The sequence below is a fragment of the Muntiacus reevesi genome, unplaced genomic scaffold (genome assembly GCF_963930625.1).
Source record: "Muntiacus reevesi unplaced genomic scaffold, mMunRee1.1 SCAFFOLD_118, whole genome shotgun sequence".
Classification (NCBI taxonomy): domain Eukaryota; kingdom Metazoa; phylum Chordata; class Mammalia; order Artiodactyla; family Cervidae; genus Muntiacus; species Muntiacus reevesi.
In genome coordinates, this window is record NW_027077972.1 from 7732 (window position 1) to 79820 (window position 72089).

The 72089-nt window shown below is 37.2% G+C and overlaps 1 protein-coding gene across 1 annotated transcript; it reads right to left on the reverse strand.

Moving 5' to 3' along the window:
• Positions 1-10380: 10380 nt before the first annotated feature.
• On the reverse strand, positions 10381-40394 carry LOC136155297 (adenomatous polyposis coli protein-like). The gene is made up of 5 exons (XM_065917122.1): positions 40340-40394; positions 35064-35172; positions 32369-32482; positions 16691-16769; positions 10381-10911 (listed from the first exon to the last, which is right to left on the reverse strand). The coding sequence occupies exons 3-5, from the start codon at positions 32462-32464 to the stop codon at positions 10784-10786; spliced, it is 303 nt and encodes a 100-aa protein (XP_065773194.1). The 5' UTR covers positions 32465-32482; positions 35064-35172; positions 40340-40394; the 3' UTR covers positions 10381-10783.
• Between the last annotated feature and the right edge of the window lie 31695 nt (positions 40395-72089).

Here is a 72089-nt window from a genome sequence, read left to right on the forward strand (position 1 = left end):
CTTTCTCACATCTCCCCCACCCACCACACACACACACACCTACCAACACATACAGAGCAAGAAATGTGGTTTATCTAAAATTCTTTACACAATTAAAAATTTTACTTTTTAAAATCTACAACCATAATCAGTAAAATGTTTTTTAGCAATTACTATTTACTAAGTACTGGTTCTAAGCAATTGCTAACCGTCACCAGATTATAATATTGTTAAAATTATGATATCTCCCTTATACATGTAAAAGTATTTTCTCATAAAGGGATCATATAGGGATGATCCCTGATCATATAGAGATACAAAGTCAATATTCTTATTTAATTTTTTTTAAGCAGCTGGTAAGCATCATTACTCCCTTCCTGTAAATTCCAAGAATTTACTCAGAAGCAGATCAGAAACAGGAAATAGCACCCAGTCATCCTGTCCTGTGATCAACCGCATTTTTTAAAAGCAAGAGCTACTGTGTGAAAGTTGAGGCTATTATAGAAATGCATCATATCTATAAATTAGTGGTTCCAAACCAGGGGCAACTTTAGCCACCTTGAGACTCTTCTGGTAATGTCCTACTATTTGCAAGTGAGCTGTGTGACACAAGCAGGTTACCAGAGTTCTCTGAGGTCCAGCTGTCTCAGCTGCCAAACAGAGTAATTTACCTAATAGGGTTTTCTTTGTGAAGATTAACTAAAGTCACACATGTATACAGGACAGTAGCTGGCATTCAAAAATGTAGTAAGGTCTTAATATTATCATGCAAAAATCACTCCAAAAGGAAATGGTATTCAAGCTGCCAGTTTTCAAGCAATAGTACTCTTATATATTAAAGGTTTTCTTTACAGTAAAAACTACTCGTGTTGGACAGACTGGGGTGGAATTCTAATTTAATTACCATCTTTTTGGCTTTAGTATTCTCACTTAAAAGAGGGGCAAGAATAACACATTCAAAGGGTTTTGGAAAAGATCAGAGATAGTTTACATACAAGTCTTAGCAGTTACTGGCATATTAGTGATCCCAAGTAGTAACTATTGTGAGTTACTAAAAGGATTAAGTTTTATATTAATAATATCACTGCTACTCTAAAATTCATTTCTTATATCGACATTAGTTATGTAATGCTTTTCCTCAGAGCCATTATATTACTAAAGTAAAGAAAGAGTATGTAGAATATGCTATGAAAACAAGGAAGTATTTAGATGTAATGGAAAATATACCGTTTAAAAAATAGTCCCCGTGCTCCAAATGTAGTGCTTCAAAGGAGGCAGACACAGACTGCATGGGCAGGCGCGAGGGCCCTGGGTCAGAAAACGCTCTGTAAAGAAGGAAAGCCCAAGAAGAGCTCTGCAGGCTGGCGAGGACCCTGAGGGTCACTGTGCAGCAGGGTGGGAAGTGGAGGGCTGCACCACTGCAGCCAGGGCAGCCAGGCAGAAAGTCACGGGGAGGGGAGAGCTCAGGGGGGCGAGCCAGCTGTGGGCTGCACCTCAGGATGCTTGCAGAGACCTGGCTGTCATTTCTTTAAGAGACTGCGATGATGGAAACAAAAGAATACTTAAGCCAAAATTAAAAGAAGCATGAAGAATGTTTTAGTAGAGCACTCAGAGTTCTAGCGACAAGACTCTATAATCCGTTACCTTGGTTCCCAGATGACTGGTCAGCCTTCAAGGAGCTTAATGTGTGCTACTAGAGCTCAAAACACTGGCTGTTTCATGATCTATTCGTGTACTTGACCCCTAGAAATTAAGCAAATTATAGACAGTATAATTTAGATTATAGATAAATATAGCTAGCTTCATGCTAAGATACTCCAAATGAACTGTCTTTAGGGTAAATAGCTAAATATACCATTAAAGTGTGAACATTTATAACTGCTCAAAATGAGTATTTTTATCTATAAACTTGAGTAGAATTTAGAGAAAGACTGAAGGAGGAAAAAAAAAAAACTGTTGTAAAAGACAAAGTACAATGTAGAAGAAACCAAACACTGAAGACATTCTAAGAGTAATATTCTTTCCCAAATCAAAAGGCATGAAACCATATTCAGCTAAATATACACTGGCTGGAAGAAAGCCCCATTGAGTGATGAAATGCTTCCCAAGGCCCACTAGACTTCACACTCCAGGATGTCTGGCTCTAGGTGAGTGACCACACCATCGTGGTCATCTGGGTCATGAAGGTCTTTTTTGTGCACTTCTTCTGTGTATTCTTGCCACCTCTTCTTAGCATCTTCTGCTTGTTATGTCCATACCATTTCTGTCCTTTCTTGGTGCAATGCTAGTCTGTAGGAATGTAAGTGAGTAAGACACCCCCACCCTCGCTGCATATGGAGCCTGGACAGGTTGCTCAACATGTAAACACACAGTGCCGTGACGAGCGCAGGTGTGCAGACAGGAGTGGCGGGCACTCAGCTCAGGATTGTAGAGTAAAGGGCTGTCTGACTGTGAACGACAGAGAGGTGTCTCCTTAAAAAAGAGGAGGGTCAGCCACACAGCAGCCCAGATGAGGCAGAGGCCCTAAGCACAGGTCACAAAGAATGTGTACGTGTGTGTGTGCCTGTGAGAGAGAGAGAGAGAGAGAGAGAGAGAGAGAGAGAGAGAGAGAGAGAGAGAGAGAGAGAGAGAGAGACAGAGAAACTGACTCACTTGGAGATTAAGAGCTTCTTCTGATTGCAATAAGGAGGATGGAGTTGAGGGACCAAGACTCAAGATAAAGAGAGCAGGTGGGAGACTTTTAAGGAAATTTTGGCAAAGGGCTGCTTTTGATCTACAGGAGGAAATGAATGACTCCTTATGCTGAAGCAAGCATACTGTCTTTAAGGATATCTAAATACTTTGTTTCTGGTGGTGAGGATGTAACACAACCCGTAAGGAGCCTTGTCTTCTAGAATTCACCACCTTGTGAACTACTCCTGTGGTTAAGTGTAGGCCAGATTTTGTGTAAGGCTTTTAGCGAACAGACTGCTATAGATATGATGAGAAGTCACTTTCAAGATAAGTTTACAAAAACTGTGGCTTCCATCCTGGACACCCTCTCTTGTTCTTCTCTGAGGGATTGCCAGATACTACACTATGAACTGCTCTTTGCAGAGGCCTTGGTGGCAAGAAATGATACCACTGGCCGACAGCCTGGACATCTCAGGCCTGCTAACAGTCATATGGTGAGTTTAGAAGCAGATCCTCCCCTCATCAAATCTTGAAATGACTGTGGCCCCAGCCAACATGGCGACTGCAGCCTATGAGAGACCCTGAACCAGAGGCACTCAGCTAAGCTGCACCAGGATTCCTGACCTACAAAGACAATAAATGGTTGCTGATTTAAGCTGCTAAATTTGTCAGGCAGCAATAGATAACTAACATATTGTTTGAAACAGAAGAGAAACAAGAGGTTACATTACAAAGCAAGGAAAAACCCATGTCTACGATGAAACATGTTCTGACATTCATTTCAGTGTAGACATCAATCACCTTTAAGCTTCAGACTTAGTATCTTTCTATATAGATTCTTGATTTTGGGACACTCTCCACTCTGCTCTCCCAAACTCTCTAGCTAGAAACCTAGATGGATTTATTATAAGGAGATTCCAAGAGAACATTCCCATACCCATACTACCTATAAGCCAGAACTTGAGTCTTGAGAATCTTTCCTGGGCCTTTTTATTATGATTAAGTCTGCACCAACATCCTTCAGAGGGACCAGAGAAGCAGTAACCTGTAAGAAATGGTTACCGTTGTTCGGTCGCTAAGCCAAGTCTGACTCTCTGTGACCCCATGGACTGCAGCATGCCAAGCTGTCCTTCACTATCTCCTGGAGTTTACTCAAACTCATGTCCTTTGAGTTGGTGATGCCATCCAACAATCTCATCCTCCTTTGCCCCCTTCTCCTCTTGTGCTCAATCTTTCCCAGCATCAGGGTCTTTTTCAATGACTTGCCTCTTTGCATCAGGTGGCCAAAGTATTGGAGCTTCCGGATCAGTTCTTCCAATGAATATTCAGGGTTGATTTCATTTACTATTGACTGGTTTGATCTCCCTGTAGTCCATGGGACTCTCAAGAGTCCTCTCCAACACCACAGTTCAAAAGCATCAATTCTTCACTGCTCAGCCTTCTTTACAGTCCAAATCTCTCATCCGTATATGACTACTAGAAAAACCATAGCTTTGACTATATGAACCTTTGTCAGCAAAGTGACGCCTCTGCTTTTTAATATGCTGTCTAGGTTGGTCATAGCTTTTCACCCAAGGAGCAAGTGTCTTTTAATTTCATGGCTGCAGTCACCATTCGCAGTGATTTTGGAACCCAAGAAAATAACATCTGCCACTGTTCCCACTTTTCCCATCGACTTGCCATGAAATGATAAGACAGGATGCCATGATCTTCATTCTTTGAATGTTGAATATTAAGCCAGCCTTTTCACTCTCCTCTTTCACCTTCATCAAGCGGTTCTTTAGTTCCTCTTCACTTTCAGCCATTAGAGTGGTATCATCTGCATATCTGAGGTTGCTGATATTCCTTCCAACAATCCTGATTCCAGCTTGTGAGTCTCCTAGCCTGGCATTTCTCATGATGTACTCTGCATATAAGTTAAATAAGCAGGGTGACAATATACAGCCTTGATGTACTCCTTTCTAGATTTTTAACCAGTCTGTTGTTTCATGTCTGGTTCTAACTGTTGCTTCTGACCTGCATCTCCTTTTCAACACACATTAGAATCAAGCACTTCTCTATCTTCTGGTCCTCCTTTATCCACCTTTCAATATCCACTGCCATCAGAGGCACTCAAATGTGTGCCGAGGGGCCCAAGAAGGACTATGCCTGGCAGTTCAATCAGTACAGCTGGGACACAGTCAATTTCAACTACACTTGCTGGGTACAAATCCCTCTTCTATTATCTACTTGCTCACTTTAGGAAGGGACTCAAAAAACAGTATTTTTCTGAGAAAACAAAACAAAACAAAGTGACTCTAAGAAGTTCACCATAAAGGTAGCAACAGTCTCCAACTCTCTGTGAAACTGTGTAAGAGGGAGAAGAAGCAAAAGAAGCAAGCACCCTCCTCACCTTGCCTTTTTTCATACAGATGGTACACGGAAGTGGCCCAACAGTAGATGAGAAGTTTCTCTTTATTAAAGTACTACAGCTAATTCTACAACCCTTAGTGAATTAATAAAGGTAGACATTAAGTATAAATGCTGTGAATATCACAAAAAGATGTTATGTGCTTTCTGGTGGAAGACCACTATGCTACCTATGAAAGTCTCAGGCATAGAATGAGGGCCTGAGACCAAATCTGATCACATTGCTAGACCCAATACCAATTTACAGGGAATACAGAAGACAGAGAGATAGGTCAAACTTCACCATGCAGATGTTCCTAGCAAAATTCAGACTATGGAAAACTTGAGAAGACAAATAACTTTGGTTATTCAATAAATATACAGCAAAAATCTAAGAGACAAAGAAGAAATCTATAGATTAAAAGAAATTTCAAAGACACACTAACCAATCTCTGTGCATGAACTTTATCTGGCCCTTGTGTCAAATAAATTTAAAAATTATGACATTTACGAAGCAACTGCAAATTTGAAATCTGATGCTACCGAGGAACTACTGTTAGTTTCTTTGGGAGTGTAATAATGGCATAATAGTTATGTATTCTAGGTGTCCTCTGGCTGCAGGACTGCTTTAGCAATTCTGGGCCTTTTGTAGTTCCATAGAAATTTTAGTATTATTTGTTCTAGTTCTGTGAAAAATGTCATAGGCATCTTGACAGGAATTGCATTAAATCTGCAGAGTGCTTTGGGACTTCGGACAATACTACCAAGCTACAGTAATCAAAACAGCATGGCATTTGTACAGAAACATGACAGATAGACACACAGACCAAAAGAACAGGATAGAGAACCCAGAAGTAAACCCACATACCTACAGTCAGTTAATCCTTGACAAAGGAGATAAGAACACACAACGGAGAAGAGACGGTCTTTTCAGCCAGTGACACTAGGAAAGCTGGACAGCTACATGTAAATCAGTGAAGTCAGCACACACCCTCACACCATAAACAAACAAGCCCCCAAAATCCCTCAAATTGTTTTAAAGACATAAGTATAAGACATGATACCATAAAACTTCTGGAAGAAAACATAGGCAAAATAGTCTCATAGTCTCAAATTATAGCAATATTTTCTTAGATCAGCCTCCCAAGGGAAAACAAATAAAAGCAAAAATAAATAAACGGGACCTAGTCAAACTTAAAAGATTTTTTTCCAGTAAAGAAAACTATCAACAAAACAGAAACACAGCCTACAGACTGGGAGAAAATATTTGATTGACAGTCAATATCCAAAATGTACAAACAGCTCATACAACTCAGTATCAAAAAAATAAAAATAAAAAATAAAAGCAACAAAAATCAAAGGATGGACAGAAGACCTAAACAGACATTCCTTCAAAAGGCATACAGATAGCCAACAAATCATGAAAAGATGCTCAACATCACTGATTACTGAGAAATTCAAATTAAAAATGGCCACCATCAAAGCAAAAAGTCTGGAGAGCATGTGGAGAAAAGGAAATCCTTCTACACTGTTAGTGGGAATATAAATTGGTACAGCCACAATGAAAACCGGTATGGAGGTTTCTTAAAAAACTAAAAATAGAGTTACCACATGATCCAGCAATCTCACTCCTGGGCATAAATCCAAAAAAGATGAAAACTCTAATCTGAAAAGATAAATGCACCCAAATGTTCACAGCAACACTATTTATATTAACCAAGACCTGGAAAGAACCCAAGTACCCATCAACAGATGATGGTTTTAAGAAGATACAATGGTTTAAGAAGTCACAAAAAAGAATGAAATACTGCCACTTGCAGCACCATGGATGGAGCTAGAGAATGCCATACTAAGTGAGGGAGTCAGACAAAGACAGACATTATATGAGATCACTTATATGTACAGTCTAAAAAATAATACAAATATATCTACACACAAAACAGAAATAGACTCACAGACACAGAAAACAAACTTACGGTTACCACAGATGACAGAGAAGGACAAATTAAAGGTATGGGATCAACAGATATAAATAATCCAAAAAATATGTATATGTTACTGAATCACTTTGCTGTAGAGCTAAAACTAACACAATAATGTAAATCAACTGTATTTTCAATTTAAAAGAAAGTATTCTTAGACACAGAAAACAAACTTATAGTTATTAAAGGGGAAATGGGAGGAGGGATAAATTAGGAGTATGGGATTAACAGATACATACACTTTGATATATATAAAATAAACAAGGATTTACTTTATAGTATGTGCATGTGTGCATGCTAAGTCGCTTCAGTCACATCCAACTCTTTGTGACCCTATGGACCATAGCCCGCCAGGCTCCTCTGTCCGTGGGATTCTCTAGGCAACAACACTGAAGTGGGTTGCCATGCCCTCGAGATCTACCCAACCCAGGGATCAAACCCGCAGCTCTTTTGTCTCCTGCACTGGCAGGCAAGTTCTTTACCACTAGCACCACCTGGGAAGCCCTAGCGAATTTTATTCAATATCTTGTAATAACCTAAAATGGAAAAGAATTGGAAAAATACAATATAACTGAATCACTTTGCTGTATACCTGAAACTAACAATGTTAGGAATCAACTACATTTCAATTAAAAAAATGTTATATTCTGTAAATACACAGTGAAGTATTTAATATTTAAGCAAAAAATGATGATGTCTGGGATCTTTTCCAAAAATAAAATCAGAGGACAAAGTATATAGGGTACCTGCAGATTACTCTATTACTCTGTTTGCCTCTGTATATATTTGAAATTTTCCATAATAACAGGCTTAAAAACATATTATTGGCAGTGGAAAAGGTTCTCCTACCATTTCATCTCTTTCCCAGTCTTGTTTGAACTTCATCACTACTTACTGGTTGTCTCACTAGAGATCTGGTTCTAAACATTAAATGGAAAAGCTGAGATCGATTCATAAATGAATTACACATAAAGTTATATACTAAGCAAGTAGGGATCTAGCCCATATAATTTATTTCTAGCTTTCTCTTTTCATTTAACATTCAAGGGAGATTAATCACAGATCAAAAATCCCTCTTTCTAGAAGGGATGTTAGTTATCCCTTCCAACCTACATATATTCATTGCTATTATCTACTATTTATTTATCAGGGACTGTGGGGATATAAAAATGAATAAAACTGGAAAGAATCTTTGTCTTTCTGGAGCTTACAATTTAGTAGGGAGAACAGAAATAACCACATAAATAAATATAAAACTGCAAATGTGGTCTTCAAGGTGAGAAGAACAAGCGAGGACAGCCTGTAATGGGATGTGAACAGTTCAAGCCTCTTGAGAGAAATCACGCTAAAGTTCAGACACACACAAACTGCTGTTAACTGAGTGAAGTGGGATGAGAAGGCACAAGAGGGAATGGGCAGATGGTGTGCAGGCTGCAGCAGAGGAAGCCGTCAAGGGGAAGTCCTGAAGGGCCAGCGTGGCAGGCGTGCTGAGAGCAAAGGGTGACAGACAGCTGGCAAGTTTAGGCAGGAGCCAGGTTATACAGGTCGTAGTAAGGCTTGTCTTTTTCTGAGAATCAATGGATGCCAACAAAGGATTTTACCAAGAGGGTGATTTACTCGTGAAAGATCATTCTGGCAGAGTGGCTGTGGGCAGGAAACCAGGTGAGGTACAATGAACTTCCTTCCCCAAGGGCACTAGGGCAGGAGCTTGATGGATCATATTACTGTGATTCTGAGAAAGTCAAAGAGATTATTTTCAGTTTTGTTAGTGTCAACTGTTTTGTCTCTGGAGCAAATAACAAAAGAAATGAACAAACCCCAAGCGTCTGACAGGTAAAGGGATTTTGGCATAACTGGATCACAGTCTCACAGACACACCTCTTATCTACATTAAGATCTGGAAGTAGCTGTAGCGTCATTAATGTGATTTTGGTTTTTGTCTTGTAAGTTTGTTATGATTTTATCGCACACTAAAGTCTTACATTTTTAAATGAAGCCTATGGTTCTTTTATGGTTTCCTACTCACTTCATGATTATAAAAACTCTATGCTCATTTCCTTAACTTTTAATATTTCTAACAGTTTTCATTTGGGGGACTTCCCTGGTGATTCAGTGATTAAGAATCTGCCTTCTAATGCAGGGGATGCGAGTTTGACCCCTGGTCTGGGAACTAAGATCCCACATACTGCAAGGCAACTAAGTCCGAGGGCCACGACTTCTGGGCCTGCACGGCGTAACAGAAGATCCCGCATGCCGCAGGGAAGAAGATCTCACATGCCACGACTAAGACACAACATAGGTAAATAAGTAAACTGTTTTTTAAAGTTTTCATCTTTGACATTAAATCTAATATATTCAGAGTTAAATTCTGATATAAGAAATGAGATAAGAATTCAATTAAAAAAATAAATATTGAGCTTATTGGCTAGGTGAGGCTTTAAAGGATATAATAATTGAAATATGACCCCAAAGTATTAATAGTGGGTCTTAATCCTAAAGCAAAAAAAAAAAGATTTTTGTCAAGAAGACAGAACTTCTTTCTACATATGTGTAGGAACACATGATAATCCCAGAGAACTCCCTAAGTAGTAGACAAAGAACCCAAATGTACTATTGGAATATAATTTTTTTTGCCCTAATTTACCATCTGTAGAGTATTATCCAGTACAATGTGGACCAGTAATATTAAAATGAAGTATATTTTTGTTTAAATGTGGTAAATTTAAATATTTAAATTAAGTATGAGACATTTTAAGCTTTAAATTTTAATGAACTAATAGAACAAATAAATAGTATCATTAAAAGTAATCTATAGGCACTAAAGGAATATTTTATATCAACAGTAAGAAAATTTCCTTAAAATCAACTTAGTTGAAACTGTATTTTAAAAAATCATTCATTTAAAACATAAAATATTGCTTGAAAAAATGTGGAGAATACAGAACACTCCAAAGAAAAATACTCATTAGGATACATTCCAATCAAACTCTAATAGAAAACTGATGGCAGCACAACAAGATAATGTTCTACATTTTAAAAAATTGTCTTCCATAATTTTGCTAAAGATGATAATAGTAAATATGACTAGGGTATTTATTTACTTTTATTTTAATGGGCATTAGAATTGTTTATTTAAATGCTAGGTTTCTATAATCCTGGAATACAACTGAAGATGAAAATATTAACTCTTTATGATTTTTTTTAAAAAACACAAAAATATCTTAGAATGCCACAGAGAAAGAGCAAATCTATTCAATGCAAGCAGTAATAACTAGGTCAAATCACATATGACCAAAATGCAGCTTAGTATTTATTTTTCAAAGAAACTCCACTCACATTAATCATTTTAGGCTAAAACAGAGACACATACTTTAGAGCTATAAAATATACTTGGAAATTTGAAAGCTTCATAGTTAAATATAATAAAGAAAAATGACATAGCATTTTAGTACTGAATTCTTCTGGAGATATCCATTTAGGAAGGAAACAGGTCATGTGAGAATCATCTCACTCAGTATTTCTTTTAAAATATTTAAATAGTTAACTAGAAAAGAAATTAATAAAATAATCTATTTACCTGACCGCTACCCACAGTTGCCATGTTGATTTCTGCCACTCCTTGACCTTCATTCTGCCGTTTGGCTTCATGTGAGCCAGCTTCATGCTTGCTCTGAGATGACCTCTGTTAATATGGAGTTAACATCAATACATACAAAAACGGTGCATGCTTTCTCAGCCCACAGCTTTCCTTCTTTCTTGCTCTAAAGCTCTGAAGGCCTCAATGACACAGGTTCACAAAAGCACGGAGCTGCACTCCATAGCCTCCAGCGGGCTGTCAGCTGCCTGTCTCGGTCACAGCAAAGTGAAGTGTGTCCCTCGAACACTAGGGCTGCACAAGGCAAAGGGTTTTCTGAGACCCACAGAAACACCATCCTCCACCAGCTGTGCTCACATCACTATCGGGGACATAACCCAACTAGAGCAAATAACTGTCTTTTCCGCAAGGTCACATGGTTCTGGTATTTAATAGAGCTGCAAATATAGCAGTTACTATAGCTTATAAATACCTTCTATGTAAGTATATTTATACTTACACACACATATATTTTTATATACATCTGCTAATAAAAGTAATATGAAACCAACAGATAAGCTCTTAGATTCTAATATGAATAAAACCAAAACCTTTTCTAATGTAACCACCATCTGTTAGGTAAAGTGAAAGGGCAAGATTATATCCAGTAAAAGCAGTAATTTCAAGACAGATTATATCTAGTACAAAGCAGTCACTTTGAAAACTATCACCACAGAATCAAAGAAAGAAAATAATCAAGTATCTTTTATAGAAACAATTACCAGTGTGCCTCCTCTAGGAACATTATAGGCAAAATTAAAAATTACACATTAAAAATTGTGACATAATAATGGAAAACTATGTTACAAAATGGCTTCCACTGGAATTTATTTAAACATAAAGCTTTCCTAGACCATTTAAAATGTGACTTTAAAATAATTTACATATACTATTTCCATCAATAAACAAGTGTAAGTTATACATAGGCAAAAGAGAAGTAGTCCCAATAATTCAGAAACAAGAAAAAACAGTACCTTGGGAAAGTGATACCACAAAATTCAACAAAATCATCTAAAGCAGAGAATACAAAGTCAGTGAAGAGAAAAAATGAATCAACGAGCACTAAATCTACAAAGATTTGACACTGACATCACTGAAGATGTCAATATAAAAGTAATTATTGAGTATGTGCTATGTCAGTTACTTGCAATAGGGCTGGAGAACACAGTACTGACAAACCCAGGCATCGTTCAACGCACTCTTCCAGATTTAGTCTAGTCAGGGATGCTATCAAATAATGAAAGAAACAACAGTAAAGTTAAACACTTCGACAAGCACTCTGAAAAAAGAGCACAAGTTGCTTATAAGGATACATAACAGAGGGACATCAGACATTGTGGGAGTCAGGGGAAGTGCTCTCTTAGGAAGTATTGTTTGGACTGAGATCTAAAATATAAACAGGAGTTCTAGGAAACGGGATATGGCAGAGGATGAAGGAAACAGAGACCACATGCAAAAATTTAGGGAAATAGAGACCATATGCAAAGGAGCTGTGATGGGAGAAACGTGGTTTGCTCTAGGATATCAAAGAATTACAGTGTGAAGAGTAGAACAGAGAGATGGTTAAAAAAAGGAACTTAATGATTTTGTTGAATTTTAGTGTGATTCTCAGATGGCACTCATGCCCCCACATAACCAATACTCTAAAGGAAAAAGGTGCATGTATTCTGATCGTTTAAACTCAAATTTTGAATGGTCTAAGAAGATGGGAAACACAAGAGATCAACTTGCAGACTAAATATTAAAGTAAGTGGGAGATGACAGTCCTTTACACCCAGGGAAGCACTGATGCTTGGAGACAGAGGTCAACCTGAAGGACTGCACGACAGACTGGATACAGTGAGTGGAAGAAGAGATCTGGGGTCACAAACTACTCTTCTGTTTCTTAGCTCACACAGCTGAATAATGGTGGTACCATTCATGGAGACAGATAATACTAAAGGAGAAGGAGGATTTGGAGGATGTGGGGGTCACAAGGAGGACTTAGGAGGAGACCATCATTAGTTGTGCTTTGGTTACGTTGGATTTAAAATGCCTTTAAGACAATTCACCCACTTTAAGTGTACAACTCAATGACATTGAATAAACTTACCAAGAATCACTATATTTCAGTTTTAGACCATTTTCATCATTCTAAAAAGATCCTTCATGCTCATTTATAGGTAATCCCCATTCCCACTCACAGCTCCAAGTAACTATGACTCTGCTCTGTAAACTCGTCTTTTCTGTACGTTTATTGTAAATGGAATATACGGACTTACATGTCTAGCTACTTTTACTCAGTATAATGTTTTTGAGGTTCACCTCAGTTATAGTGTGTGTCAACAATTTGTTCCTTTTAATTGCCGAGTAGTATTACATTGTAACGGTATACATTTTATTTATTGATTTACCAGTTGATACACTTTTGCATTTTTCTACTTTTGGGCTACTGTGAATAATACTTCCATGAATATTCAAATTAAAGTCTCTGTGTGGACATATGTGCTCATTTCTCTTAGATAGCTAGAAGTGGAATTGCTGGGTCATATGGTAACTATACCTTTAATACTTTAGATAACTGCCAAACTTTTCCAAGTGGCTGAACCATTTTACATTCCCATCAGCAACATATGACAGCTTCTATTTATCCACATCCGTGCCAATGCTTATTGTTTTCCTCATGATTACAGCCATCCTAGTGAGTATAGAGTGATATAGCATTGTGGTTTTAACTTGACTTCCTTAACATCCAATGATGTCGAGCCTATTTTCATGTGCTTATTAGCCATTCCTATGAATTTTTCTGGTGAAATGTGTATTCAAATCTTTAGCCCATTTGTAAGTTGGGTTGTCTCTTTATTAATGAGTTATAAGAGTACTCTGCATGGGATTTTAAAAACTATTTCTCATTGGCTATTTTCTAGAGACTATTAAATCATGCCACAATTTTCCTTATAGCTCCCATCTTTTGGGGCCCCTCCCCCCCAAATGGTATACATTTGTCAGTAAATAACCTATAGAATACAAAAGAAAGTGGTAGGACTGGTTGCCTCATGTACCCTCTTGGAACTTCTGAGATTTGAATCAAGTGCAATAGTTATATCATCTGAGTTATATCCTGCATCTAGATCTTAAACCAGAATTGTTAGCAGGTAGGGCAAAGATAGTGTTATAAGATGCTTCATGGTGGAGAAATTATTTGGCAGACATCTTTTCTTCTCAGTACTGTATGTGAACTAATTTATGAGTATCTGATCCCGTTTTCTCCATTTTCTAGCTTCTCCTTCTGATAGTAATAAAGAAACAGCAAACAGTAAAATTAAAAACCTTTCTTTCTTAAATAAGACATGATACCTTCTTTTAGTTTATATTCACTGAATAAATGTAACGACTTAAGGCTATGAAAAATATGGCCATTTTTATAACAAAAAGAAACAAGAATAGACTAGGTTATGGTGGTAGACAGTTGGTCCCAAATCCAATGATATAAATGAAATCTTGAACAGATAAAAAAACACAAACAAGCCCCCAACCTGCAATAAACTTATAATTGTACTGATAATGAGAACTATTATTAACAAATGACAATTTTTCTTAGGAATTTCTAGAGGCCAGAATGTTGGTAACGTTTGGAAATGTACTGACAGTGAGTATATTATACCAGGCAAATGATGACCAAAAGAAGCCCCGTGCAGCAATACTAACAGCAAAGAAGGCTATTTAACACACATGAAAGAGTCAATCAAGTAGAAAAAATAAGTGTAAATATTGATTTAGAAATTTAAAAAAAAACAACCCTGTTGATGCAGCCAAACAGTAAAAATCATAATACAAGAAAGATGGTGAATAAAAGCTAACTATAACTAAAGAAGCTAGAAAAACAACAGCAAACACTCAAAGCAGAAAAAATATATATAAAAAGAAAATATAAATGCAGTGCTGCTCAATAAAAAACAAAAGTTGCCTCTCTAAAAACAGTTTTAAAAATAGAGTATAGTAATTTTGATCAAGGGGAAAAAAAAACAAAACACCACAGATAAACTACCCTGGAAACCCAAAGGGGCCATAATAACCAGAATGCCACATACAGCAATGCCAATGACATTGAAAAAGGAGTAAAGAGATAGTTTTGTTTTATTTTGGAAAGAAAAAAACAGTACTGAAGAGTTAATATTGCAAAAAGGACACAGTCTGTATATTACAAATATTTGGTTCATACTGACTTAAAACATCCAGATTAAACTACTTTTAGCAATATGACTATTACACTGAACTTGACTACTTAGCAAGTACATGTTTCTACATATTTCAAATTCAAATGTACTGAAGCCAAAGCTTCTAAGAGATTTAAAAAGCAAGGCATGCATGACCAGAGTCTTAAAAGACACTGTTTTCAAAATTATACTTTTTGACATTAGAATTAGTTGTCTTCTCTGTGTGTAAATGGGCTTGCACTAAGTTTCTGCCTCCAAACAGAACTGTTCATTATCCGGTCAGATTCTCAGGGCTGGCAGTAAGTGCTGTTGCTGTGGTTTACTTGCCAAGTCATGTCCGACTCTTTTGCAACCCCATGGACGGTAGTCCACCAGGTGTCTCTTTCTACTGGATTTACTAGGGAAGACTACTGGGGTGGGTTGCCATTTCGTTCTCCAGGGAATCTTCCCGACCCAGTGATAGAACCTGCGTCTCCTGGGCTGGCAGGCGGATTCTTTACCATCGAGCTACTTGGGAAGCATGCTGGTGATGAAAGGACACGTCAGATTTGTTTCGCATACAAAAGTTTTCTCTCACTCTAAAAGCTGTGCAGCTACTATAAAAACATTACAAAACTGGCCAAACTAAGAAAACAAGGAGGTATTAGCAGTGGTTACCTGCCTTTTCATATTATTTCTGAAAGACTGTTTGTGCATATTAAAAAATGGGATCAAAGTGTACATACTATTTTGTATCTCATAAACATTTTAAAATATCAACAAGCACTTCATCATGTTTTTAGTAATTATAGTTAGAAAAAAGCACTAGGTTGATATTTCATTCTTTGCATTCTCTTCTTTTTTCCTGTATGATCTGGAATGTGAGTCTCAATCTGGCTGCATATTAGAAACTTTGCATTGGTATATCCCCAAATACTGAGCCAATTTTTCCTAGCAACAATTCTGTATTGTTCAATGAGGACTTTTATTCAACACTTTTTGCTCTTATTGCAGAGAGACAGGTCATCCTGTAGTTGACTTAAGAAGAAATACTTTATTTTCTCTGAGCCTCCCACATGCTATTTTTCCTTATTCAGCAATAGTTCATTTAAGTTCCATGTAGGTTTTCTTTTTATTTACCCATAAACAAAGTGACAAGTGCCCAAATTCAGTGGCTATAAACAGATAGCTGAAGGGATGGTTTTTTATACCCCATCCTTCTGTGTAGTGATCAAAACCAAATTTCAGCTGAAGAGCTGACAAATATGGTTTTAACCCCCTTTTTAATCCTCATTTCCAGAAGTATCTAGTGTAACCAACTCTGGAAACTTTCAGGACTCCACAGTGTAAAATGAGTTGCTTTGTGACCTCCTACTGCTCACTCTGGGGTCAGCTCTCTACCATAATCTAGAAGAATTATTTGTTTATCTGCTTTGCAGTTCTCCAAATTTTATTGTCACCTTCCCTGGTATTTGTGCTTTTTCATTTTACCCTTTTACTGTCATTTTAATGAAGTTTGTAAAGTAAGCACAGATAAATGTATATGATCAACTTTTACTATGGATTACACAAGGAGATAGCTTATTTACAAACTGTTAGTAGCCAAATTATATGTAAACAGATAACTGAAGTAAGGTATCTATTTATGGCTCTATAAGCTTTAATTGCATAAAAGTTATGAAGAAATCATACTAGTATAGATTTTTGAAATCTATACTTAATTTAATGAAAAAGCTTATCAAGTGTCTCAATTCTCTAGAGCATCTATTTCAATGATGCCATGTTAATTATACATATTTTCTTTTCTTAGAACAACCACCTATCATTATAACTACAAACAAAAGAGACAATTCACTAACCTTCGGTTGCTTGGGACTGTAAAAGCTGTCGTATACGAAGTATGTCCTTTTCTATTTGTTGAATTCTGGTTATTCTTCGCTAAAATAAAATAAGTAACCAAGTTAGATCTATTTTTATTAAAAAAAAACATTAGTTTTTAATATTAATTTAACATTAACCATTCTATGGTTACCATTTAAAAGTAGGATTATATCAAATCATTCTTTTTTCTATGCCAAGTCATTCTTATGTGAGAATTAGATACATATACATATACATATTCATATACTGAGGACATCAGTGCATCAGTTCAACTTTTTAACATATCTAACTTTATAAAACAGATCCCTAAATTTAGGAAAACTGTACAAATGCAAGTTATGTATCTACTTGGACCATAAAGAAAGGTGAGGGCTGAAGAACTGATGCTTCTGAACTGTGGTGTTGGAGAAGACTCTTGAGAGTCCAGTGGACCGCAAGGAGATCCAACCAGCCCATCCTAAAGTCCTGAATATTCACTGGAAGGACTAATGCTGAAACTGAAGCTCCAATACTGTGGCCACCTGATGCGAAGAGCCAACTCACTGGAAAAGATCTTGATGCTGAGAAACATTGAAGGCAGAAGGAGAAGGGGACAACAGAGGATAAGATGGTTAGATGGTATCATGGATTTCAATGGACATGAGTTTGAGCAAACTCAGGGAGACAGTGAAGGACAGGAAAGCCTGGCAATGCTGCAGTTCACAGAGTAGCAAAGACCTGGACATGACTGAGCAACTGAACAACACATGATACATAACAGTGTGAAACTGGTATATAAAAGCTGTTCTCAAAAACTTTCAAAAAGAAAATTACATCTGAATTTAAACTTTTATATTAATTCAGATGTCAGTACAGTATAATGAGTTTATGTAAAGTATGGCATCCTGTAAAGAGAAAGAGCATCTGCTTTTTTTAAGAAGCACCAGTACGTAAACAATAAGAACAATCTTCCCTAAAGTTATTCCTATTACAGGTCAGCAGTACCTTTCAGAGTTAGCTTTCCCAAATACTTCAGCTAAACATTACTCCAAACACTAAAGATCACAATGATGGTAGGAGTTATTGCTTCCCCCATATACTGAGATCTTCAAGTGAACACAAAGCAGTAACTACAGATCAAACAATGTGGAAGTGAAAAATGTGGGAAATGTTTTAAAAATAAGTACTGCCAATATTTTATCATCAACTGCCAGAATTCCATAGTTGACACTGTAACATTGGTATAAGAAACTGTATTGTAAGAGTAATTGTTTCAATGAGGAAAAAGTGTCAGAAAATAGACGGAGTGATTTGCAAACTTTTTATGATTATGCACCCATCAATGAAAGATTTTTGAGCATGTATACTTCAATAGATAATTAAAGTATTATAACGAATAGCTTTAAGTATATACAGCTAAAAAGCTTACATACAAAACTTACCCTTGAATCATACATAGTTTTGTTTAAATACAATGTCCTTATGATTTTATTGCCATAGTAGGAATCATTATTGTTGCTGTTTTTTGGAAAAGTTCAAAACAGATGTGCTCACCAAAAAAGAAACCTTCCTCTCTCAGTCCCTCAGTTGTATCACTACAACTATGCTAATTCTCTATCACAATTCTGAAAATAGTGAACTTAAGGTAAATAATCACACTCCTCTCTCACGCTAGTAAAGTAATGCTCAAAATTCTCCAAGCCAGGCTTCAGTAATACATAAACTGTGAACTTCCAGATGTTCCAGCTGGTTTTAGAAAAGGCAGAGGAACCAGAGATCAACCTGCCAACATCTGCTGGAACATCGAGAAAGCAAGAGAGTTCCAGAAAAACATCTATTTCTGCTTTATTGACTATGCCAAAGCCTCTGACCATGTGGATCACAAAAAACTGTGGAAAATTCTGAAACAGATGGTCACACCAGGCCACCTGACCCACCTCTTGAGAAACCTATATGTAGGTCAGGAAACAACAGTTAGAACTGAACATGGAACAACAGACTGGCTCCAAATAGGAAAAGGAGTACATCAAGGCTGTATATTGTCACTGTGCTTATTTAACTTATATGAAGAGTACATCATGAGAAATGCTGGGCTTGAAGAATCACAAGCGGGAATCCAGACTGCTGGGAGAAATATCAATAACCTCAGACACGGAGATGACACCACCCTTACGGCAGAAAGTGAAGAACTAAAGAGCCTCTTGATGAAAGTGGAAGAGGAGAGTGAAAAAGTTGGCTTAAAGCTCAACATTCAGAAAACTAAGATCATGGCATCTGGTCCCATTACTTCATGGCAAATAGATGGGGAAACAGTGAAAACAGTGGCTGACTTTATTTTCCTGGGCTCCAAAATCACTGCAGATGGTGACTGCAGCCATGAAATTAAAAGACGCTCACTCCTTGGAAGGAAAGTTATGACCAACCTAGATAGCATATTAAAAAGCAGAGACATTACTTTGTCAACAAAGGTCCGTCTAGTCAAGCTTATGGTTTTTCCAGTGGTCGTGTATGGATGTGAGAGTTGAACTGTGAAGAAAGCTGAGCACCGAAGAATTGATGCTTTTGAACTGTGGTACTGGAGCAGACTCGAGAGTCCCTTGGACTGCAAGGAGATCCAACCAGTCCATCCTAAAGGAGATCAGTCCTGAATATTCATTGAAGGACTGATGCTGAAGCTGAAACTCCAATACTTTTGCCACCTCATGCGAAGAGTTGACTCACTGGAAAAGACCCTGATGTTGGGAGGAATTGGGGGCAGGAGGAGAAGGGGATGACAGAGGATGAGATGGCTGGATGGCATCACCGACTCGCTGGACATGAATGTGGGTAAACTCCGGGAGCTGGTGATGGACAGGAAGGCCTGGTGATCTGTGATTCATGGGGTCACAAAGAGTTGGACATGACTGAGCGACTGAACTGAACTGAAGGTAAATAATATTTTCTATTTAAGACATTTTACCATGTCCAATTTTCACCATGAAAACATGCTGAAGAAGAAATACTTTTAGTAGCTCTCTAAAGATTCTGCAGAGATGAGTGATTACTTCTACATCAGACACCAAATACATCCTGGCATTACAGAAACAACAAAACTATCTACACTTATTAGTTTCATAATATTTCATTGTTTTCCTCTCTCTATATAACCAGCTCCCCGTCACCAATAAAGTCCCAAGTCAAAATTTTTAATATTTAGAGGGTGAAAACAGGAAAATATACCTAACATTCCTCTTCACAGAACTGTATTTCTGTATTGCTATTAGGTCACTAGACCCTGTAATCAAGTCTGCACCTTGATGACTGCTTCCACAATAACATTTGTGCTTTCGTTACTCAACATAAAATGGAAGAAGTCAGTAGCACTTCTTTCCATTCTCTGTATGACAATCTTGAATATTTATGAAATTAAATAAAATGCAACATGCTTAATTGTTCAGGCATATAGACATGGTATGACTTTTGAAAAACTGATATAAAAATTATTTAGTAATATAGTTTGATATATATATTGAAATACCATGTAGAATCAAACCCCATACTCGCCAGAGACACTCAGAGGGCTCAAACAAACTTTATGTGCACCAGGACCCAGAGACTCCACAGAGACGGAGACAGAACTGTGTTTGGGTGTCTCCTGTGAACATGTGGGTCAGCAGTGGACTGCTGCAGAGGCAGGGGCTCTGAGTACAGTAGACCTGAGTATGGCATAAGCTGTCTCAGAGGAGGTCACCATTAACCCAACATAGAGCTGCCAGAACTCACACAGGACTGGGGAAACAGACTCTGGGAGGGCACAAATAGAACCTCGTGTGCACTAGGACCCAGGAGAAAGGAGCAGTGACCCCACAAGAGACTGACCCAGACTTGCCCATGAGTGTCCAGGAGTCTCTGGCAGAGGCAGGGGTCGGCGGTGGCCTGCTGCAGGGTCAGGGGCACTGGATGTAGCAGTGCAGGCATGTGACCTTTTGAGCGAGGTCGCCATTATCTTCACTACCTCCACCATACTTTGGCCTCAGATAAATAACAGGGAGGGAACATAGCCCTGCCCTTCAACAGAGGATTGGATTAAAGGTTCACAGAGCATGGCCAAACAGAACAAGAACCAGTTTCCCCCTCAGTCAGTCTCTCCCATCAGGAAGCTTCATAAGCCTCTTATCCTGATCCATCAGAGGGCAAACAGACTCAAAACCACAATCACAGAAAACTAACCAAACTGATCACATGGACCACAGCCTTGTCTAACTCAGTCTAACTATGAGCATGCCTTGTAGGGTCAACCAAGATGGATGGGTCATGGTGGAGAGTTCTGACAAAACATGGCCCATTGGAGAAGGGAAAGGCAAACCACTTCACTATTCTTGCCTTGAGAACCCCAACAACAACATGAAAATGCAAAAAGACAGGGCACTGAAAGATGCACTCCCTGGGTTGGTAGGTGCCCACTATGCTCCTAGAAATAACTCCACAAAGACTGACGAGATGGAGCCAAGCAAAAACAACATTCAGTTGTGGATGTGATGGTGACGGAAGCAAAGTCCAATGCTGATAGAGCAATACTGCATAGGAATGCTAGGTCCATGAATCAAGGCAAACTGGAAGTGGTCAAACAGGAGATGGCAAGAGTGAACGTCAATATTTTAGGAATCAGCAAACTAAAATGGATTGGAATGGGTGAATTTAATTCAGATGACCATCATTACTACTGTGGGAAAGAATCCCTTAGAAGAAATGTCATAAGTCAACAAAAGCACTCGAAATGCTTGGGTGCAGTCTCAAAAATGACAGAATGATCTCTGTTCATTTCCAAGGCAAACCATTCAGTATCATGGTAATCCAAGCTTGTGCCCCGACCGGTAATGCTGAGGAAGCTGAAGTTGAACGGTTCTGTGAAGACCTACAAGACCTTCTAGAACTAACACCCAAAAAAAGATGTCCTTTTCATTACATGGGACTAGAATGCAAAGTAGGAAGTCAAGAAACACCTGGAGTAACAGGCAAACTTGGCCTTGGAGTACAGAATGAAGCAGGGCAAAGGCTAATAGAGTTTTGCCAAGAGAACACACTGGTCATAGCAAACACCCTCTTCCAGTAACACAAGAGAAGACTCTACACATGGTTTTCACCAGACGGTCCACACTGAAATCAGACTAATTATATTCTTTGCATCCAAAGATGGAGAAGCTCTATAGAGTCAGCAAAAACAAGACCGGAAGCTGACTGTGGCTTAGATCATGAACTCCTTATTGCCAAATTCAGACTTAAACTGAAGAAAGTAGGGAAAAACTACCAGACCAATCAGATATGACCTAAATCAAATCCCTTATGACGATGCAGTGGAAGTGAGAAATAGATTCAAGAGATTAGATCTGATAGACAAGACTGCCTGAGGAACTATGGACGGAGGTTCGTGACATTATACAGGAGACAGGGAGCAAGACCATCCCCAAGAAAAAGAAATGCAAAAAGGCAAAATGGTTGTCTGAGAAGGCCTTACAAATAGCTGTGAAGAGAGGTGAAAGGCAAAGGAGAAAAGGAAAGATACACTCATTTGAATGCAGAGTTCCAATGAATAGCAAGGAGAGATAAGAAAGCCTTCCTTAGTGACCAATGCAAAGAAATAGAGGAAAACAACAGAAAGGGAAAGATGAGATTTCGTCAAGAAAATTAGAGATACCAAGGGAATATTTCATGCAAAGATGGGCACAATAAAGGACAGAAATGGTATGGACCAACAGAGGCAGAATGTATTAAGAAGAGGTGGCAAGAATACACAGAAGAACTGTACAAAAAGATCTTCACAAACCAGATGATCAAAATGATATGATCACTCACCTAGAGCAGACATCCTGGAATGCGAAGTCAAGTGGGCCCTAGGAAGCATCATTACGAACAAAGCTAGTGGAGGTGATGGAATTCCAGTTAAGCTATTTCAAATCCTCAAAGACGATGCTATGCAAGTGTTGCACTCAATATGGTAGCAAATTTGGAAAACTCAGCAATGACTGCAGGACTGGAAAGGGTCAGTTTTCATTCCAATCCCAAAGAAAGGCAATGCTGAAGAATGCTCAAACTACCACACAATTGCACTCATCTCACATGCTAGCAAGGTAATGCTCAAAATTCTCCAAACCAGACTTCAACAGTATGTGAACCATGAACTTCCAGATGTTCAAACTGGATTTAGAAAAGGCAGAGGAACCAGAGATCAAATTGCCAACGCCTGCTGACTCATCGAAAAAGCAAGAGAGTTCCAGAAAAAACATTTATTTCTGCTTTATTGACTATGCCAAAGCCTTTGACTGTGTGGATCACAACAAACTGTGGAAAATTCTGAAAGAGACGGGAATACCAGACCACCTGATCTGCCTCTTGAGAAATCTGTATACAGGTCAGGAAGCAACAGTTAGAACTGGACATGGAACAACAGACTGGTTCCAAATAGGAAAAGGAGTACGTCAAGGCTGTATATTGTCACCCTGCTTATTTAACTAATGTGCAGTGTACATCATGAGAAATGCTGGGCTGGATGAAGCACAAGCTGGAATCAAGACTGCTGGGAGAAATATCAATAACCTCAGATATGCAGATGACACCACCCTTATGGCACAAAGTGAAGAAGAACTAAAAAGCCTGTTAATAAAAGTGAAAGAGGAGAGCGAGACAGTTGGCTCTAAACTCAACATCAAAATTAAGATCATGGCATCTGGTCCCATCACTTCATGGCAAATAGATGGGGGAAACAATGGAAACAGTGACAGACTTTATTTTTTGGGACTCCAAAATCACTGCAGATGGTGACTGCAGCCGTGAAAGGAAAGACGCTTGCTCCTTGGAAGAAAATTTATGACCCACCTAGACAGCACATTAAAAAGCAGAAACATCACTTTTCCAACAAAGGCCCATCTAGTCAAAGCTATGGCTTTTCCAGTAGTCATGCATGGATATGAGAGTAGGACTTAAAGAAAGCTGAGTGCCGAAGCATAGATGCTTTTGAACTGTGGTGTTGGAGAAGACTCTTGAGAGTCCCTTGGACTGCAAGGAGATCCAACCAGTCCATCCTAAAGGAAATCAGTCCTGAATATTCATTGGAAGGACTGACGCTGAAGATTCAACTCCAGGACTTTGGCCACCTGATGCGAAGAACTGACTCATTTAAAGACCCTGATGCTGGAAAGACTGAAGGCGGGAGGAGAAGGGGACGGCAGAGGATGAGATGGTTGGATGGCAACACTGACTTAATGGACATGAGCTTGAGTAAACTCCGGGAGCTGGTGATGGACAGGGAGGCCTGGTGTGCTGCAGTCCATGGGGTTGCAGAGTCCGACATAACTGAGCCACTGAACAGAAGTGAACTGAATAGTTCAGTATGAATTCAGGACAGCTCTCAAGAAATTAGGAATAGAAGGTAAATTCCTTAACGTGATAAATGGTATCAAAAACCTTAAGTAAACAGCATACTTAATCGTGAAATTTCAGAATTCTCTTTAAAGCCAAGGTGAGATGAAGAAGACCAATTATCATTGCTTTATTCAAAGATGTATTACATTTCTTATATAATACAAAGAGGGAAAAAAGGACTGGAAAAGACAAAACTGTCATTACTTGGAGACAATTTAACATCTAAATGAAAAAATCCAAGAAAATCTTAAACTACTGAGACAATCTAACAAAAGAGTTCAGGAAGACTCCTGGATACATCAAATTTAGTAATGTAAACTAGAGAAAATTCCATTCACAATAGCAACAAAAACTAAGATATCTAGGAATAAATGAAAAAAAAAAAGATGTGTAAGAGGATCATGAAGAATATGGACTACAGAGAATGAGATGTTTGGATAGCATCACAGACTCACTGGACATGAATTTGAGCAAACTGTGGGAGAAAGTGAAGGACAGGGAAGTCTGGTATGCTGTAGACCATGAGGCTGTAAAGAGTTGGACATGACTTAACAATTGAACAACAAGGGTTTTATGAAGAATGTTATAAAGCTTTTCTGAAGGGCATAAAATAAGACCCAAATGAATGAGATACAAAACGAGTAACAGTACCTAATATTTACTTGGAATTTGCTAAACTCCAAGGGTTTTATGCATATTAACTCATTTAATCCTTACATTTTTTACAGGGAATCATTTTCTACATTTTACCAATGAGAAAACTGAGGCAGAGTTTAAACAAGATCACTGTGCTGATAAGTGACACGGAATTAGAATCCAGAGACCAATCTTTCAACCAAGATCCAATCTTCATACTGTAAAGATATAAATTCTCCTGAAATTAATTTATAAATTCAATGTATAACTAATCAAAAGTCAATAAGGTTTTTCCTTGAAGAAAATAAGCTGATACTAAATTTCAAATAAAAGAGTAATGAAACAGAATATAAACACATTTTTACAGACGTAAATAAGTAGGACTCATACTACAAGACTTAAGATTAATAAAATTATAGCAAATAAAACAAGTGTGGTATCCAGAGAAGCTAAAACAGACTAATGGAACAGAGTTCACAAATATTCAGCAAATACAACTTCTCAAATGCCAAAAACAGCATTACTAATCCATGGGGAAACAGAGATGCATCCAATAAATGTTAATGGAAAATTCTGTTAACAACATAAATATATATCTATCTGTGTGTATCTGTATGTCTGTATATATCACTAATTATATAATTATTGAATAGAAATTATACTGCATATAACATATACTATATACACACATTTAAAAATCATATGCATGAGTGTTTATATATATATATACATAAAATTAGATTCCTACCTCTAAAACTAAAAGATGATGCTATGAAAGTGCTGCACTCAATATGTCAGCAAATCTGGAAAACTCAGCAGTGGCCATCGGACTGGAAAAGGTCAGTTTTCATTCCAATCCCAAAGAAAGGCAATGCCAAAGAATGCTCAAACTACCTCACAATTGCACTCATCTCAAACGTTGGTAAAGTAATGCTCAAAATTCTCCAAGCCAGGCTTCAACAATACATAAACTGTGAACTTCCAGATGTTCAAGCTGGTTTTAGAAAAGGCAGAGGAACCAGAGATCAAATCGCCAACATCTGCTGGAACATCGAGAAAGCAAGAGAGTTCCAGAAAAACATCTATTTCTGCTTTATTGACTATGCCAAAGCCTCTGACTGTGTAGATCACCACAAACTGAGGAAAATTCTGAAAGAGATGGGAATACCAGACCACCTGACCTGCCTCTTGAGAAACCTGTATACAGGTCAGGAAACAACAGTTAGAACTGAACATGGAACAACAGACTGGTTCCAAATAGGAAAAGGAGTACGTCAAGGCTGTATATTGTCACCCTACTTATTTAACTAAAGTGCAGTGCTCGCTTTGGCAGCACATATGCTAAAATTAACTAATGTGCAGAGTACATCATGAGAAACGCTGGGCTGGATGAAGCACAAGCTGGAATCAAGACTGCCAGGAGAAATATCAATAACCTCAGATATGCAGATGACAGCACCCTTATGGCAGAAAGTGAAGAACTAAAGAGCCTCTTGATGAAAGTGAAAGAGGGCAGTGAAAAAGTTGGCTTAAAGCTTAACATTCAGAAAACTTAAGATCATGGCAACTGGTCCCATCACTTCATGGAAAATAGTTGGGGAAACAATGGCTGAGTTTATTTTTTGGGGCTCCAAAATCACTGCAGATGGTGATTGCAGCCATGAAATTAAAAGACACTTACTCCTTAGAAGGAAAGTTATGACCAACCTAGACAGCATATTAAAAAGCAGAGACATTACTTTGCCAACAAACATCCGTCTAGTCAAGGCTATGGTTTTTCCAATGGTCATGTATGGATTGTTGGATTATAAAGAAAGTTGAGTGCCGAAGAATTGATGCTTTTGAACTGTGGTGTTCAAAAGAGAAGACTCTTTTTTTTTTTTTTATTCCCCATCCCGATCCCCTCTCCCACCTCCCTGGAGAAGACTCTTGAGAGTCCCTTGGACTGCAAGGAGATCCAACCAGTCCATCCTAAAGGAGAGCAGTCCTGTGTATTCATTGGAAGGACTGATAGTGAAGCTGAAACTCCAATACTTTGGCCACCTGATGTGAAGAAATGAGTCATTTGAAATGACCCTGATGCTGGGAAAGATTGTGGGCGGGAGGAGAAGGGGATGACAGAGGATGAGATGGCTGGATGGCATCACCGACTCAATGGACATGGGTTTGGGTGGACTCCGGGAGTTGGTGATGGACAGGGAGGCCTGGCGTGCTGCGGTTCATGGGGTCGCAAAGAGTCGGACATCACTGAGCAACTGAACTGACTTACTGACCTCTAAAACATATATAATAGCAAATCTGAGATGAATTAACGATCTAATTGAAAAATAAAACATTAGACTTACTAGAAAAAAATAGGGTATATTTAAAGATAGGAAAAGATGTAAAAATAGGTTGAAGAAAGCACAAATATGACAATATAACTAATTTAGCATTACAATAAAAAATAATTTTTTGTTATCATTAAGCAAAAGTAGGTAACAGATTTGGCAGGGAACAGTTATGAAATACATCATGTATAACAGATGGGTATTAAGAGTATATTAAAATATCTCTCAAATATAAATGAATAAGACATCTAACAATATGAAAAAAACAGCAAAAAGAAAATCTTAAAAGTCTAATACATATATGAAAAGATATTCAACTTCAGTAGTACTCATGAAAGTATAAACTAAATGACAAGATAATGTTTCATATGCTCATTGATTGTTAATTATAAAGTTTGACTCACAATTTCTGAAGGAAAAAAAGAAAACAAGAGTCAAAGGAAACAGAATTCTCATATACTCCTGGGAGAAACGCAAACTGATAAAATCATTTTGAGGGCAATCTGGCCAACACTATTCAGAACACTCCTACCTTAGGACCAGCAATTATGCTTTCAGGTATGTGTACCAGAGCAGAGGTCAGCAAGTTAAGGCTTGCCAGTCATCTGTTTATGAATCATGTTTTACTGAAACACAGTCATGCTCATTTGCTCATATACTGTTGTCTATGGTTGCTTTCTTGCTACAAAGGCAGAGTTGAGTAGTTGCAACAGACCACATGGCTGACAAAGTCTAAGCTACTTACCATACAGCCCTCTAAGAAAAAGACTCTTGACCTAGAAAAACTTTTGTGCACGTTTATAGGATATGGATAAGTATGTTTATCAGAGTTGTTTCAACAGTGAGAAATTATAAATCACCTAAATATATGTCAAGCAGAAAACAGGTAAAGCTACACAGAACTATGTCATCCATGTATTTATAAAACATTACGGCAGCACAGAAGGATAAGTAACTTTCGTTCTACCAATCTCCAACTCCCAGAAAAAGCTCTTATGAATAAGCTGATGTACATTTATCCAACCTTTTCTTACACGCATAGAGGAGAGTAGGGAGCACCATACTATGAGCCCAAATTTGTGTTGAACAAATAAAGAAACAAATAAATAAATAACCAAACTGTTAATGGAGACAGGCAGAGACTAATTCAAATAGGCATGGGCAAGAGTGGATTTTGTTTCAATTTCCCCAAAACTGTTCCACAGTCATTTGTATGTGTTTTATTGGTCATCTGCATTTTCTTTTCAATAAACTGAATGATTACATCCTCTGCCCATATAAAAAGTTGTCTTTTTCTTCTTAGTTTGTAGAATTCTTACAGTACAGGGATATTAAACCTTTCCCCCTTGATGTGTCACAAATAGTTTCCCGTATTTTTTTTTCCTGCAGGATGAATGCTTTAAAATTTTACAAAATAAATCCTGTCCCCTCCTATTGCTTTTGAGTTTCCATTCTTAATTAAGATCTCTCTTGTCCTATATTTTCTTCTATTAATTTTATTTTTTACATTTAGATATTTAACTCACCTGTAACTCTTCATGTACAAGATGTGAGGTAGGGATCTAATTTAATTTCTCTACTACTAGATAGGGCTTCCTTGGTGGCTCAGTGGTAAAGAATCTGCCTGCCAATGAAGGAGATGTGGGTTCAATCCCTGGGTCAGGAAGATCCCCTGGAGAAGGAAATGGCGACCCATTCCAGTATTCTTGCCTGAGAAATCCCATGGACAGAGAAGGCTGACGGCCTACAGTTCACAGGGTCACGAAAGAATCGGACACGACTTAGTGACTAAAAAACAACCACCACCAGAAAGGTTCCCAGTTATCATCTATGTTCTCACTGAGTTATTTACCATTCCCCCCCCCCAAACTTGCAACTTCTATCATTAAAAGATTCCAGATTTTCTTACATCTTTTTCTAGTCTCTATTCTGTTCTATTTGCCTATGTCTATTCCTGTGCTATTAATATCATACTGTGATTACTGCAACACCTTTACAGCAAATTTTACCAAATGGTAAGGTAAATCCTCACTCACTATAATTTTCTTAAATACTTTTGGAAATTCTTACTTTACAAACTTAAAAATCATTTTTCTGGGCTCTAAAAAAATTAAGATTATGACTAGAATCATATTATATTTCTATATCAACTTTTTAAAGAAAGACATTATTAGGATATTAAAATCTTCTCACCCAGGGATCTTATTTATTTTTAGCAACAGAGACATCAGTGGTTTAATGGAAGGGGGATCTTACACACCTGAAACAAAGTCCTGGAGTGATACCCTACCATGTGTGACGGATGGCAGGCAGGACACGCAGCAGGCTTCCCTCTTGGGTGGAAGGGGAGAGTGCCAGTTACACAGTGATGTCAGGCTGGCTCATCAGTTGCCAGGGAAAGCCACAGAGGGGGAATGCCCTTCACTGCCCCAGTGATCAGCACAGACAATAGCTGGGGCCAGGGGCAAGTGTGTGGGAAGGTCAGGCTTGTATGCAGGGTGCAGGGGAAGCAGGCATTCACAGGATGTACAGACAGCAAGAGTGGTCTGACTACTCACTTCACTCCTCCATACCCTGCAGGACCTTACAATCTTAGTTGGCCCCTCTTCTGTGATATCCCTGGCATCACTGCAACCAGATAACACAAATACAATGCAGAGAGCCACACAGGCTTTTCTACTTCTAGGGCCCCATAGTGTGTCCTTTAGCAATTTTATATTTTTCTTCATGTGGTCTGTGTTTGGTATTTTAAAATTTCCTGTCATTATGAAGAGATCATTCTACCCAATTTCCATTTCCAAATGGTAGTCATTGCTAATAGAGAAACCCTAATGTATCTTAACTCCAGCCACCCTACTGAGTTCTCTCATTAGCTGAAAAACTTTTTGGCTCTTCACCATGGTTTTTCTAGGTAGACAACAATGTAGTTTACAAATGACAATTATTTGCTCTCTTCCCTTCTAGTTGGAAAATAGTGCAGTAGTTAAACAATTTGTTTTCTTTCTACCTGAATTAGTGGAACCTCCAAACAAAGTTAAGTAATAGTGATGAGAGCAAGCGGCAAACCATGTTAATGACTGCAAAGGTAATAATCTAATTATTTCTCTATTTTCTCAATCTAATATAATGTTGGCTTCTGTTTCTGGTACATGATTGTTTTTTAAAAAAACTTTCACTCTATTTTTATTTTACTTGGAATTTTTATCCATCTTTTCCTTGCAAAGGAGGTAACACATTTTTTTCTCATGGCCTCAGGCCTTCTTGGAATTCACTTTCATGTTCGTTAGCTGACCATTCTAGTCTTACGTGCTGAGTCACTCAAGCAGAGTTATGAGGGAGAGAATTACTATGGACAATTATTTTCATTATTCCCATTACCTAATTATTAGTGTTTGTAAGAGTTGCATACTACTAATGTAATAATTTAATAACTACCCAAATGGTGGACACTGCAATCGTCTCTCTCTCTCTGTCTTACAGTGTTGTGATGAATAGCATAAAATCCATACTTATATTCTTGCTGCTTTAACTCGACATTCCTGGAGGACATATTCTGAGAGTCTTACAGAATTACTATGTCAGAGGGTACAAACATTTTAACTTTGACAGGTAGTGCTACAGAGTCCTTCAGGACTGTACCAGTTTATTACAACAGGCAGACAACGATGCTTCATATTACAATCTCTCAAAATCTCACCAGTATTACATGACACTAAACTTTAAAGCTTTTGCCAGCCTGATAGGCAGAAAATTAACCAACCAAACAAGAAACCACCACCACAAACAAAAAACAACATTATTGTATGTTACTTTTCCCTGATAACTAGTGACGTTTAAGTATATTTTAACAATGATTTATTAACCACTTGTACTTTTGTGATGGGACTACTCATACCTTCTGATTATTTTCCTCTTTGGTTGTCTTGTTTTCAATTGATTTGTAGGTGCTTCCTGTATATTAGGGATAGTAACTCCTCATATGTACTGCAAATACTTCCATTTTTGCTTTGTGTACAATATCTCTTTAGCCCTAAGCTTAATATATTTCCAGAATAAATGAATGTTTGCTGTATTTATAAAATATGGACTAAAAATTCCTTAGAATATTAACTAGCAAAAGAACACTATATTCCAGAACAAAATTAAAATGAATACATCTGCACATATCTGGACAAAATGGCCAAGAAAGAACTCAAGTTAACCTGTTCTAGAGTAAGCTGTCTGGAATATACTTATTTATATTTATACATTAATACAGACATTTTCATATCAACATCTCATTTCTTAAGAACCTCTAAAAGCAAACACATTAACAGATATAGAAAAACATGTATACAGTATTCCATAAATTCACATTCTAAAAACGTAAATTCATATAAACCAGAGTAAAATTTCTCATAGTTTTTCTATCAACAAACAAAATCTGCCTGGTATTTTAAAATAATTTCATGAAAACACCAACAGTTACAAATACTAAATCTGTATTAATTGTATCATATAATTTAAAGTATCTTTGGAAATTCATTATATATTCTTGATTCCATACCACTTATATGGTGATAAATACCTTCTCCCAATATGTAACTTATCTTTTCACCTTTTTATTTTCTTCTTTTGGCCGTGCCATTTTGGCTTGCGGGATCTTAGTTCTCTGACCACAGACTGAACTCAGGGCCTGGCAGTGACAGCACTGAGTCCAAACAAATGGACAGACAGGGAATTCCCAAACATGCTTTTTCCCCTTTTCATTTTCTTTAAGGTACCTAATATAAGATAAATTCTTAATTTTAAAATAGTAGAATTTTACCAGTCTTTATAATTAGTCTAATGTCTTAAGAAATCCTTTCTTATGCCAATATTCTTTCTTTACATAGTTGAGGGTAGAAACATGAGAATGTTCTCCATTCAATTTGTTTCTCTTCCCAAGGTTCTTTTTATATGTTTCTCTCCTCGAATGAGACTTTCCTTTTTTCATTACACAAACACAGAAGTAAAAATCTCAAAGGATAACTGAAGTTAGCTAGCAACTAATAAGATGACCAGAATTGAATTCTTCTTCCCTCTTATAATTCCAAGGCATAGCAGAACAGTATCCGAGAATTGAAATATGAAGGCAGAATTATGTGAATACTGGTTATGCTTCCCAGCAGCCATAGTAAACTATTCTTATTTTGAACTAGTGCCAAAGTAAAGATAGACTTTAAAAAATCTTTAAGAATAAAACTTAACCAAAGTTAACAGAGCTGTAATTCATTAGATTCTTCATAGAAATCTAGCTACTACTGTTTCATAGTTTAATAATAAATATGTTACCTGTGTTCGTTTTTCCATATCCTGGCAACTACCTAGTTGTTCTTCCATTGCAACTCTGATTTGCCTTGCCTCGTATTCCAACTGCCTTCTGGTCATATCTGTTTGTAAGGAAAACTAAAACCACAAGTAAAATGGAAATGTTAATATCTTGTGTTTATCAGTAAAAATAAAAAAGCATATAAGTATCCATAAAGAAAATGAATAAACAAATACATAAGTTATCATAAGAAAGTTATTTTTTACTCTAAGAAGTCCTAAAACTTGATGATCACTGCCAGGCTCAGCCTGGCTTTCTGATGTGAAGTGAAGAGTTGAAACACTTTTACTGCCCCACAGTCACAAATAGTTTTAATTAAATTGTACTAGCTCTTTAAAATATATATATTTATCCAGTTAAGGTAAGCCTATTTTCAGTTACCTTACAATTCTTCTGCCCTGAAGAAGCACTACTTTGAACTGTTAAAAATTAGAATATTAATGTGGACAAAATAGAAAAATCAAGGATCAGGTCCATCATCCTTAAGTTTATACCTCACTTCAGGATTCTTATGTACATGGAGACTAAATAGAGAGAACTTTCCCACATGTAAAATAAAGAAGACAGAATAAAGAAAAGCTTTTATATAAAAATAAATTGCAAGATAACACAAACTTTTTGGTAAAAATATAAATATGAACCAAAGTTGAAACAAACCAAAAAAAGTACTTCTTCATGGAGTGGGTGTTAGTGCATTCAAAACTTTATTAGCCCTCTTAACTACAATTCCAGATGTTGTGGTAACTGCTAGGTATAAAAAATGAAAAAAGGAGAAGGCAAAGAAACTTACAAAGACATGCTCCAAGGCTAAAAGAACAGCTGGACAAAATAATGAGTGACAGTTATAACAGACCACGAAGGGAATAAGGAAGTGCTGTAGATTCTTCATGCTCTGTAAGTCCAATAAAAAGCTGCATGTGGGCAATTCCCTGGAGGTCCAGGGGTTAGGACTCCACACACTCACTGTCAAGGGTGAAGGTCTGATCCCTGATCAGAAACTAAGATCCTACATACACATACACACACACACACACACACACACACACACACACACACACACAGACAAAAGCTGCATGTGTATGTGTCTGACTCAGAATAGCATTCTGTAGGCCTAAGAATCCCAAAATGTGTTGTCAGGTTAAGTTAGAGAAGCTTTCACCCTTTCCCCTTGCAATATACAGACGACATATGCAGGATGCGTTCCTATAGGCATATCCACATTATGTGTTGCAACACAGTTGAAATAGTCTCCATGCTGTGAGTCATGTTATAACTACACTTATTTGTCCTCCACTTCCAAAAATCCCTTGCGCAAAAGGTTGAAGATGACACATTATATTACAATAACGTGGTTTATATTTGATGTTTTAAGCAATGCCTGGTAACCTGATAAGCATTTCTATATGAAAGCATTCTTAACCTGCCTTCCCAATATAAAATAAAAATTTTGTGAATTTAAAAATATTTATGAAATATAAGCAATTTACATTTGCTAATGTTGCTTAATGGTCTATAATGTCTTACATATCCTCTTAAATAAATGTGACTGACTATATGGTAAATTAATATGGGAATGAGCTGACAACTGATCTTTGTTTCAGGTATTAACCAATTGCTCTTGAACTGTTTCATACACAACTGCATGCAGACAGCTAGACTCTAAATACTGTACATTTTAATTACCAAAGTGAATGTTAAGCAAAACAGTGCTTTAATATTAAGAGCAACGATCCCTCCAAACCCTACTGAGTTCCTAATCCTCATACGTCCACACTCTCTATGAACTGTTCTTTCACTTGTGGTGTCTCCTTAGCTCCCAAAATGATGTTAACGACATTGTCAGGAAGGGAGATTCTTTCCCTCTCACAACCTGGATAAGTTTGTGCTCAGGAGGCTGACCACTGAAGTTTCTAGTTCTAGCTCCTGCCAGACAATGCCCACCCACGCAGGAATGTGATTAACTGCGTGTTCTGGAAAAGGTTTTTCCTTCATTGTTACTTTTTCTTTTATAATGTCCTCTCAAAACTATTAGAAAATGAAAAATCTAAGCTAAGAGTGGAAGATTAATTTTAACTGGCCTATTTCTAAAAAATTGTTTTAAAATTTATGGGTAACAGTTAAAATAAAGTCTTATTTAAAATTATTAATGTATTTCAGAAATGTTCTTATACGTGTCACCCCATGAATAGAACAGTTGACTTGGAGAGCTTGGGTGGGGAGGGAGAGGCTGACAGAATTAAGTTATTTTTTACATAGTTATATTAGCAAAACAAACAACTTTTAGTGCTTGCAAAAAGCTCTAACATCTGTGCCAACAGCTACTGTCATTTACAATAACTAGAATAGGACTCAGGTTATCTCAAAGATACTTTCACTGCAAAAACCATCTGGCACAAGTCCTGTAATATAGTTCAAAAAACAGACAGATGGTAATAAACATTTCTACAGAGTATCTTTGGTAATTCAACACGTCAAATAATAAAACACCTAGTTGAATCCTGAATCTTTTAGTTTTATCATCTCTACATACAAAATTCATTGACTATATATTTATGTTGAAGTTGGATAAAACATATTACAGTTTACAAATAACTATATAGTTATAAACTTATATACACTTTCAGATATAAAAATAAGTTATTTTGTCAAGTTACTTACATTTTCAGTTAAAGGAAGGCTATCTGTTCTTTTAGTGAGATTCTGAAGTTGAGCATAATACCAGTCTTTTTCCTTTTCTTCTTTGTCAAGGTCAGCAAGAAGCAATGATCTGTTTTTCAAAAAAAAGTTAAGTTTACACAATGCTAATATGGAGCACATAACAGCAACTCTCATAAGCTATAACTGTAATGTTTTCTATTTAAAGTAATATAATAAATAAGTGAGAATTTTACTAATTTTAGATTTCTGAAGGTGGGACTTAGATTACAGTCATTAAAATTTGAATATTAAAAGTTTTAAACTTTTTCAGCTAAATAAGATGGCAACCATTCTTACTAGAATATTTACATTTCAACCAAATGCTTTCTTCACATGTAGAGTCTACGAATTTGATGTTGGTATACAGTTAAAAGTATAGATTTAATAAAACTCAAATATAAGAATAAAAAGTATAATAAAGGAGCAAAGAAAAGCAGTAATTATGCAAAAAATAAATTTAGAGTATAGGGAACTATTGCACGTAGCTTTCAGCTTCTTATTAGTCAAAATAAGAAATATATTATCACTGTGTGGTAACAGGAGGTTGTTCTGAGGGAGAGAGACATTTTCTTAGGCTTGGAATCTGAAGATGAACTTGTTACATAATTTCTGACAACCCAATCGATGATGTCCTCAATAACAACCTATATCAATATTCTATATCAATACTCCGTATCTGATCAATATAAACATAAATGCAAAATAAAGGGTTAAGAGGAAAAAATCAGTAGGTACAAGAAGTATATATGATCTATGTCCTTTTTTGTGACTCCTTCCCTAAGCGACCACTATTATTCTCTTATATTTATTTCCAGAGACATTCTATAAAAATGAAAGAATATATGTGTACATATGTACATGTACATTTTAAAACATAAATAATAGCATATTATTATCTGTGCTGTCTTATAACTTTTTACCACTTAAAAGTCTATCTTGGAGATCATTCTTGTACCAGAATATAAAAAGGTCCTATGTGGTTTTTTGCTAGCTGCAAAGATATTTATGAATCCATAAAAGAATAAATAATAACTGGTTCTATGTTAGAGGGCATTTAGGGTCTTTCTAATCTTTTGCTATTATAAACAGTGCTTCATTGAATATACTTATATATAACTTCATTGTACAAATATGCAAGCATGTGTAGATGACAAATTCCTAGGATATGTAAACTTTTAACTTACTGTCCTTACTAGATATTGTACCAATTTATGCTTCTGCCACCTTTGACAATATAAATGCTTCATCAAACCTTTTAGATTCTTTTACATTTCTAGGGTTTAAAAAATGGTATATCATTATGGACTTCCTTGTTTTCAGCCACACTGCACAGCTTGTGGGATCTTAGTTTCCAGACCATGGATGGAACCCCAGCTCATGGCATTAGAAGTGCGGAGTCCTAACCACTGGACCAAAAGGGAATTCCCTATCACTATGGGTTTGTTTGTTGTTTTTTTTTTTTTTTTCACTATGGTTTTAATTTGATTTCTTTTAGTATAGGTAAGTGTAAGCATTTTTTCCAAGTTTAAAACCCATTTTTATTTCCTTTTCTGTGACTTTTTCTTACTTATAGGACCTCTTCTGTATTAAGAATGATAGTACTCTGTCAGTTATAAATACATTTTCTCAGTGAATCACTTGAATATGAGGATATTTTTTATTACAGCTTCTGGGCTTCACTCTTACCGAGTCATTCCCCACTCTGACTCTGTTATTAATACTTTAAAATTCTATTTGATTGTATTTTCTTGATGAATAAGTATGCATGTATGTGGAAGGTTCTACTCTTGCTAAACTTTCCATTCTTTACTGAGAAGCAACTTAAAAAATAAGAATAAGCCTTCACTTTTTGCTGCGGCAACCTCAGTAGTGGGGGAATTCATGGGAAGAAGCCAGCTCCTGGTTACGATGTGCCAACCTGGGGCAGAGGTGCTGACCAATGAGAAGCTGCCCTCTCCCTTCCATTTTTGACAACAGGAGCAGGAGAAAGCAGTGCAGAAATCCTGAACCCCTTCCACAGGCTGGGTATTACCACTAGCAAAAACATGAGATCTGATCCTATTTTTTTAATGATCCCTGGTGAGCACCTGCAGGACCCACCAGGACCAAGGCAAGGGAACAAGGGACAGAGGGAGATGCTATTTCTTCTGATTAATCTTCAATAAATTGGCCTATTTAATCAAGATCTGGTGCTAAAAGTGCTCAAATGAATAAGCTAATTTTAGTGATGGTACTGGAGTGAGAAAAACGTTAAGGAGAATAGGGCCAAGTTGTTGCTATCAAGTTTTAAGACTGAACTCTGGCAAAATACTCTTGGGAAGCCAAAGTCAAGAGCCAACATGGTAACAAGTGGCTAACTGATAGGAACTGATCTTATAACTCAAATCACTGTATTTAAGGCTCAAAACTGAAACAAGGCACAGACTCAGAAGCTGGTGGGTCTTTGTTGTTTAGCATATTGAAGGCGTATTTAGTGACTGTCAACAGTCTTCTTTAAAATGTAAATGTTAGCTAGGAAGTTAGACATAAACAAGGGGAGGCCTGGCTGAAAGGGATGCAAACTGATCTCTGACCTCCATCCCAGACACACCCATGAGAGCTCACAGATGCTACAAAATAACCACAGAGACTTTTCAACACATGGGCCCTGGGCACACAGTGGACAGAAAACCACCATAGGGACTTCTCCAAGTAACTTTAGGCAGCTAGGGGACCATTAAGGGCTCATGAATATTCTACATCTAATTATAAGATGGCATTAGGCGAAGACACATGGGAAGGCATAAACAACACAGCCTGCTGTTATATAACTTGAAACTGTCAATCGGCCTTGAATGTTTGACCATTTGCATTCCTCTCATTGATTGGTGGCGGGTACAAGCCCTACTCTGCACCAGGCATGTCCAAAAGGAGGAGACTGGACACATAAAAGAGGACCAAGAGGGATCCACAGGGAAGATGAGGAGGGCTCCTTTGGGAGTATCTTACTAATAAAAGGTCTGTCCGCTTGAGCTGAACTGAGCTGTAACTTGCCTGATGTTCTATACCTTTTGGTCCATTGCTCCAAATTTTTGCTGCACAAGGAAGATAAATAAACTGATCTGACATAAATTTCAAGTCTTCTTAGTCCTCTAGCTAACTCAGGATCATCTAGAAGAACATGGCACATGTATCAGGCATTTAAATATTTGTTAAAAAGTATTACTGGCTAATGTGACAATAACTATTTGGGTGTATCAGACAAGAGTACTAAGGAGTTTTTAAAAAATATCTAATTTCATCCTCACAACATCTTTTAACTGGAAAACTGAGGTTCAAAAAGGTCATGGAGCTTCCCTGGCTGCAGAGCGGTTAAGAATCCTCCTGCCAGTGCAGGGACTCAGGTCTGACCCCTGGTCCTGGAAGATCCCACATGCCCAGAGGGTAACTAAGCCCACGCGTCACAACCACTGAGCCCGTGTGGCAGAACAAGACCCCATTCTCTGCAACTAGAGAAAGCACCTGTGCAGCAAGGAATACCCAACACAGTCAAAAACAAAAATAAATTAAGAAAAAAAAAAAGGGTATGCATCTGGGCTTGAGTTCTGGCTTGAGTGTTTTCTAACACTTACGTCACTTAAACTTACTGTATCTATAGGTAATACAGAGAACAAGGAAAAAAAGATACAGAGATAGTTCTCTGACTTAAGGGATGTCTAGAAAGAAAGAACAGAAAAACAGAGGGGGTAAAATCATCAAAGAAATAACAGAATTTTCAAAAGTTGAAGAAAATAAATTTCCAGATCAAAAGGGCACAGTGAGTAGTATCCAGTATGATGAATCAAGAAAACACATATCAAGGTACTCTAAAAACTTCAGAAAAATGACTTCCTGCAAAGGAACGTGAATTAAGACTGATATGCAATTTCTCATCAGTGACACTGATTATAAAGAAGAAAAATGAGTTTGAGCCTAGACCTAGCCAAACTATCATTCAAGTACAAGAGCAAAACACAGATTTTGTCCCATAAACAAGGGCTAAATCTACCTTCAAACAACGGTGGGAGCCAGGAGGACACAGGGTATTGACAACTACATACACACACACTCTTTGTGAATAAAATTAGGCCTTTATCACATAAAGCAAAGTAAGTTCTTAGGAAAACTGGCATGCTCACATGCCTCTTGACAGAGTTCAAAGGGGACAAAGCGATGGAAGAATGTACACTCCAATTAGCTTCTGGTTTTTCAGGACACTGTTTCCTAGACTCTCAGAAAGAGTCCTGGTTCAAGATATGAAACAGAGATTCACTGAAACTCAAGAGATTAAAGAAAGCTTAACACTATTTCTGGCCCATGATTATTGTTATTTTTAGAGATGTACACATCTAAAACCAGAGAGAAAGTAGTAAAAGGTCTTTTGCCTCTCAATGAGATATGCTGGGTATTTTCCATATGTTAATATCCATTGTTCATAACTCCACAAGGTAGAACCATATTCCTATTTTACAGAAGGAAATGACACAAAAATTTAAAGACTTGACCAAGATCCCAGAGAATTTATACATTTGGACATTTATGCAAATTAACATTTATACATTTGAGTATTTCTTGAAAGTCTAATAGAACTTTTAGGAATATCAATATAATATGGTATTAATCATGCAAAAGGAATTTATAATCTCATAGGACGTACAAAAATACTTGACCAAGTGCTTGGTAACTATATATTCTGATACTTGTAGTGTGATGATTTTAACTTCAAGAAGAAAAGAATTAACACACTAGCTCTTAGAAAGGAGAACTGATTCTCTATCAGGCAACATTTTTTTAAGAAACCAAAACTGATAAATTGCTTCATTTGTGACTCCTTGAAATAGGTCTTTAATAATGGAAACCAGTCACCTTATACTGAATCTGGTAGTCATTTAATTCATTTGAAAAGATAACCAAAAAGTCAATCAAAACGCATTACATATTTTAGCCACTGTGATTATGCATACTATTCGTACATTATTCACTGTACAGAGCATCTGAGCACTGGAGTCCCAAGAAGCTGCCTCCTTCACGTTTTCAGGTGTAAGGTAAGGACGCCCAGTAATTCATCACTCTGAGACAATGAATGGAAAATGCTCTCTAAGTGCTGCTTGTGATCCTCCAACACACGCTTCATAACTCCTATTCTGTATTGCCACAAAACGACAAAATCTAGCAAAAATTGGAGCATAAAAGTTTACTACTTAATGAAGAAATGTTACCTCTCTTTTTCAAGTTCTTCTAAATAACCGGTATTTTCTCTGCTTCCATTTACAAACCCTCTTCATGGAAATGAACCCATAGGAACGGGACTGCACTCTCCTGAGTGACTAGATACAGATCCTTCTCGGCTTCCGTAAGAATGGAGGGACATTTTTGGACCGTAGTTTCACTCCAGGGAAATTACTGCTATCTAAGTTAAGTTCTAAATAAAATACAGACAAGTTTTTAATAAAACAACTGCTTTAAGTGATCTAAAATATTGCTAATGTATTATATTATCTTTTAATAATGAAACCTTAGGTTCACATTTAGCCCTCAAATTTTAAACCATTTTATAATTGAAATACATTATATATATATCACATAAAGTATGCAGGAGTACTAAATTATTGCAGTTATTGAGCAGCAGATCTATACAGGGACAGAAGAAATCCTTATCTCAAATGCTGATGACCAGAAAAGTTCACTGACTACTGGTTCTAAAACAGAAACGTCCTGAAAAAAAAAAAAAACACCAGGTCAAAGCACTTATAAAAGGGTACATTTGTGGTGGTGACCATCTTGCAATATACACAAATATTGGGTCATTAAAAAATAAAAAGTGTTCACCTTTTGGTTTAGAGGCCTGCAACTATAGATTTCTATCAGAGAAAGCCACAAATGTATATGAGTGAATGAACAATTATTTATGAACAGAATAGCTAAACTTTCCCTCCAAGATAGCTTGAGTCAGTCTGGTGGGGAAAAAGTATGTTAAAGAAAAATTAGACAGAATGTGCTTTCTTAGATTCCTACTAAGTAATAATATATTTGGGGATCCAAAAGTAATTTCTCTGCCCATCTTCAATTACAATTAAAACTTACTGATTTGACATTTGAATTTTTAAGTGATAAAACAAGAAAGACATTCTTTTAAAATTCTATTTAAAATGGCTTAAAATCAGTGTTGTGTGTATATAAGTGCAAAGATAAAGCACTTCTATTCTGAATGGAACAAAGAAGGGCACTGACTCCTTCAAATGAAGCAATGGGTCCAGTCTATAGCATAAAGCTTAATAAAGGCCTACTTAATGACTGGCAAAAGAGCAATGCGTTTTAGAAAGAGCTGAAAATTGTCAAGAAAGGTATCTAAAATAGTTTATTTAAAGGCAGTTAAATGTTATAACTGAAAAAATGACAAGCAAATAGACTTTTTACGTATTTGTACTTTAAAAATTACATCCTAATGCATGAGGCTAAGAAAATCCAACACCAACATTCTAATCAAGAGAAGCTGTATTTGGACACACACACCTAAAGCTGACAACTGGAGCTTAAAAAAATTACTTTAAAACACTTTTTAAAAATTTACCTTTAAGACGCTCTAATAAATCAATCTGTCCAGAAGAAGCCATAACTTCATCTTCAATACTTCCTTGTAGTTGTTTAAGTACTTCCTGTAAAAAAGAACACAGTATCTCAATATGATGAAATTCTAAATGACTTTTTGAAGATATGATTTTAACTTTCTTGGCATTTAGGTCTGCTGGGGGAAAAAAGTTATTTCAGATCTATCTGAAAACATATAAAATGCAAAGTACTTTACATATATTACCTATTACTAATTATAAATAATAAATTACAGCCCAACAACAACAGTGATACTTTGTGGTGATGGTGATTACAAATAGTCTCCATACAGTATACACGGAATAGTTAAGATATTTGTAACTTCTGAAATAACATAACAAGGTGGATTACTCTCATTTTTCAGACAGACCAACTGAGACTCAAAAGATTTGCTGAAGACAGAAAAACTAAGCTTGTACCAACATGGCCATGAAAGACAGCAAATTAACACATTTAACACCCCAATAAATACCAAGCAGTTATATACTAAATTTATATACATTCTACTACATTGATTTATACTCAGCAGTTAAGTGACTGTATGCTGTCTCCTGACTTTTGGTCCATTGCTTCCTTTCCCATCTAAAGCCTTCTCTCAACAAATTTTTGTCAGAGGAGGTCAAAAACTTTCACTTTCTACTAGTTTTTCTGTATATTCCTTAACAATAATTTATACATATTTTTACATTTTACATATTCTGAGGCATCCCACTCTAGTTCACAGCAAAATCTTTGCTGGCCAAGTAGGATTCCAAATGCAAAACAATGTATTTGAACAGTTACAATCCTATAGCTATGGGCAGTGTTCCTCTATGTGAAAAAGGATCCATAAATAGATTGAAAAGAAAATCTGTCAAAAAGAGTAAATATAGTAAAGACTATGTCAGTGGTTTACCTTGATAGTGACATTAGAAGCATTAAGAAAAGAATTCCTATGTTAACAATAAGAAATAGCCTGTGACCTTAATGATCTGACCTTCAAATAAAGACCATGTTGGAAGTTAAAAGGCTTAGATAAGTAGATGTGGGAACGTGGAGGTGACTGTTATTTATAGTCAGAAATTGTGTCAGTGTATCACAACTGTGGGATAGGAAATAAATTTGCACAGGGATGTCTTTCTTGAATGAATGTAGATTACTATAAACATCAGGACACAATTCTCTTCCACAAAGTTTGAGAATTACCACTGAAAACTACCTGCAGTTTTCAGGATCCTGGGTCTCCTTCCATCCACTGCAGCTTGTAATTCAAAGATCTTTTAATCTTATCCTATTTCTTACAATTCTCAGGCTCACAATTCAACAGCTACCTTTCTCAAGGAACTATCAGTGGTATGCATTCTAGGCTTAATATCTCTTATTAGCCATCTCTTCTCTATTTTTATGTCATTATCCTGACTATTGACCCCACCAAAACTACTAAAATAATCTCCTAAATGGTCCTACCTTGCATAGAACTAACAGATTAATAAGACTTTTAAAGCACAGCTCTGATCAGGTCTTTCTTTATAGATGATCCTTCTCTACAGCCTATCATCAAGGTGTTAACAGTGAGTATTCTATAGAAGTTGGGATTACAAGCAATTTTTGTTTTTGGTTTCCTCATTTTAAAACAACAGATATTATCAAAACAAATACTGTTTTCAGAAAAAGTACAAGCATTTAAGAATTCAAAAGCAACAATTAAAAGAAATCCCTGTATATGTCATAGGACATATACTTAATTTTTGAAAATTAATGGCACATTATTGGTTTTTAAAAAACATATTAAAAAGAAGGAAAAATTAAAATAACACCAACAACAGAAATGAAAAGGCGATGTACAACAATAAAGGATTAAATAAATTTATGGCATTAGCCGAACAACGGCATATTATACATCTGTGAAAATACTATAAAATACTTAATGACATGAAATGATAGCTATATTAAATTAAAAAGCATGCTGCAAAATATGATCCCATTGAATGCATGCTTGCATAAAATGCAGAGAGAAAAATATACACATTATCAAAGGTTACCAACATTAAAAAAATGTTTTTAAATGGGTGAGCTTGATCTCTTTCTGTCTGTATTTCCTAAATTTTAAAGATAGTGAATATACATAACTTGTAAGTTTTAAGTTTCTGTGCATATGGCTAGAAGTCTATTGATAAAAGCAATAACCATAAAGTAAATAAAATTATGGAAATTTATAAAGTTTAGAAAATTAAAATTTCAAAGCATCTATCTTGGAAAAGCTACTTATTCCAATGTGTTCTCTTAAATTATTCTTGTAAATTCTGAGTTATGAATCTCAAAAATACGCAGTTCATTTATAGATCCAGTTACTTTGTCTCAAGATGACACCACCCAGCATGACTACATTACTATTTTCTTGTGAACAGTTTGTGTCTATTCCATAATAAAAATTAAGCTCATTTCTTTTCTGTTTTACTGAGACAGAACATACATGTGAAAAGCACGCCAATCTTAAATTTCTTATATAATCCAAGTATCCATGTAATTGCCACCCAGGGAAGACACAAAACATTTCCAGTATCACAGAAGGTTCCCTTTTGCCCCTTATCAATCAGTATTCATTCTCCAGAAGTAATCAGTACTCTGATTTTTGTTATCAGTTAGTTGGCCTCCTTGTGAATTGCATATAAATGAAATTATACAGTATACAGCCTTTTGTGTCTCGTGGTTTTTGCTCATCAAAATCTCTATGACACTCATCCATGCTGTTGTATGTATCAGTTATTTAATACTGTGTAGTTGTCCACTGTATGAATAGATCTCCACTGATACATCCCTTATCCTTTTGATGGGCATTTGGGTTGTTGCCAGTTTGGAGGCTATTGTGAAGAATGCTACTATGTACGTTCTTGCACTTATCTCCAGGTGGACACACGTACTCACTTCTCTTGAATATATATCTGGAGGTTTAAACCCTGAGTCACAGTGATTAAAAGAAACTGCTGAGTGGTTTTTCAAAGTGTTTGTGCCATTTTATACTCCTACCAGCAAGGTTTAAGTTTGAGTCTTCTTAATTATAGGTTCCAATTCTCTGTTGAGATTTTCTGACTCTTTATCCACTTAATCCATCATTTTTATCAAAACATTTAAAATAATTATGTTAAAATCCTTGACTGTTACTTGCTTACAACATGTGGATCATCTTGGGATTTGCTTCTATTAACTATTTGTTCTGTTGGTTATCAGTCATTTTCCTATTTCTTTGTATTTCTTGTAACTTTTAAGCGTATGCCAGTCATTATACATACAAGAGCAGGAAAGACTTGAAATTAGAGTTTCCCTTACAGAGTTTGCCCTTTCCACCACTGGGGTCTGATTTCCTTCAACCAATAACTGAAAATGGGTTGCAGATGCAGTTTAAGTGAAATTCATATGAGATTCCCTAATAGCTCAGTTGGTGAAGAATCTGCCTGCAATGTGGGAGACCTGGGTTCGATCCCTGGGTTGGGAAGATCCCCTGGAGAAGGGAAAGGTTACCCACTCCAGTATTCTGGCCTGGAGAATTCCATGGACTGGATAGTCCATGGGGTTGCAAAGGGTTGGACATGACTGAACGACTTTCGCTTTCACATCTGATTTGGTTTGCTGAGTTCTCTGAATGTATCTCTTCTCTTACACTGAGGCTGAGACCTGCTTTAGCAGGACACTGCCTCTTAGTGATCTGCTTCCTAGTCCTCCCGGGCATCTTCCCCCCAACAAGACTCAGCTAACACCCCATGCATTTGGAGAGAATGTGAGACACTAGTCATACACTTGGAGCCCTGCTAAATGTCAATGCTTTGCACATGTCCACGTCTTTGCCCAACGGTTTCCTTCCTCCAGTGGAGTCTCAATGCCTGTGTCAATGATTAATTATCGGTGTGTTACAGAATCAGTAAATACCCCTGGGGAAGAAAATTACTGGTGATCTCAGCTCATCTAGAAAGGACTCTTTCCTCTTAGGAATTTTAGTTAGTATAGTTCTTGATGATTTCACAGTTCTCCAATGTCTTTAAAAGAATGGTTTTTGTTTTTATCCAGTGTTTTCTAATTGCTGCGGTAGGGCTGATCAATTGCTTGGGGTTGCATACTGAATACAGCCTAAAAAGAAGTCCTTAATTTCAAAGAGGTTTTTAAAAGATGCAGCACAACTACAAAGCAATTCCAAACAAAATATTTCAAAAAATGTTTTGAGAAATGACAGTTTTTAAAATAAATATGTAATTTTAAAGGAGAGAATATTCATTTGTATTTATAAATTCTGGAAGTTTGGTTTTAAAAAATTAATCATATAATCAAACATTATTTTTAAAAAGTTAAGATTTTAGAAACATGAGAGAATTAATTATTACAGACAAATATACTGTGGTCATATAAGTGAATAGAAAATATGAATGAGTAACTGTGTCATTTCAAGGGAGTTTTCAACTTGATCCACTTCTGTTTTCCTCACTATGTCACAGTTACTGATATTTTTTATTACTAGATAAAAGTATACTTGGTAATTAAATCTTCAAAATAAATTATGAACTGTGCCAATTTGAATTTTTACTTCTCATTTTTTTCTTACACTCTGAAAATACAAGATACTCTCCATATACATGGTTTTATAGTTAAAACAATTTATAAATACTTCATTTTGCTAAAATACAAGAGATATAAATGGTTGGTTAATATTTTACCTAGATATATTTTTCTACACCATGCCATCTTTCAATTTAAATGCTTCATACTTCACCATATTTTGGAGAAGAAAATGGCAACCAATCCAGTCCTCCTGCCTGAAGAATTCCGTGGACAGAGGAGCGGGACAGGTGCAGTCCATGGAGTCACAGAGAGTCGGATACGACCGTGCAACTAACTTAATTTTTCACCATATTTATCATGCTGCGATGCTCAGCATTTTAAAGTAAATCACATTGACTTCCTGCCCTGGAGTAAGAAGTATACTATATAATTTCCCTTAAGTTTAGCTATAATTGCTGCATTCTTATTCTAAATCCCACAAAATCTGCAGTTTATTTTAATCACAGAAGCATCAAGTATATCCATAAATGTAGAGAATAATGTAATGAACTCCTATGTATCCTCATGTTAGTTCAAACATTATCAACTCATGGGCTTCTTTCATCTATGCTTATAACCACTTCGTCCATTCCCCCTCAACCCAAATTTATTTGAAAAACAAATCTCAGTCATCATACTGTTTCTTCTCTAAAAAAATTCTACATGTATATTTAAAAAGGGATTCTTCCTAAACACAACCACAATGCCATCATTAGAACTACAAAATAAACATTTTCTTAATATTCTCAAATACAGTCAATGCTCACATTTCCTTAACTGCTGTACACATATTTCCCTGACTGTCACACACACACAGAATATTTTTATACTATCAATGACATGTAATCAATAACAAAGCAGTATTCTCTTTTGCCACTAGATGGCACTACTGTATAAATTTCAGAAATCCTGAAATAATGTAGTTGAAAGAGACACACCTTGCCATCCACAGGGTGGACACATTACACAGGAACGATCAGCAAACATAATACAAGATCATATGATGTATTACAAAGTCTAAAAAGTTATTTTTTTGAAAAATAACCATTGTTTCGGATTAACTTTAATCCAATGTAGTAAGTTCCAATGTTTCCAAGTGTCTTCATTCACACATCAGTATTTTAAGACAAAATAAACAGAGCATGGTTTCCTGTTAGTACTATAAAGCTGCTGCTGCTTCTTTTTTTTCAAAAAGCTTCTTGAAAGGAGATACATAAATAACTTCAGTATAAGGGCATAACTGCTATGATACCATACACTAAATCCTGAAGAAATATGTGGATGGCTTTGCAAGGATGTCTGTAAAAACACTCACTGAGCAGTAATCAATTCATGGTTGAATTCAGACATATCTTAAATACTAATATTCATGATGTATATTCATGACCTCATTCCTAAGAGGCCAACCTGGTATTCCATTGCAGAAACTTAAGGATCTGCCTTATAGTGTTACTCTGAGAGACATTCCACATTTCAGCATTTCCATCCATGGAGATAGATCTAAAGGTATGTTAAAATGTTTCACCAAAATGAAGTTTCAATTTGCTCAAGTAGTTTATAAAAATAAAAAACTTGAAAAAGGGACTCAGAATTCTGCACAAGAGACATTCAGATAGGTGTGCTAGGAAGAATTCTCTACAAAATATACTTCTGAAGCAGATAAACCATTAGTCTTGCTGGGGAATTTAAATTTTGTATCTTTAAACTTTTAAAACGACGTGTCATGAACAATAATTTTAGATACATTATGCTGATCAGTGTTAAAATATCAAGCTACGCTTTTTTAACCTAGTAGGTAATTGATTCACAGCTGTTTTCATGGTTTGCAGTGAGAAAAAAAAATGCTTCTTTATAGTCTATAGAAAAAAATATTTCTTTATGAAGGATCTGAGATCGGTATCTTGGAGATCTGTCATTGCTACTGCCACAGAAATAGGCAACACAGTAGAAAAGATTTATGCATAGAAGAGAAAGAGAGAGAGAAAAAGAAAGAAAGGTTCAAATGAGTAAAAGGCTAAACTGCTTTGATAGTGAATAAAAAGGCAAAAGAGGAGCAGCTCAATAGTTCAGTAATACACAGAAGCTTGAAGAATAAGAGAGACCTCAAAATGCATGGAAAAAGAAATAGAAGAGAATAATAAATGAATAAGGAATAAGAGTAGTAAGCAGACAGGAAGAAGAGGGTCAGAAACCCAGATGGTAAAATGGCCAAGGCGCAGAAAAAACACGTAGCAAGAAGGATTTTTTTAAAAGAGAAGGAGGTAACAGTTTTGTTGATGACCTCCAGTTCTATTAAATTCAGTGAGAGGAAAATCTGCCTAACTGGAAATTAAAACAGTTAAAGTTTTGACTGCAATTATTTTGAAATAAGAACATATTTTCCCAGTGAACACTGAATATTTTATAACTTTTCATGGAGGTTATCACAGCTTTGCAATGCTATACAGCAAACCAATTTCAGGGCTTGAGTGTCGTGGACATCTTCTGTTAGTGCAATGACTACTTTTTCAAATAAAGCAATTTAATTCCAGAAGGGCACCCGACAGTCTGTAGCTCAGCTTATGGCAAAACCAGAAATAGAATCAGGTACTAATCTTCACTTCGGGACTCTTCTCATTAGGTCACCCCAAATTTCTTGACGATCTATCACTGCAGCACTTAAGTGATGACAAGATCTGAGGGGGTTGGGGATGATGACTATGCTTTGTTTTAATCCTTAAGATAAATTTGGCAGCTGTGAGGCTAGTTTCTGTGAATTACATAGAATGCTCAGCCTCACTATAGTGATGGTAAAGTTGGTCTCTCATTTTTAAGCTTAAAAATAACTAAGGACTAACTACTTAGTCACTGTGGTTTTATAATCATTTTCTTTATATGATTTGCTGGATGAGTTAAAAACATCTGGACTGAAAATATCAATGTTAACTTTTGCAAGGAAGAGTTTACAGATTACTGCTTAACTTAAAAAATACACTTCTAAGTAAGTGAAGTGTCTAACCCAAAGTTTACAGGAAGAAACATGGAATAAAAATGGATAAACTACAATTTAAAGTCACAGTCTTGATACCTTCATATTAGATGCCTCAGTTTCCAGTTTTGTAAGATGATTGAAATTATCTTCTAGCTCTTGTCAAAGATTTGAGTTCTCCATCTTCAGGGCCTCAACTTGCTTTAACAACTGACCATAGGAAGCTGCAGCCATCCTTGGCTACCCCTGGACCTATAAGGTTAAAAAGGATTTTGAAATTCACTACTGAAAAAATAGAGTGGCTGCTTGTTACAAAGAAAGGGATAAAGAAATAAAACCTCAGAGACATTTAACAAGAACTGTGTTAATGTAGCAGTTTCAGTACCAAAACAACACTGTGTGAGTGGCAGGGCCTTTCTGAGAAGCCGAAATACCGGGGTTTAATGAAAGACAAATAAGAGTTAACATAGAAGAGAACGTCAGTAGTGTTTGAAAAACACCTGCCTTTTCACAGGTGGGTAAGATTTCTATCAAGTTAGAATTTTTCTGAGGTTTCAGAGATATTTTAAATGGTCTTACAGACAAGATTTGGGAAATGCAGTTATTGATAAGAAATATATTGGTCATATTAATTTATTTCTGGATTTTGCCCAACAGTCACATAATTTTATAGCCCAAATAGATTAATGAGATTAGGTATTGCAGTCTACCACTTTTCATTTGATAAAAGGCTAGTCTTAAACATTATCCATGGGGAAATATGAAGTTCCAAAAAGGCCTCATTAAAAAGGCGGTCATTAAACAAAACAGACACAAGGGAGAGGATTGGATTGAGACTTCAACTCTTTTGGAAAGAAAGATGATAAAAACTGCTAATATAAATTATATTACATTTATCCAAAAGGATGAATACAATAGGCCATGTTATGGCATACGTATCACAGGACCCACTGTGCTCACATTGAGGCTGAAAGACACTTGAAGAAAACAGATGATTTTAGGAGTAGAGACTGTCAAAGAGAAGCGAAGCACAGCCTTGCTATTAATTACATTACCATGAAAGAAAAGGGGAGAAAAGAAAGATACAGATGATAGTCAGGTAATAAGAGGTCCTTGGCCTGAAGAATTAGAGAATGTTAGAAATTATGTTCAGACTACCGAAGTTCCAAAGACCCAGATCCTCTTTGTAGTTTAATTTCTATGGAATAAAATTCTACCTATCTCTTAAGAGTTAAAAAGTATAACAGAGTCTGTACTCAAGCAATACTTAATAGATCTGGACATAAAAAAAATGTTTCTGCAGTAAAAATCCACTATACGAAATAAGACAGACAAATTACAACACTGGCTAGTCATGACAATATTGTAGTTCAGCAACTGGAAGGGATACCCTAACAAGGGAAATCAAGTGACACAGGTCTCCATCTGTTCTCCAACAGCTAGGGACAATAAATCCGGAAGGAAACAAGAGTCCTGGGTGGTGGGGATCACCCTCAAAAACCTTCATGACTGAAAAGAGTGAGCGCTAGACTAGTATTTGGGGATCCGGGTCTCAGTTTCAGTCTTGGTCGTGCCTTCACCTTTGCCCCTGAATTTTAACTCATTTCACCATTCGTAAAATGGACATTTACTACCTTTTCTAATATAATTTACAGGGATATTGTTAGAATTGAGAAACAAAAGGATGGTCTAAAAATAAAAGTCCTGTGTAAGTTATATCATGAAAATACACTTACTATGTAACTTCCTTAGTAAGACCTAAAGTTAATCTACTGTTAAAAGCCTTAGTCCTCTGACCAATCGACAAGAGGTGAAGAAGTAATTCACTCTTTTGAAAAAGGACTGAGAAGGTACATGAGAAACAAAGGAGAAATTCATAGGTGGGATCACTTATCTGTTTTGTGTGCATGCATGCTCAGTTGGGTTTGACTCTTTGCAACTCCATGGGCTGCAGCCGATCAGGCTCCTCTGTCCATGGGATGATCCAGGCAAAAATACTGGTGTGGGTTGTCATTTCCTCCTCCAGGGCATCTTCCTGACCCAGGGATTGAACCCCAGTCTCCTGTGCTGGCAAGCGGTTTCTCTACTACTGAGCCACCTGGGAAGCCCTATCTATTTTATACCATACCACTAAGAAGCAGCTCTACCTACAAAGAGGCAGTACATTAAAAATCATGTGACAAAGGTGGGAATCTGACAGCATTTAGTAACGTAAGACCTAAAATTCCTCACTCCAAATAAAATCCTAACAGGCAATTTTCCACTAAAATAGTATAAATAAGAGAAAAAGTAATAATACAGGGAAAGAGAAAATTACTGGAATTATGTTTAGACACAGAGGCTATAACCACATACAATCACAAAAAGAGCCAGATGGACAAAATGAGCAAGAGACTACTAAAAGTGCTTTTTACTGGAACAAAAAAGAATTCAACCCTTTAGGTGGACAATTAAAACATACCATTATTTTTTTTCTCTCTCCCTCCAGAATCAAAACATTTAAGTCATTTCTGCTTTAGAAAACAGGATGTTCTCATATAATTTTATGAGAAAAATAAGATGTTTCGAGGTAATACTTTGCCTTATGTCCTTTTAATATGTTGCCGCCATACCTAAGTCAAAATTGCTTAATGCAAAATTTAAAAAATCATAAATTTGTTTTAGAAAGCCTTTTAAACAATCACAAGAATTTCATACCAAATATATCATAAATGCAACTCACCCAGCATCATTTAAAAAAAAAAAAAAAACTCAAAATTTATCTGATGAAATGGGAAAAATCTCTGAATCTTTAAAACATGCTTCTCAGTAAGCGAAAGGGTTAGCTGCTCAGTCCTGTCCAACTCTTTGAGCGCCATGGATTGGAGCACGCCAGGCTCCTCTGTCGACGGAATTCTCTAGGCAAGCATACTGGAGAAGGGAGTCAATCTCTTTTTCAATTGATGTTCCTGATCCAGGGACAGAACTCAGGTCTCCAGCATTGGATTCTTTCTGAGTCACCAGGGAGACAGGGTGTGCACTAAAAGGATTCTCACCTCTTAAGAGCAGGGTAGGGGAGAAGAGAGTTTTATAAAAGGACTGTTATCTAGACTTTTATCCAAATGGTCACTAGAAACAAATCTACAAGGACCCTAAGATATTAACGCAAGGAGGCAGAAAAGTTTAGGTAGGTAAGGGATACACAATTAGAATTAAATCTGAAAGATTCTTTATTATAAATTAAGAAGTTTGGGATTTTAAAAAAATTAGTTAAACTGCTTTTATTCTTTTGGTTTAATGAATTTTAAAAAAGATGTATTTGTCAGTACTATCAGATGGTAATGAAAAAAAAAAAAAAGAAAAATCAATACAAAAAGAAACCAAAAGAATCATAGAAGACTACTTTGCTCAAGTCTATGTAAGCAAACTTGAAAACCAAATGAAATAGATAATTTACTAGAAAGTGTACTTTTGATACAAACTACTTTGATAAAAACTAACCGCAAGAGATGGAAAATCTAAAATTTACAACAAAAGTCACTGTTGTAAAACTGATATCACCCAACACATTAATAGAGCTACATAGAAGAAAAATATTATCATGCTGAAGGTGATGAAAAGACGCCTTAAAAACTCAATGCCCATTCTTATTGAAAATACTGGATATAAAAGCACACTTTTTAAACACAATATATTTCAGACCCACAATAAGCCAGCACCACCCAATGAGGAAATACTAGATATACTATATTACTATAGTCAGGGAAAGCCCCATTTTTACCACTGTTACTCATTTTTATCAGTCAACACAGAGAATGAAATTAGAAAGGAATACTACTGGTAGGGGTACAATTAAATAACTAGAATATCCAAAAGAACCAACTAAATATTACTACAACAAGATAATCTAGTAGTTTAGTCAAGTACAAAACATAAAGAAATCTTTCCTTTGTATGTACAAAGAGAAACCAGATAAACGATAAAATGAAAGAAAAGATCTTATCTATAATTTAAAAAAAACAGGCATAAACTGAATAAAGAGTTCAAAACATGTATGAGAAAAACTATGGAACATTTCTGAGAGACACAAAGGTAGATTTCAACAAATGGAAAGACATATCTTTTTTCAGTACTAAAGATTGAGTAGCATAATGATGTTCTTTCTCCCTGAGTTAATTTTACATGGTCCCCAAATAAATACTATATAAAATTTTTTTTTTTATTTTGTTTGCTACAGCTAGACAACTGGAAAGAAAAAACAAGCAAAAACAAGGGAAAATATGAAGGGAAGAGCAAGAGTATTCCTATGACATATTAAATAATTGCTGCAAAGTCATTATAAGTAAAAGAGTACGAAGTCAAATGTACTGTATCAGTAAGCTAATTTCTTAGCTCTTATCATTATACTATGGATATATAAGATGTTAACATTAGGAGAAACTAACTGAAGGGTACATAGGAACTCTCTTATTTTTCTCTTTTATAAGTACAAAGTCATTTAAAAATAAAAAGACTTTAAAAAGCTATGATACTGGCAGATCAACCAAGGGAACACATTTTTTTAAATTCCAGAAGTATATGAAAAGTTAGTCATAGTAAAGGTAGCATCTCAAAGACATGTAAGAAGATGAACTTGAAATAAGCGGCAAGCATATGACCCAGCAATCCCACTTCTGGGCATACACACCGAGGAAACCAGATCTGAAAGAGACACGTGCACCCCAATGTTCATCGCAGCACTGTTTATAATAGCCAGGACATGGAAGCAACCTAGACGCCCATCAGCAGACGAACGGATAAGGAAGCTGTGGTCCATATACACCATGGAATATTACTCAGCCATTAAAAAGAATTCATTTGAATCAGTTCTACTGAGATGGATGAAATTGGAGCCCATTATACAGAATGAAGTAAGACAGAGAGATAAAGAACATTACAGCATACTAACACATATATATGGAATTTAGAAAGATGGTAATGATAACCCTATACGCAAAACAGAAAAAGAGACACAGATGTACAGAACAGACTTTTGGACTCTGTGGGAGAAGGCGAGGGTGGGATGTTTCGAGAGAACAGCATCGACACATGTATATTATCTATGGTGAAAGAGATCACCAGCCCAGGTTGCATGCATGAGACAAGTGCTCGGGGCTGGTGCACTGGGAAGACCCAGAGGGATCGGGTGGAGAGGGAGGTGGGAGGGGGGATCGAGATGGGGAACACATGTGTATCCATGGCTGATTCATGTCAATGTATGACAAAACCCACTACAATACTGTAAAGTAATTAGCCTCCAACTAATAAAAATAAATGAAAAATAAATAAATAAATAAGTGGCAAGGGCAGCAGGGCAGCCATGAGGAAGCATAAGACGGCACCTATCTCTCAAACTGCACATTAGGGTAAGTTATAGAAGAAACAGGGGTTCAAGTGCTAACAACATCACATGGCATTTAAATTACAGAAGAGAGTTGTGTTTGTAATTAAAAATACTTAAATGGAACATACCCTCTTCCAAGGAGGCTATTATAGAGCAACGAACATTTTAATTTCAACTTATTTGTGAAAGGGTAAGGCACATGGAAGGCTTGTTGGACCTCTGAAATGATTATGTCTATTACTACAATAGGTTAATAAATCAAGTTCTTAGGTTATATCAAACAAATGGGACAGGTTTTTACTGGGAAAAAAGCATAACTACTTTTAATTAAACAGGATACATCCATGAAGTGGAATATTACACTGGCATTAAAAATGAGGTTGATGTACAAACAAACAAAAAGAAGAGAGAAAACAAGAGAGTACTGATCACTACGTCTCATACTGTTCATCCTGTTTTAGTAAAAAATAAAAGGGTTGTAAAAAGATAAAAATGTCATTGAGAAAAAGTACACTGACTGCCTCTGGAAAGGTCTCAGCTCTGCTGAGAAGATGCCTTCCTTTTCATTGTATACGTTTTTGTAAAGTTTGAAGATCAGAGCAAAAGGTTAGTTTCTTTAAAAGATTGAATATTAGAGACAGACAAGATCCCAAATATATAAAGTGAACACAGTTTAAAGGTGGGGGGAATTGACTCAAGAAAGAAATAGATAATCTTAATAGTTCTACAACTACTGAAAGCTAGAGAAGTTTAAATGTTTCCCCTTTCCTCTGTCCAACACACACAAAAATACCAGATTCAAATGGCTTTATAAACACCTTCTACCAAACATTTGAGAAATGCATCATTCCAACCTTAACAAAATTAAATTATGTCATAGAAGATAATTAGATACAATTGTATTATGTAATTCATGTGGCATTAAGTGAAAATGCAGAATTATCAAATTATTAATACACAAATATTTATAACTAGATAACATATATTATAAATATTTTGTTAAATTATATAAATTATGATAGTTGTATAATTTATATAATCTAATAATTATATAAATTTATTAAATGACAGTGATCATAATAATTATGAATTAAAGTTAAATACATACTGTATTTGTAATATGATACTATCTAGCCAACTAGCCTTGTCTTTTTTTAAATGAACTATGTATGTGCACAGAGAAGACTGAAAGATCACTAAAATGTCAAGGGTCTTCCCTGGGTGTAGAAATGATAAAAATCGTCATTTTTCTAAATTTTATAACACTTCTACCAACTAACACACATTATTTCTGTATTTTTTTCCTCCAAAAGTTAAGTACCTCTAGTTTGGACACAATTTGAAATCATCACATTTGAAGGAGAAGAAAAGTAAGGGAGCCAAAGGCAGATTCAGGTACATATATAAATTGTGGGGGAGCCTTTCTTAATACAAATTAATTCAAAATTGCTAGTGCTACTGCAAAAGGGCACAGGAACTCCAATTAAAGATTACTATTCACATACATAGAAAACTGACGCTCAAAGAAATTTCAAGGTTAATTCAGGTCCACCCACAGTGAAGTGGCAAGCCAGTGTTGGTCAAATCCTCATGAGCAGATCATGCTAGACCACCTACCTAGATATACGTACAGTAGGTGCTCTGTATCCTTGGGTTCTCCATTCAACCACTGTGGATTCAACCAGCCACGGGTCAAAAATATACAGAAAAGATCTGGGGAAAGTTCCAAAAGACAAAACTTGCATTTGCCAAGCAGCCTGGCAACTACTTACATAGCACTTACAAGGTTATTATAACAAACCTAGAGACGACTTAAAGTATAATGGGAGGGATATATGTAGACTATATGTAAATACTATACTGTTTTATATTAATAAAAGGGACTTGAGCATCTCTGGGTTTTGATATCCTCCAAGGTCTCAGAACCAACCACTCACAGTTACTAAACGATGACTGTGTTATCTCCCAGAGCAGCTTGTTTCTCCTTCAGAGTCTCATGATTCCTAAAAAGTTACGTGTTCAGTTTGCATTCCCACCAACAGTGTAAGAGGGTTCCCTTTCCTCCACACTCTCTCCAGCACTTATTGCCTGCAGACTCTTGGATAGCACCCATTCTGACTAGCGTGACATGGTACCTCATTGTGGTTTTGATTTGCATTTCTCTGATAATGAGTGATGTTGAGCATCTTTTCATGTGTCTGTTAGCCATCTGTATGTCTTCTTTGGAGAAATGTCTGTTTAGTTCTTTGGCCCATTTATTGATTGGGTCTTTTCTTGTTCTGGAACTGAGCTGCAGGAGTTGCTTGTATGTTTTTGAGATTAATTCTTTGCGAGTTGCTTTGTTTGCTATTATTTTCTCTCATTCTGAAGGCTGTCTTTTCACTGTTGGTGGGAATGCAAACTAGTACAGCCACCGTGGAGAACAGTGTGGAGATTCCTTAAAAAACTGGAAATAGAACTGCCATACGACCGAGCAATCCCACTGCTAGGCATACACACCAAGGAAACCAGAATTGAAGGAGACATATGTACTCCAATGTTCATCGCAGCACTGTTTACAATAGCCAGGACATGGAAGCAACCTAGATGTCCATCGGCAGACGAACAGATAAGAAAGCTGTGGTACACATATACAGTGGAATGTTACTCAGCCATTAAAAAGAATGCATTTGAATCAGTTCTAATGAGGTGGATGAAACTGGAGCCTATTTATACAGAGTGAAGATAGAAAAACACCAATACAGTGTACTAACGCATATACATGGAATTTAGAAAGACGGTAACGATGACCCTATCTATATGCGAGACAGCCAAAGAGACACATGTGTGAAGAACAGACTTTTGGACTCTGGGGGAGAAGGCGAGGGTGGGATGATTTGAGAGAATAGCATTGAAACATGTATATTATCATATGTGAAACAGATCACCCGGACAGGCTTGATGCATGAGGCACGGTGCTCAGGGCTGGTGCACTGGGATGACCCAGAGGGATGGGATGGGGAGGGAGGTGGGAGGGGGGTTCAGGATGGGGGACACATGTACACCCATGACTGATTCATGTCAATGTGCTGCAAAACACACTACAACACTGTAAAGTAATTAGCTTCCAATTGAAATAAATTAATTAATTACCAAAAGAAGTTACGTGTTCAGTTATTATCATCCTAGCACCTAGCGCTGCTCAATAAGCATTTATTGAGTGAATCCATTTCTTAAATAATCAGAATAAGTGAAAACAAAAAATCTCAAACAGCTTAGACAGTATCAATAAATTCTCTTGACCCACAACTTTTTATCAATGAGTAACCACAGCTTTCTCTGGAAGATATCTAGAACAAAATCTCTAAATGCAAGAGGCATTTCCACATTTTTATGTTCAGTTAGTTAAATAACTAAAACTAAAGATAAACAGTTTCGGGTTGTCTTATGGAGTATGGCTAATCTATCAGGCGTCACTATCAAGGTAATCCTTGAAGGTAGGCATATAAGTAAAGGTAAAAGAAATTTAAAACCTGGAATGACTCAAAAATTAACTCTGTCAGAGTTAATTCTGCTTCACTGCTCTTATATGATATTAAAGACGTCAAACATGTATGCCCTGGTGTTACGGTAGTGAATACGCTATATTACATGGTAAGAAGGACTTGGCAGATGTAACTAAAGTTATTAATTAGCAGACTTTAAAAAAAAGGAGACAAGATTCACTGTCACTCGTTTGGCACTTTCTCTGCATGCCATATGGTAGCCTGCAACCCTAAAGAAGGAACACACTCTAAAGAATGAGCTTACATGGGGAAGATGAGCCCCAGAGCACTGTGACCCTTGCCCTAAAGCTCAGAACAATGGCAAAGTTTGTTTTGGCTCTGTTTGGCTGACATTTATCCAATGCTGGCATTGAAAATATCTGCTTTAGTTAAGACCAGTATGGATGCAATAAAGAACCATGTAGTGACATGAGAAAAAAGATCTTCATAACCCACATAATCACGATGGTGTGATCACTCACCTAGAGCCAGACATCCTGGAGTCCGAAGTCAAATGGGCCTGAGGAAGTCTCACTATGAACAAAGCTAGTGGAGGTGATGGAATTCCAGTTGAGCTGTTCCAAATCCTAAGAGATGATGCTTGCTGTCAATGCCAGCAAATTTGGAAAACTCAGCAGTGGCCACAGGACTGGAAAGGGTCAGTTTTCATTCCAACCCCAAAGAAAGGCAATGCCAAAGAATGCTCAAACGACCACACAATTGCACTCATCTCACACGCTAGTAAAGTAATGCTCAAAATTCTCCAAGCCAGGCTTCAGCAATACGTGAACCGTGAACTTCCAGATGTTCAAGCTGGTTTTAGAAAAGGCAGAGGAACCAGAGATCAAATTGCCAACATCTGCTGGATCACCGAAAAAGCAAGAGAGTCCCAGAAAAACATCTATTTCTGCTTTGTTGACTTGCCAAAGCCTTTGACTGTGTGGATCACAACAAACAGGAAAATTCTGAAAGAGACGGGAATACCAGACCACCTGACCTGCCTGTTGAGAAACCTGTATGCAGGTCAGGAAGCAACAGTTAGAACTGGACATGGAAAAAACCAAAAAACAACAAACAAACAAAAAATGAACTGGACATGGAACAACAGACTGGTTCCAAATAGGAAAAGGAGTATGTCAAAGCTGTACATTGTCACCCTGCTTATTTAACTTATGTGCAGAGTACATCATGAGAAATGCTGGGCTGGAGGAAGCACAAGCTGGAATCAAGACTGCCGGGAGAAATATCAATAACCTCAGATATGCAGATGATACCACCCTTATGACAGAAAGTGAAGAAGAACTAAAGAGTCTCTTGATGAAAGTGAAATAGAGGAGAGTGAGAAAGCTGGCTTAAAGCTCAACATTCAGAAAACGAAGATCATGGCATCCGGTCCCATCACATCATGACAAACAGATGAGGAAACAGTGGCTGACTTTATTTTTCTGGGCTCCAAAGTCACTGCAGATGGTGATGGCAGCCATGAAATTGAAAGACGCTCACTCCTTGGGAGGAAAGTTATGACCAACCTATACAGCATATTAAAAAGCAGAGACATTACTTTGTCAACAAAGGTCCGTCTAGTCAAGGCTATGGTTTTTCCAGTGGTCATGTACGGATGTGAGAGTTGGACTATAAAGCAAGCTGGGCACCGAAGAATTGATGCTTTTGAACTGTGGTACTGGAGGAGACTCGAGAGTCCCTTGGACTGCAAGGAGATCCAACCAGTCCATCCTAAAGGAGATCAGTCCTGGGTGTTCATTGGAAGGACTGATGCTGAAGCTGAAACTCCAATACTTTGGCCACCTGATGTGAAGAGCTGACTCATTTGAAAAGACCCTGATGTTGGGAAAGACTGAGGGCAGGAGGAGAAGGGGACGATGGAGGATGAGATGGTTGGATGGCATCACCAACTCGATGGACATGGGTTTGGATGGACTCTGGGATTTGGGGATGGACAGGAAGGCCTGGTGTGCTGCAGTTCATGGGGTCGCACAGAGTCAGACACGACCGAGTGACTGAACTGAGCTGAACTGAGAGACATGAGAAAGTTACCTTGTAACTTGTAAGGAATAACTCTTACAACCACAGTCAAACTCCTATGATTCAAGTAGGCCAATTCCAGAGCACTATGGTCCTGGACATTTTGACATGGACTTTCCTTGAGAATGGAGGTCACTTCCGTCTTGTTTTTATGTGGCTTTTGGATTAAAATCTTTGCTTGCTCAGCAATACACATCAGTGCCTAGTACTGTGCTGGTTGTATAGTACACTCTCAATAAAGGAGGGGGAGGGTGGCCCTGAGTGGGCCCAATGTAATCACATGAACCCGTAAATGCGGGGCTTCCCTGGTGGCTCAGTAGTAAAGAACTCGCCTGCCAATGTAGGAGATGCAGGTTTGATCCCTGTGTGGGGAAGATGCCCTGGAGAAGGAAATGGCAAGCCACTTCAGTAGCCTTGCCTGGGAAATCCCACAGACAGAGGAGCCTGATGGGCTACAGTCTATGGGGTTGCAAAGTCAAACACAACTTATCGACTAAACAACAATTCTCAGGCTTCGAAATTAAATTAGAATAAATTTCAAATCCCTTACCTCTGCTTACAAGACTGTATAACCTACCTCTTGCTTCCATTCCCACCCTCTTCCCCCACCTCCCCCGTTCTTTCCTCTCTCTAATGCCTTTGCACTGTCTGTCTTTCAGTTCGAGAACTCTGCTCCCAAATCTTCAAATGACTGCTCCACTGTTATCGTTCAGCTTTGGCATAAATGTCACATCTTCAAAGAGATCTTCCATCGCCATCAAATCAACACTGGTACTGTCCTTAAACCTTCTATCATATACACTGTTTTCTCCTCAAAACATTTAACATCTAAAAGGCTCTAGGCATCTATCTGTTTATTTAATTTTGTCTCCCTCATTATCATTCCCAAACTAGAACATAAATTTCATGAGGATAGGGACCTGGATTCTCATGCACTGCTGTTGCCTTCACACCTACAACAGTGTTTGGGGCACAGCAGACATCCAATAACACTGCTGAATGTATGAATGTAGATGATACAAAGAGGAGTAAGATATCAACTTACAAATGTGCACAAGAAAAGTTTTAATACGAGGTAACATCTGTACCAAAGGATGAGAGATTTGATAATTTCTGGCTAGGCAATCAAGAATGAGTTCAGAGAGAAAGTAGCAAGAGAAGTAGCCTTTAAAGATATTTAGGAATTTTAGGGCAGTTTTACATTTTGTCTGGTAGGCTAAAAACTTTAGACATCTTCTTATAGGCAATGAAAAATACAGACATTTCAAATAAGGAAGGATACATGATTATGGCAAGATTTACAAAAGTTAATAGAACCAGTTGATATTTCTTACTTTAGAGAAGAAATAACCAAGCATTATATGCATATACTACTAATTTATAGTTAAAACTAATGGCCAAAGACTTTTTCAATTGAAAAACATAACAACAGGAAAAAAAAACACAAAATTTTACACTCTATAATAAACTTAATTGTTTTAATTAGTCTTATTTTGACAATTTTGACAGCATACTTACTAATTTATGTTTTTAATAAGACAAAGAACTAAAAAATCACCTCTGACAATCATTTTACCAAATTAAAAAATATTCAAACATCTCCTCGTTAGTAAAGGAAACGTTTTTTCTAAATTCTTAATGTGCTCTAATCTGATAAAATTCCACTTTCTGGTCATCCAATGTTTTAAGCAATCTTTCGTCTGGGGGAAAAAAAAAATCAAATTCTGATTAATTTTTTTTTAATAAATGTTTAAAGCAGAATTTTATGTCTCCCCATGTGTCTTTTTAAAATCATGTCTTGTTGTCTTGTTTAATGTTTTCAGCTTCGATCTTTACTAAAAACCTAAAACAGCTATAACACTGCTCCCAAAGGTACAATTTACAATACAAACTTAGAAACCCTCCTCCATAAAGATGAGATGTCAACACTAAAGAGTTCAGGGACTTAAATTACCAAAACAGCACCAAATGTTTATGGTATCACTGTGAATTCAAGAAAAAGGAGCACACAGAATGAGTTTTTTAAAAATAGCCTTTTTTCCAAAACACAATTAAAACTACCATCACCTTAACATTTAAAATACTTAGATCACTTGGCCAATCATTTTATCAGTTTATAGCACACAAAAGAGCCCTGGAAATACATTTGATTTGATAAGAAAAAGTCCAATTTTTAAATTGACATTAAAGACAAAATCTACTGTATATGCAAGAATAAATTTATGGCGTAACAATGATGTTTATTTATTAGAACCTCAAACCAAATACTTGGGTCAAGACTTTTATTCTTACACGGTATCCTCAAGTTCTTACCTTGGATGAGAAAACAATGACCTTTTCAATACCCGATATACTGAAGATAGCATTGCCTAATTCTATACTACCATTTCCTGCTTTTTTTAATGTCGTCCCTCCCTCCTGCTTTATGCTGAATTTTAGCAGGTAAGGCAATGTATAGCCTATAAAATTATTTCATTTCTGAGTATCTGAAGATAAATGTTTTCTATTACAGGGTAAACAATCCAAATTTATTCTTAAGTAAAATGACAAAACCAAATCTACCTGGCATTACTGGATTGTGTCAATCAAATCAGAAACCTCTGGGTCACTTGCACTACTCAGAGTAGATCTAATACACAGATTCATTTTAGGGATTGAGAGAATGAATCACAGTAAGAGTTCAACATGAACACTTAACACTATAAAAGTGAAAGAGAGAAAGGAAAATCAAGGCAAACTAACAAATTTAATTCCTTCTTTCAATATAGATAAATATTTTTAAAACTGAAACTTATATTTACTTCATAAATCTTTAAAAAAACTTTCTTTGCCAAGTCCCGTAAGATCGGTAGAATTGTAGTGCTTCTACACTGCTTCTCTTCTATTAAAATAGAAAAAGCAGCACTGCTTCTATCAAAGATCAATACCCTAACGTGGGCATGGAGTCCAACTACTCCTGTCTTTGCAAGAAAACCACTGACTAACCTCTCTCTCTCCCGTATAGTCAGTTTCTCCTCTTCTACTGAACCACTATCATGAACAAATGTGCTCTATTATTACACATCTTAAGAAATTCCTCAGGACTTCCCGATAGCTCAGATGGTAAAGAATCTGACTGCAATGCAGGAGACCTGGTTTCGATCTCTGGGCCAGGAAATTCCTCTCCTGACCTCAGCTCCCCTTCACCTCCCCCGCCCCACCAATTAGATATGACCATTTCTTTGTTCTACTCACAGCAAAACTTCTTCATCTAGTGGCCTTCATTTCCTATCTCTATTTTCTCACCTTTAATTTACTCTTTAACCCACCCTAATCCTAAACAATCTCCTGAAACTCAATTGTCAAGGTCACTAATGACTACCCAGCGGCCTAATTCCATTGCCTCATCTTAGTACAGTAACCTCTTCAGGAACATTAGACCAAGCAGACCATTCTCTTCTACTTGAAGTAGATGTCTTCTCTTGTCCTCTACTTGTTCTTCTGGCTTTCCTCCTCCCTCTGATTTCCTCTATTGGTTTGTTTTTTCTCTTCAGGCGTCTTCTAAAACATGAGTGCCTGAGGACTTGTACCAGGACTGCTTTCTCTCCTGTTTTCTCACCTACTCCCAAGGCTTTAACGTCAATAACCTCAGACATGCAGATGACACCACCCTTATGGCAGAAAGTGAGGAAGAACTAAAGAGCCTCTTGATGAAAGTGAAAAAGTTGGCTTAAAGCTCAACATTCAGAAAACTAAGATCATGGCATCTGGTCCCATCACTTCATTGCAAATAGATGGGGGAGCAGTGGAAACAGTGGCTGACTTTATTTTGGGGGGCTCCAAAATCACTGCAGATGGTGATTGCAGCCATGAAATTAAAAGACGCTTGCGCCTTGGAAGGAAAGTTATGGCCAACCTAGACAGCCTATTAAAAAGAAGACATTATTTTGCCAACAAAGGTCCGTGTAGTCAAGGCTATGGTTTTCCCAGTGGTCATGTATGGATGTGAGAGTCGGACTATAAAGCAAGCTGAGCGCCGAAAAATTGATGCTTTTGAACTGTGGTGTTGGAGAAGACTCCTGAAGAGCCCCTTGGACTGCAAGGAGATCCAACCAGGTCATCCTAAAGGAGATCAGCCCTGGCTGTTCATTGGCAGGACTGATGCTGAAGCTGAAACTCCAGTACTTTGGCCACCTCATGCAAAGAGTTGACTCATTGGAAAAGACCCTGATGCTGGGAGGGATTGGGGGCAGGGGGAGAAGGGGAAGACAGAGGATGGGATGGTTGGATGGCATCACTGACTCGATGGACATGGGTTTGGGTGGACTCCAGGAGTTGGCGATGGACAGGGAGGCCTGGCGTGCTGCAGTTCATGGGGTCGCAAAGAGTCGGACACGACTGAGTGACTGAACTGAACTGAATGATGTTAAATCTCAAATTTAAATCCTAACCCTCTTCTGTGAATATCCAACTATCTATCTGATATTTCACTTGGATACATTTAAAATAAACAGATGCCTGATTCACAAATTTCCTGGCCCTCTCCCTATGAGACTTAAATCTTCAAATACCTACTCCTCTGAAGATTTCTGTCACAAAGAATACAGGGACAATTTTTTTTTTCTTCTCTTACAGGGGCAGCCTTGCTCTTCCACACTATTACAGCAGCCTGAGTATGTATGTGCTAAGTCACTTCAGTCGCGTCTGACTCTTTCGACCCTATGGACAGTAACCCACCAGGCTCCTCTGTCCATTGGATTCTCCAGGCAAGAATGCTGGAGTGGGTTGCCATGTCCTCCTCCAGGGGATCTTCCCAACCCAGGGATTGAACCCACGTATCTTACATATCCTGCCCTGGCAGGTGGGTTCTTTACCACTCACACCACCTTATTTTGTGAAGAGTATAGTCAGAATTCATTATTTTCTGAATAAAAACGCCCTATATACAGTGAGGGTTCTGAATGACACCTGGATCCAATGGCTAGATTAAAGCAGTAACATCAATAGATAAGGCAGGCAAGATCTCAGCACCACATTAAAGCTCGAGGATGTATTCTACAATTTCTAAGAGGAAGCCAGAATACTAATTCTTTAGATATTCCCAGATTACGTGAATGTTGTTCTTATCAGGCATCAAATACAACAAAAAATAAATCACTGTGAAAACGTTGGCAATCAAACAGGCATTTTCCTGAGCAATGCATAATAGAAAAGTATGCAGCACCCTAAAAGCATTACTTTTTTGAATAAATTCACCTTGAGATTACCAAAAACACCAGCTGTAAGATCGCTGATCCAATGCTTATTTAAATGGGGAGTGGCACCAGAGCCACTTTCAAAGACTATCCTTAAAAATCTTTAAATTCTGATATGCAAGCTTTAGCACAGTGTTCACCTATGCTGAACAGAGCTGACCTGAGTGACCAGTGGCTTCCCAGTGGCTCAGCGGTGAAGAATCCACCTGCCAATGCAGGAGACGCAGGAGACTCAAATTCGGTCCCTGGGTCAGAAGATCCCCTGGAAGAGGACATGGCAACCCACTCCAGTATTCTTGCCTGGAGAATCCCAAGAGCAAAGGAGCCTGCTGGGCTACTGTTCACAGGGTCACAAAGAATTGAACATGACTAAGCACACATGAGTGACCAATAAAACATTGCAGAAGCGTGTGACTTCTGAGGCTATGTCACTGTAAGACACTGTGGCTTCTACCCTGGTCCCTTGGATTGCTTACTGTGGAGCCAGCCTCTGGGTTATCAGGCCACTCAGGCCACTCAGGTAACCTTATGGAAAGGTCAACATTTGGGTCCCAGGATGGCCTTTCCATAAGGTTACCTGAGTGTCCTTACAATGACTACCAACTTGCCAGCCAGATGAGTGAGTGAATGACCCCGGAAGCGGATCCTCTAGCCCTACTCAGCACTTGTTGCTCATGTAGACAGAGAATAAGCAAAATACACAGATTCTTTCACCTTACTGTAATCCATAACAGAAATTCCTCCTAACCACCCCCTTGAATAACTAGCAAATGAGCCATCCTTGTCAGAATTTCCCCAATTATCTTAACCACGGGACCACTTCTGTTAAAGCCCAAACCAGTAGGATTTCGAAACTGAAGGACTGGCTAATCAGACTGAAGCAGAAAGCTGTTTATCCTCTTCCAGTATCTGCTTTGTAACTTTTGAAGTAAAAAAAAACTGTTCTGGAGCTTGAATGAGAGTTATCATTATGATTTAAAATGCATGTTCTAGAATGCTACCTTGTGATGAAGACACAAATTAGAGTTTACCACAGTAGTGTATATATTTGCCCACCTAACAAGCTGAATTTGCAAAATTTGGGTTTCTGTGGACTACAGTGTGAAAAGCTAATCAAGAAACTGGTCACAGTGATTACACTGTTACCTGTGTTAATCACACAGTGATTGCTTCTGTGGAGGGGACATGTGTAACTAAGAGACAGGGATGAAAAGTCAAAGTGTGAGTCGTTCAGTTGTGTCTGATTCTGTGACCCCCATGGACTATAGCCCACCAGACTCCTCTGTGCAGGAAATTCTCCAGACAAGAATACTGGAGTGGGTTGCCATTCCTTTTCCAGCGTGTCTTCCCAACCCAGGGACTGAAGCAGGGTCTCCTGCATTGCAGGCAGGTTCTTTTCCGTCTAAGCCACCAGGGAAGAGACAGGGACAGCATATTTATGTTCATTTCATTTTCTCTTGCAAGTTTTGATATGTATACTGCACGCCGGTAATATCTGCTCAAGAATATAAATCTTTAAGTCTCTTCCTGACAAAACTACATTTTTTAACGTTTAAAATAAGAGAAACCCAAAACAACTTCAGTACTTATTCAAAATCATGCTCATTACTTTTTAAATTCAACCAAGTAAGACATTATCTCAGTATCTTATTAGTGCCTACATTTGAAGCAAGTTACATGTTACAATGCTAGAAACACCCAAGATGATACGACAAGAAACAATCAGGCTTTGATAACATAAAAGCAGAATATGATTTTTTAAAACCACATATGTAGATCAGCCTTAGAAAACAATAACAAGAAAACTGGTGTTGTTATATCAATCCCAGACAAACTAGACCTTCATGCAAAAAGCACTTTCAGAATAAAAGTGGAATACTTCGTAACAGTAAGTCACTAAGCAGATATAACTATTACACATTTCTATCCAAATACTAGGCTTCCCTGATGGCTCAGCAGGGGAAGAATCTGCTGGCAACGCATGAGACACAGGAGATGTGGGTTCAATCCCTGGGTCGAGAAGATCCCCTGGAGAAGGAAATGGCAACCCACTCCAGTATTCTTGCCTAAAAAATCCCAAGGACAGGGGAGTTCGGAGGGCTACAGTCTAAAGGGTTGCAAAGCATCAGACATGACTGAGCAACCAAGCACAGTGTATATATATATGTTCATCTACTAGCAATGTCTCAAAAAAATAAAGCAAAAGCTGAGAGAATACAAGGGGAAATATCTACAGTGGTAAACGGGATATTTTAATACACTCTTGTCTGTGTAATTGATACAAGCAAACAAAAGGTCACTTATGACCCTGAAGATTTGAAATACGGGATTAACCAGCAAGATCCAATATAAATATATTAGAACACCACATTCAATAGCTATAGGGAAAAAAATAATATACTGGGGCCACAGTGCAGATCTCAAATGTTAAAGGTCTGAAATCACAGACCTTTGAAACACTGAGATTGTTCTCTGATGACATTGCTATGTTGTTAAGAGTTCTCTGATGACATATCTTATGTTGTTAGAAATAAAAGACATTTGAAAACAACTAGAAAATCTCCATGTGTTCAGAAATCGAGAAATATAATACATTCAACTTATCCAAGTGTTAAAGTAGATACCAGTGAAAATTAGAAACCATTTTAAAGTGAATTATAAAAGTACTATATATTAAAATTTGAGTAATGTTGCTAGCTGAAACAGTACTTAGAGGGAAATGCTCAGCCTTAAATGCATATATTTAAAAGGGAGAAATGCTGAAAAGTAGTGATCTACAAGAAGTTAGCAAAAGAACAAAAAAGTAAATCCCAAAAAGTAGAAGGAAGGAAATAAAGAGCGGAAATCAATGCAATAGAGAACAAATATGTAATAAAAAGAAAAGGAATCAGCAAGATTCAAAATTTGGTTCCTTTGAATGACTACTAAATTCCCAGGGAGACTGAATGAGGAAAAACAGAAGGTAGTTTTAGCCTATAACAGATACAATAAGATAATTCTTTACTGCAACCATTAAACGGATACTAATATTTATTATAAATAATTTTATGCTAGTAAATTTAAAAAGTTTAGATGAAAAGGACAACTTCTTAGGGGGAAAACTACCAAAATAATCAACAGAAAATCTGAGAAGGTTAAAAATTAAAAATCAAAGGAGTAATTAATAATCTTTCCACAAAGAAAATTACCAGCCCAGATGGCTTCTCGGCCAGATTCTCACAGAAATTTAATGGAACAATTCAGTCCTACTTAAACTTTTTCAGAATAGAAAATGAGGGTCAGCTCATTTTATAAGGCTAGTATGAGATAACCGCTGATTTCAAATCCTGACAAGGACAATATAGGCCACCTCACTGATACAAAACTATTAACAGAATATCAAACTGAATCCAGAAATACATAAAAAGAGTAATACTGTAAAACCAAATTAGGTTTACCTCAGAAATCAGGTTAGGTTTAAGATTTTAAATAATATGTAATTCAATATATTAACATAGTGAAGGAGAAAAGTCATACAGTAATGAAAAGCTGCAACAACAACAAAAAAAGCATTAAATTCAAACAAACAGAACAAAACACAAAATTCTTAGTAAACCGGTACAGAAGGGAACGTCTTTAAACATGATGAAGGGTTTCACAGAAACAAAACAAAACGAACTTGAGCAAACAGGCCTGGAGGGAAATGCTGAAAGCTTCCTCTTGGAGACCGGGAACCAGAAGGGCAGGAGCTCTGGGGTGGCGGCAGTGCTGTGCGTCTTGACCTGAGCAATAAGTTCATGTGTGTTTGTGTGTTTGCAGTAACATGTAAAGTTCTCCATGGTGCTTTTATATACACCTTGAAATATATATTAAAGATAAAAAAGAAAGAAATATTTGGAAATAAAAGGCTAACCTAGCCTATCACTCAAGCTTGGCAACTCCGTAGGTCCTCACCTCCCCACCACCACCCAGCTACCGTTACTTTCAAACCAGTTAACATTTATTGGGCTTACAAGACATGGTACAATGTGGCAACATGTATCATGAACCTTAACAATGTCTAAGATGAAACCTTATTCCATTACATTACTCCAGTGCCAATCATTCCATTCTAAGGAAAAAGACAAAGAGAAAAAAATCCATGTGTTAAGACATTCACTGCCCACAAGATGATAAAATAGAAAACCTAAACTAAATAACCACCTCCAGGAAACAATTAAGAAAAATAATTTTTACAATGGGATTATACAGTCAATAAAAATAAGATTTATCAAATATTCCAAGAAATGAATATAACCTAATTTTTAAAAAATTAGACATATACACATGTTTACACTGTAACAGGGGGAAAAAGTCATAGGCACAAAGAAGAAAGTGAAAGACAGAGGGAAGAAGAGAGGGACAGAGGGTACTGAAAGCGGGAGGGAAGGGTTGGGAGAGACGAAAACTCAACTGGTTTTCTTCATATGTTGAGCTTATGAATGTCATCTGTACTTCTGTATTTCCTGAATTTTCTTTAATGACTACAGAAAACTTTAGTAATGGGGTACATAAGAGCTGAAGAAAATAATCACAAACCTAAGTAAAGTATCCTAAATATTTTAAAAAGTTCCTTCAAAGGGTAACTTTAAAATTTCAACTTTTATCTCAGTACCATTTTATTCAGATAAATTATTTAACATTTAAATTGTGTTAAGTCTATCATACGCTAGTTACTTAGCACAGAGAGAACTTCTAATCATAATTAGTACTTAAAATAATATAACTTAAAAATAATAATTAGATTTCCAAAGATATATCATCTCCAATTTTCTAGCTAGAAAGTGAAAAGTGAAAGTGAAGCCCCTCAGCTGTCTCCAGCTCTTTGCGACCCCATGGACTGTAGCCTACGAGGCTCCTCCATCCACGGAATTTTCCAGGCACGAGTACTGGAGAGAGTTGCTGTTTCCTTCTCCAGAGGATCTTCCCCACCCAGGGATCAAAGCCGGGTCTCCTGCATTGCAAGAAGATGCTTTTACCATCTGAGCCACCAGGGAAGTTCCCTTGAGGCTTCCCTGTGGCTCAGCTGATAAAGAATCCGCCTGCAATGTGGGAGACCTGGTACAGTCCATGGGGTCACAAAGGTCAGACACGACTGAGTGACTTTCTAGCTAGCTGCTGCTGCTGCTAAGTCGCTTCAGTCGTGTCCAACTCTGTGCAACCCCATAGACGGCAGCCCACCAGGCTCCCCCATCCCTGGGATTCTCCAGGCAAGAACACTGGAGTGGGTTACCATTTCCTTCTCCAAAGCACAAAAGTGAAAAGTGAAAGAGCAGTCGCTCAGTCGTGTCTGACTCTTCACGACCCCATGGACTGCAGCCCACCAGGCTCCTCCATCCATGGGATTTTCCAGGCAAGAGTAATGGAGTGGGGTGCCATTGCCTTCTCCAGACTTTCTAGCTAATAAAATCAAGTCTTTAAATGACCTTCAGAACTGCCCTTGGTCTACCCTGCCCACACCTACCCTCTGACCTGCCCTGCCACACACCCCCCACCCCCGCTTCAGCCACGGCCTCCCACATGCTGCTCTTCCAACATGCCAAGGACATTTCCACGTTAGAAGCTGCTGCTTGCTCTACCCGAACATTTCCTTCCAGATAGTTCCATGGCTTAATCCACTTCACTCAGAAAAGGGCTTCTCAAAAAGCCTTTTCTCACCAAACTACCTGAAGTATTACAGTATCCTGTTACTTTTTAATCCCCTGAATCTATCTTATTCTGCTTCAAAACCTGTGAGCTACCTGACGTGTGTGTGCAACTGAGTGTGCACACATGAATAATGTCTATGCCCCTCGCTGATATTTAAGCTCAGGAAGCACAGCTCTACTTTGTTTACCATTGTGTCACATGACCTGCCAATAGCAGGCTTTCAAAAATACTTGTTGAAAGAACAAAAGATGGTAACTGGTTTTAGTTTTGCTGAGAAAATAATGATGGAACACTACTAGAATTCAGTAAAGCTTTCAAATGAATTCATTCTCAATCACAAGAGCATTACACACATACTTTGGTGGTAGTAGTACAACGTTCACAATTCAGGGTTCAGTAACAGGAAGGAATGGGGACTTCTTATGTTTCTCTGCCCCTTTCTATATCCTTCCTTCCTCTCATTCATCCATAAATGGTTACTGTGTACCACTAAGTCAGAGAGTATTCTACACATTAAGAACACACAGACAATTAAGGCAAGTTAATGCATGAGACATATGAGCATAATAACCACAGAACATGGCATGCAACAGAGTTCTGTGAAGTTGTAACATAACAGAGGAAGTAATCCACTTTTAGGGGCAGGTGTTCAGGGAAGTTTCAACAGTGATGACATTCAACAAACACTTGCAAAACCAAATAACAAAAGATATGCTTCATTTTACTTTACATATGAAATGAGAGTATTAAGTCTGAAAGTGCTACAGTAATTTGCTACCATGAGATAAGCTCGCTTGAGAGCGAAACCAAAACAAGAGGAATGCCAGAGCAGGACCAGAGAAACTAAGCCAAGTCCTTGATGATTTCAGACTGGATGAAGCCCCAGATGAAGTTCAAGGACAAGACCTAATCATGCCCTTTACTGTGTAGCCAGTCTGAATTTGGTTTTCTGTCACTTGCAATATAAGTATACAGAGGAATCTCAGCGAATTCTTT

What these genes read in the sequence shown, in the direction of transcription:
- LOC136155297 (XM_065917122.1), bottom strand. Translation starts at nt 32,464, where the DNA reads ATGACCAGAAGGCAGTTGGAATACGAGGCAAGGCAAATCAGAGTTGCA. An exon ending in ATATGGAAAAACGAACACAG is followed by an intron (nt 16,770 to 32,368) that starts GTAACATATTTA and finishes ATTTTATTTTAG; the next exon opens with CGAAGAATAACCAGAATTCA. An exon ending in ACAGTCCCAAGCAACCGAAG is followed by an intron (nt 10,912 to 16,690) that starts GTTAGTGAATTG and finishes TGCCTTGTGCAG; the next exon opens with CCCTAGTGTTCGAGGGACAC.